The following is a 63,012-nucleotide window of genomic DNA, read 5'->3' on the forward strand; positions in this document are numbered from 1 at the left end:
GGTTTCTGTGTTGCTATCTTAGCACGCTAATAAACCATAGGCAGAGAATGGGATTCCTGCTAGCATGGTAGCTAGCTTTGTATGCTATGCTAAGCTAAGCGAAAATACGAACAAACAAATCATATTGCTTATTACGAAACAAAATGTTAATGTCTGTATATGAAACAGTAGGAATTACCAAAAAGTCCCAGTTAATTCCCGTAAATTCCTATAATTCCATGGAAGTTTCCAATTTGGAATATTTCCAAAATTCCCCAGCTTAACTTCCCATGGAAAGTTTCCGGAAATTTACCGGAAATTTTCCGCCCCTTTGCAACCCTATTTATATATAAATTGTTCATGGAACAATGTATATCCCCATTAATGTAGATTAATATTTGGCAGATAAATTCCTTGTAAACTTGTAGATAGCTCCGATAACGTTTCTCCAGAGCCCGTCTACGTTTGTTTCAAGATTTAGTAAGTTTATTATAAGCCCCTTTTCGCTCCCCACTTTGATGCAGCATAGATTTCCATTATATCAGTCATCTTTCCCCAACATAAAAATGGTTCAGCCATTCAACATAAACCATTTGATAGAACTGATCCTTCTGATTACAATGTATATCCCATTGATGGTATGTAATATACTCAAGAAATAAGGTTTTTTGTGTAAGGAGGTCAACCAGCACCAAAAATGGAATGTTCGGCACGGGCACGGAAGGGTTAACTGTTGCATGCATAGGATATAATGTTAACTGTGGATGGCACAGGGACACTTTAGCTGCTAGCTCAGCTGTTAGCAGGGAGTATTTAGAATGACGGTGATTCCCGAGATGGTGCAGTAACATTAAACATGGCTAAACTTGAAGTAAAACTTGAACGTTGGTAAGTGATAAGGGCTTCCCCAAAGCACTTTTCTATCAGGTGATTGACTGTCTCACAGCTGAACTGAAGAGGCATTTTTCAAAGAAAAGTTGTGAGATTATGCAAGGGGTGCAGTCTCTAAACCCAAAAAGTGCAACTTTCAGGAAGAGCCTGTCTTTGCCTTTGCAGAGACCTTTGAGTCAGATTTAGGTGACACTTGGGTAATATGCACATGAAATGACACTTGTTAAACTCACCTCAACGTTTTGCAATCATTTAACCCGCCATGGTTGGGCAATGCTAGCACTGTTACAAACAGTGCAGCATGCAAGATTATCGTTATTTTGAACTCTTATGAGACAAAGGTACACTTTCGTGTAGTCTGATGTGAAATGGGTCTTAAATGTTCCTTTTTGGGGGACACTCTGCCTCTGCTCCTGTTCCTACTGAACTGAACTCAAACAGGCCAATCAGGATGCTCTCTGTCTTGAACAGACACACACGCACTACTTCTCTCTCTCTCCATTCCCGTCGTATGCGCGCTACACTCAGATGCACACACGATTTGAAGTTTCGGTCTCGTGTGCGCGCTCTTGCTCGCTCGCTCTAGATTCCGGGAGATTTTATCTTATTTGTGGGCATCAGGGAGCCGTTATCAATATGCGGGAGACTCCCGGAACTTCCGGGAGACTTGGGATGTCTGCAAACGGCTTTTAGAAAGGAGAGTGAAAAGTGGATTAGACAGACCATCTACCTTGCTTGATTTTATTGTGTTTCTTGAACCTTACAAAGAGGTTTTCCATGAGCTATTTCCATTGCTATTGTCACTCCAGTCAGCACTGCTTCCTGTGAGAGAAGCTTCTCTACTTTAAAACTTATCAAAACCCACCTCAGGACACAAATGGCAGATGACTGGTTAAGCCACCTTGGAACTGTCAGTGTTGAGTCAAGGAGGGCACATGCCCTCAACATTGATGACTACAGTGGGCATTGCTTCGATTTGGCCAGCTTCCCTCGCAGTCCGCGCGCGGGATCACTCGACTTTAATTTGTATTTTTCCAGTGATGCTGCAACGACGCTGCAACAACCCAAACAACCGGCAGATGTCTCTTGTGAGTGGGGTGTCTCGTAAAAAGAAATGGAGCCTGGAAAACCCTACACAGACTTCACTACAGACTTTAGCAGACTGGTTTAGAAATAATTTAATAGCCAGAAATATGCCTGCCCTGCCCTAATAAAGAAATATTTGGTTAACTGCGAGTGAATCCCATTTGCAGCCATAAAAGAAAAGCAGGATAAATTAAACATTCCGGTTTTCTCCGAGTGCAACGATGATAGACAGACATCATTTGGACAAAATATAGAGCATATTAACCTCGTCCTGTTATCACGGAGTTACAGGAGATAAACGATTTTTGATGGTCACAAGTTTACTTCATTAGCGTTTCATTTTTTGGATTATTAAAGAGTGTTTTTCATTTAAAGGTTTGACTTTGTGCTTATTCAGTAGAGCATTTAGTGCCCTCCCCAATCCCAGACGTTCACATTGCATGTTTGTTTGTAATGGATGCAACCGCGAGATACGCTTGTCATAGGCGGCGATACAGTGGGTGCTCCGTCGCTCGAGCACCCACGGAAAACATTGAGCACCCACGTGTGCCAGCTTACAGTCCCGGCTAAATTTACATTAATTTAAAATCAAACATCGCAGTTGATGTTAAATTCAGCATCTCTCATAATGTGATTGGCTATGTTGCTGTCAATCCCCTATACTAACCAACAATGAGATCGTCTCTCGTATGAAAATTCCTGACACTTCCCACCTGAAGAATTAACGCAAGGCTTTGTCGGGTCTTCAGCCCCGAATGTTTAAAATGTATATAGCCCTCAATATCATTTTAAAAGTAGTCTGACAAAGCGTATTGTTTTGTGACACAGCTAAACACTGGTACTTCATAGAATGTCTATAACATAGCCTAGGTGGTCGCAAGTAAAGCAGATAGAAAGAACTCACGCAAATCTAGCCTACAACACGCAGACAGCTTCATGCGCAGGGGAGAGAGAGCGCGCGCACAGGTGTTTTATGATTGTTGGCTTCTGATGGTATCTTGCTAATTCATTGAACTGCATTAGGTGACACAAATGGTATTGCCTTTATCTTATAACTCCTTGTCTGAGCGACTACCAGGCCTATGGTTTTGAAAAGTCAGATGTTCCCTGACAAAGACATTCGAAAATTAAGAATGTTTATTGACTTGAAAAATAGGCCTACGCTAATTTTTGCAAACTCCCTTCATTCAACCCTTGAGACATCGCGGTCTGATGCGCTATGTAGATCATTTCTCGTACCATTTAATTTCTCAGAATTTAGGTCTACTAGGCCTACAATAACGTCATCACCAAATACATTTTTTATTTTTAGTTGATCAACCACAAAGAGTAGCATAGGCCTACTGTGCACAGTGCACTGACGACCGTAGCAGCCCAAGGTAACCAGTTGTTGTAGATGTAGATGAAGGGCAACCAGGCCATCCTTAAAAATATTCTTGTTTGCAGTAACAGCCAAAAAAATAATAAAAATGGGTCGATAGGTCAATATTTTTTTTTTCAAGATTCAAAGTAAAAAAAAAAGTACAATTTTTGTCATGGTGATTACGTAGGAATGAATTTACACAAATGTGCATATCGTGACGTAACTGACTGGGTCTTCAACCCGTGCCTTCAGGCGCACCATTGCAAACCTCATTCTGATGCAGGTTATATAGACCAGCCTTTCTCAAACTTCTTTGGCCTGAGGCCCGGTCATGGCAGACTTTGTATAGGGCTCATCTACATGTACCCAGAAAGAAAGCTACAATAGCTTTTGGCCACGTTATGAAATTTGACTATACAATACTCAATGCTATACAGTGTATTATACAGTCTCTGCTCTGTTTCTATGGAAGTTCCAAAAAACAACGTCGTTCTATTAAGTTTCGTTAAATAAATAAATAGCCTTCCAACAGGTTGAAGCGGAGCTTTGATACCAACGTTATCGATTAGTTTCAGTTTCTCTCGCACAGACGCGCATTGAATGAATGCTCATACCACCACTTAATTGTAGGGCTCCATGTTTAATGACATCGATAGCAGAAACGTTTGTTTTCTTTTTTCGTCGGTCCGCGTTTTCTTGATTAACCGCGCAGCAAGTTATCAGATGAAGCACCGGGCCTAATTTCACTCCACGACTTTGCGGACCAGCAGTCTGCACTTTGCGGACCCATATTTTGAGAAATGCTGAATAGACCACAACCAATTTCAATACTTCGACACGGTCACCGTTAGACTAGGGGGAGAAGGGATGGGAAAAGATCTGGGCACAGTTCTTCCAGAACTTCGTGCCAAGTAAAAGCGTTATCAGTTTGTGTGAATGAAACGAAGCGTAGGCCATAGTGTGACATGCGTAAAACCAATGGTGTAGAGATGACGCCACAGGGTTTTATTTAAGTGAGCCTACGTTTGCATGTAGGCAATTTATATTCACAATACTTAGGCCTACTAAAATAAATATTATTTTATTGCATTTGTATTGGTTGTTTAGAGTAAAAAAAACAATCGGTCGGTATTAACGCAAGTTTACAACCGGCAAGTCGGTTGGACTAAAATGGGGAAAAAATAAATATTTGGGTCGGTTCTAAACAGGTCGGTCGGGTTATGGCAAACGAAAATATTTTTAAGGATGGTCCCACTTGTTTCAGATAGCCTGGACAACATGTTACCTGGGTGTTGCCTACGTTATTAATTGATGGTAGCCTACAATAGTTAATTGTATCGCATAACAGCCAGGTATTAGTTGGCTCAAGGAGTAGGGAATCAGGCTGGAGGGAGTCACGCGTGTGTTGCTTTTGCGGGATCGAATCCAGTTTAATGCTAGTTTTCAAAACATATATTTTTTTTTACATGTCTTGTCCGAGTGGCTGTAATGTAGCCGAGCGCTCATGGCGTATGAAAAGCGACTTCAAACCGCCGTAAAACAACTTGTTTGTAAATGTCTGACAACTGCTGCAGCGCATGCACACGCAAGGAAACCAGTAGGTGGAGAAACCAGAAGGCACACAACACCGGAACGATTTTAAGGCTATTTCGCATAGGCTACTCTGGTGCTATTTCACACGCATTATAGCGACCCCCTACTCACTGGGGTTAGGTGGAAGGTGTTAATAGACGATTGGCGTAGCCTACAGTGGACTAGGGCTGTCAAAATTGCTCAAAAATTACGTTTGAATATCCCCTCTAAAATAAACACATATGTATTCGAATATATTGGAATATCTAGGCTATATTATTTGCACATTATGTCTGTGACGTGCATCATGTCATCTGTTTTTGACTTTTTGGAAACTTTTGAATTAACTGAAAGAAAATAAATATTTTTTGTTAGTTTTGGAAGTTTATTTTTACGTAGCCAACAATGGCCAGTTCCGACAAAGCCGAAATTACTCCTTTTGAAACAATGATTGAGCAGGCCGCGCGTTTGTAAGGTTATATTGCTTGACAGGGGGGATCCCAAGCAGCTTTCAGCCATAAGGCTACTTTGAGAACAATTCACCCGACACTGATATCCAAAATGTTGAAACTATTTCGGCATAGCCTATAAGCAGTTTAATTAAATGTAATGTTGTAAACAAACGGGCTACTTGGTGAGGCTTGGCCTCACAGATGCGCTCGTGCCTTAAATGGCAAGAAAAATCTTCACGATATAGGCCTATTAACTGACCGCCCGATTCACGTTGGCTGGGGGGCAGGGGGGGCCATCAGACATTTGTTCCCAAGGGTCTATGAATTGTTAATCCGGCCCTGCCCACAACGAACAACAAGCAACTTTCCACCTCTGAGACAGCTTAAAAGAAGTCGAGAGGACTCCTAACTCACTAAGACCTACTTACTGTAGGCTGCGCAAACCACAGGCCTTTTTTTTGGGCAAGCCTGCATTCGAGGCAGGACTTCTGTTGAAGAATTTTATATAAATCCTGCGCTAACAGTAATCCTCCTACCCCCCGCTACCACAGCTGTGGATAGTGTGGCATGCTCACGCGTTATGTCTCCTTCTTGCAAACTAGGCCTATAGCCCAACCATTTACGTCTTCAAAAAAGAACTTGCCAGATATGCCTTCATATCTTTGGGCTTCATTCAGCATTTTGTTCTTCCACTGGAAATTACTCTTCTACATTTGCTGCCTGCTGCATCCTTTCTGTTTTTATTGTTTAGAAAACGTTTGACGTCTTGAGTTAATGCATTAAACATTGTTTGCTGGTAACCAGCCACAAATAGCCTACAGATTCTTGCGTTCTCTCCAAAAATGTGCCCGTTCTATAGGCTGGCCAAGTGCCTAATTCTGCGGCATAAAGCAGATGTATTTGTTTATTGTACAGAAAAATAAAAATAACCTGTCAAGCAGCGAATTGACTACATTGCAGTCAATAAGTAGGGCAAATTAATATACGAAACCAAAACGTGGGTCATAGTTGTCTAAGCCTCTGCTGTGAGGCCAAACCCATGAACAAAGATGCATTGATATCTGCAATTTATCTGTAGTTAGCTTTTGGGAAATGCACCCCTGATGTGTGATCAGTGGAATATGGGGAGGGAAGTGGCAGTGTTTTTTTTGCGCGTCTGCAGAAGTCAGCCAAATATGAATGTAATTCTGCGGCATAAAGCATATATATTTGTTTATTGTACAGAAAAATAAAAATGACATGTCAAGCAGTCAATTGACTACATTGCAGTCAAGAAGTAAGGCAAATTAATGCGCGTAATGCGCGACTGAAGTGGCCATTTGAAAGCAATGCCCACTGTATGTGACACATTTTGCTACTTCTAAGAGAAACAGAAGAATTATGCTCTTCTGAACTTGTGTGAGAGAGTTTGGCACTTAATTACTGTCATGACTAGGCCCTACACTGTTCTACAAGTTTAGTTTGGTAATCAGATTGTTCCTCTGGTCATAGTTAAAAAAAACGGCACTACTTAATGTCATGTCAGTTCATGTCAAAATGGGGTCAAATTGTTTTGAATGAGTTTTTTTTTATTATTATTATTATTATTTACATATTGTACATTTTGTATTAACATTGTTAATAAACTGTAGATGTTATACACAAATCTTCTCCTGTGTGCTTAAGATGTACTTTATGAAAACATTTCAACTTTTACAGATTTTGATTGCAATTGATTGTGTTTCTTGAACATTCATTGTCGTAGTCTGTGGACCCCCTGAAATAGCTTTGGCCACCCCAAGGATAAAAGTCTAGCTCCGCCACTGGTATGATGTGAATGATAACATTCCTTTTTTGTGCATTTTTTTCTCATGTACATTCTTCAGCCAAAAATAGCAAATGCTCAAATTTCATGTTATCATTCACATCATACCATACCATCACATATTGGCGTTATGGATGTTACAAAAAACGTAATAGTGCTAAAAGTTGGAGCCATGACGGCAAAACATTAACAAGTGGCACTAGCTTGCAGATAAATGGAACTCAAAACACAAACTGAAGGACGTGGCTAGCGTGAACATTATTCTGAGCCTATCTTTGGCTAATTTAGACAACAATGGATCGACCAACTAATGTGTTTCAATATTGATTTCTTTGTTTTGAATTTAAGGCAGCATTGCAGACATGTCACCTGATTGACATTACGCACTGATTTTAATTTTTTCCAAACCATCTTATTGTATGCCATTGTCAACATATTGATCAACAATCTTTTTGGTGGAAATACATTTTGTGAAAGTTGTAGTCAGTATTGTTGCAGTATCAAGGCACTGGCAGCTAGCCTTATTGCTCAAGCATGTCTTGAAATTAAATTTGGTCAAATGCATCCAAAATACATCATTATTTTCATGCTGCTGTAGATTATTTATTTATTTATTTAGAGTTTGTTGTTATATATTGATGTCTGTTATCAAATGGATGGATGGCTATGATTATATTCAATATCTATGATTAATGGAGTTGGATGAATAATAAAGCTCATTAATTTTATGTAATCATGATTGTTTTGTGTTTATGTTAGTTTTGATCCAATTTAACAGCTTTGCTATGTTGCCCACCCAAAATTTCTACCAGCCCACCTAAATATAGTAGCCTAGCCTAGGTTAGAACCAGCCCTGCCCTGCATGGAGACATATTTTACGATAATAATGGAGAAAGTGTTAGCAAAACTTTAGGTTTTTGTTAACGGAATCTCCCCCTCCCTCATTCTTATTTGCGCAACAGCCCACATTCTGCGTTCAATCCAGCGAGGTAAGTGAAATACACGTTTTTTTTTTTTTTTTTTTTAAGCTGTCATCGCCATGTGCACGATATTTAGGCTACCTCTGTTAGGCCTACAAAAAGTTGCGAGTATTTCTTGATCGGGGAAACCTTTCGGTCCGCGGTTCTATAATATCATTCAATTGTGCTGCAAATTAACAGACAGAAGCGGGGCGTAATTTAAATTCATGGCTCCGTAGACCAGCAATCTGTATAGGTCAATAAAGGCAAGCGTGTTTGCCACTTACATTTCTGACGTCTGACACTTCAAACCGCTGCAAGTGCATCAAGAAATGCCCACCTTAGACCATGTTAATGGCCAATCGTAGACTAGGATTTGGGGATGGACCTGGGGTGGCCAATCGAATCTCAAGGGTGGCCTGTGCCACACGGAGCCAATCCTCTGGCTCCGCCCCTGCACACACACACGCACACACATACTCACCCCTACTTATCATTCTAGTATTATTTCTACTACTGTTTATTTTGTGCGCACATGTTTATACATTGTATGCTGTGTATCTGTCTTCTTTCCCTTGTGATAATAGTACTGTCTCATTTGTAACACTAGCTTTGGCAATGGCAACACTGTACCAAACAGTCATTCTAATAAAGCTAATAAAGAATTTGAATTTTAAAGGGAAGGTGAAGGAGAGGACTGTGTAACTGTTAGGATGGATGACTTGCCCACGGCCCGTGTTGTGAGTGCGGACAGGGTGTGCCATCTGAGGAGTGCGGACAGGGTGTGCCATCTGAGGAGTGCGGAAAGGGTGTGCCATCAGAGGCATTTGATACGAGTGAGTGAGGACTGAGGAGGAGTTGAAGAGAGAGAGGGCTTGCCTGGCTTTATCAAATACCAGTTTCAGTTTATCTTTCAGCTAAAGAAAGCTATTTTCCTTTTAAGAGCTTTGATCATAGATGTGATCCATAACCATAGCCTAGCGTTAGCAGGTAGGCGTAGTGCTGCAGGACCTGGGTAACAAGCTTGTTGATCAATCAAAACAGTCCCTTAATTGATTGATGTCTTTTTTTTGTTTTGACAAACATTTAAGAATTGCGGTGATTCATCATGAGCCCTAAGAGAGAGATAGGACAGAGAGGAGCACAAGGCCATCTCACACTTCAACCTGGTCTGATTACAGTAATTGATCTGATCATGTCATACTCCTCCCTGTCTTTCTCTTTCAGAATTGACTTTCTTTAGACGCTCTCTCTGCTGATAGACACTGGCTTTCAACATTAATGACTTCCATTTGTCAGGGCAAATTTAGATGCCGGTCCCAGCGTGTACATGAGTGAGAGAGAAAGAAGGAGGAGATGAGAAAGGTGTTAATGACGGAGTGGGCGTGAATGAGTTGGTGCGGCACGTGAGTCCAGTCAGTGGAGAGAAAGATGAAATGGGCAAATGAGTGTAAATCAGGGCGGGAGTGGGGCCATTTTTCAGCCCTGGAGATTTAGATAAATAAAGCAACAGTTGAGCTCTTACTATCCTGTAGTTTTTATTAGTACCAATATTCCACTATTCCACAAGGATAGGTTGATAAGTTAACAAAAACAGGAAGGAAGAAATAAAGTATTTGTATCCCACAATTCTACTAAGAGGCATATTGATCTATTGTTTATATGTTTTTTCTGCATGGGTCAGCTATCATGTTGTTGTTTGGTGATTTACTCCTTTACTACACCCACTTCTGAGCAAACAAGGCATATAGGTTGATCATGTAGCCTACTGCTGTCATATACTGTTTTTTGCTGCTTTCTTATATTAAATAACTTTAATTCATATGGTTAACTCGATTACGTGTCCCTGTAGTCATAGCTAATTTCGGGCTCATCATTTTCAGCGGGGGACTGGCTGATCTGCTGCAGAGGCTACTTTTGTTTTTAGGCCTAGGCTACTGGATACCCAGATCAAGCTTGAGTTTTGTTATTAATATTTGCATAATATTTGCAAAGTCTATGAATCGCCATTTTGGATGATACAAAAAGGCTAATTATGACCGCCGCGCAGCGAAGCGGCGGTCATATAGGTTTAGTCAGATTTTTTTTTTTTTTTCTTTTTTTTTTTTTTCTTTTTCGCATGCCCAAATTTCCGTCAATGAGTCCCGGGACACTGAAAGACCGGGGTACACGAAACTTGGTGGGCATGTAACCCCACATGGATAGCATGGAACCATCGTTTTTCGTTTTGATCTGTAGCCCCCCCGCTGGACTGGACCCCCCAAAAGGAGGGTAGGGCAGACACAGTTTTCTGTGAATATCTCGAAAACCGTAGGGTTTAGGAGGACCATTTTTTTTTTGTATGTTGATCTCAAGGGGCCATGTCAACCCATTCCATAACCACTCATTTCATGTATAGCGCCACCTAGTTAAACACAAAAAAGTAAAAATGAGGTGTTGTAATTGAAGGTATCTGTGACCTAACATAGTCAAAACTGCACGAAATTGGAAGTGTAGGATCATTATGACACCCTCTGTATGCACGCCAAGTTTCGTGGAATTCCGTTCATGGGGGGCCACACAATAAATTAATTTATGTTACTATACACCAACTGGCCTGTAGGTGGCCGGAGACAGTTTTCTGTGAATATCTCGAGAACTGTAGGGCCTAGGAGGTCCACCTTTTTTATGTATGTTGGTCTTAAGGGGGCATGTCAACCCATCCCATTACCACTTATTTCATGTATAGCGCCACCTAGTTAAAAATTAAAAAGCAAAAAATTAGGTGTTTTCATCTCAATATCTCTGGCTGACAAGGTCAAAACTGCACGAAATTAAAAGTGTAGGATCATTATGACACCCTCTGAATGCATGCCAAGTTTTGTGTACTTTCGTTCATGGGGGGCCTTACAATAAAATAATTTATGTGTACATTTAGTGACGTACACCAACAAGGATTCCCGGGACACTGAAAGACCGGGGTACACAAAACTTGGTGGGCATGTACCCCCACATGGATAGCATGGAACCGTCATTTTTCGTTTTCATCTGCAGCCCCCCCCGCTGGACTGGACCCCCCGAAAGGAGGGTAGGGCAGACACAGTTCTCTGTGAATCTTTTATGGTATGTTGGTCTCAAGGGCCCACATCAACCTGGCTCATAATCACTCATTTGTGATTTGCCCCCCCGGTAAAAAATGAAAATCAGTAGGATTAAAAGAAAGCCAAAATAAATATTCATCATCATCATCATGGCTGCATTTTCAGTATTGGCGAGAAGTAGTCGTTTGTCCACTAGATGGCACATCGTTGCAGTGAGACGTAATTTTGTTGGAAGTTAAAAGTGGGTTGGAAAAAACAATGGACTCTTCATACAAGGACTGTAATTTACCGCAGCGAACATCTAATAAGGATAGGACGATGTTCACATGAAGTGTAATTCCCATTTCTTCTTGAAGCCGAAATAAATCTGAGGATGTTTATCGGACATGCTTGGTTTTTACTGCACGTTACGTTAATCTTGTAATATCAATAAGGACCTAGGTAATGTTACCGTTAGCGTTGGTTGAGTGATGGAGGCATTTGATTTATTGCATTTGTAGAAAACTATACATGCGGTTATACCAAGCAAATGTATAGCAGCACTGTTTGTATCTTTCGACTGTCATTTATTGCACGTGCTACAAAATCATTCTGTGCAATGGAAGATTTACCAATGTTACACCGGTCTGATACAGTTTTGCCTATACATGTGTGAGACTGAGACGCCTGTTTATTTTGTTTTAAGTGCGTGCAGGGTGTGAGAGGGGAATCGATGTGCTTTGATTACAGCTTGGTAGTTGTAGTCTGTGAAATTAAAAAGCACGTGTGTGTGAAGTATCCAAACAATGACACCTTCATTTAATTATGGCTGCTTTAGCAAAACACCTTAAGCTACTGTGTAGTGGGTCCCATTTAGAAGTGGCTACTTCATTCGCGCTTTCCTTGACTCATGGAGCTGCGTGAATGTTATTACAACTTTTCGCCACGATATGACAGTTTAAGTCCGCTTGATACTGTAAGGCATAAGCCATTGGTTTCCAAAGGAGATTTTATTTGTGTCGCCAGCATAGCCTATTGACAATTTATGTTGTAAATAGGCCTACCTTATAATCCTACCTGTAGCTTAGGGAAGCTTTCTATTAGGATCTAGTTTGTTAGTTACCGTTTTGTCATAACTCCCTGATGCATTTTTGCATTTAGAATAGCCAGAGCGTGTATATCTCAATCGGAAAATTAAACAATATCGGGTGCCTATGGACTAGGCTGGGTGAACCCAGCCTGATCTGCCCGCTATTTATTTTTTGATTTCTTAAAAGATTGAGCTTGGTCTGATGAAAGCCAGACTAGCCATGGACCTCAGTTAAACAATGCAAGGGAACATGAATCAGCCTATATTTGCACTAACAATAACGGACAAAAGCTCTTCAACTTTGGCCCGTTAAAATGTGTATGAACAGTCTAGCGACGCATTTCATCAAGGCCCATTTGGACATGTCAGTTATTTGCACCACTGGTTAGATGTAAAACAGCATTTCGTTTCAGACTAGGCTACTGTTACTTAATTTGTGCATTGACAATAAAGTATTACATGAACTAAAGATGACTAAAATCTTATGTAGAAGAAGAAACATTCACAAAAAATCCATCCATCCAAAAATGACCTTTGTTTTTGATAGCTGTTGAAAACGGCATGGAACTGACAGAGATGTTTTTGTTTAAAAATACATAATAAATCAATAAATAAATAACATTATGCTGATACCTTTTGCTTTTCCCAAATACAATGTAGCCTACAGGTGTAAGTGACCTTTCATCAATCCAGTTGCAATGGATGAACTGTGATGAACTGCCCTACTTGTGATTGTTTAGAGATTTTAAAGGTTTTATAACAATTCTACATCTTCTTTGGCTATTCTACAATCTATTCACCTTTTCAGCACCAGTAGGGTACTTTCTGTGCAGCCGCACACACACACTCAGGCATGCCAAACAAGCATACACAAAAGTTTCAAGAGTGGGGGATGGAGTAAAATATGGAGACAAATTGAAGTGTGATTTATTTTCGCGGAACGGATGTACAGGACTGAGCGGCGGTCATATTTTGTACCGCTATGCGGTACATCTAGTATTTTAATTAATGTAATATGTTGTTTGAGAATAGGTTGACAACGCTACAACGTCCAGTATTAGCCCAATAATTGCGCCGCTAATAATCATGGCTACTGTATCTCTCTTTACCAGTTGCCACTTATGTCTGTCCTCTTGAAAAAAAATCTGGAAGCTTGGCACATTTGGCAGCAGTCCCTCATGGGCTCTTACTACCATCCATCCTCCCTGACGCTTATCACTACGATAGGGCCGGACTGGCTATGGTATCTGAGTATTTTTTTTTTTAAAGACGGGCTATGTGGACCCAACCAACTCTTCTTGGGAGGGGAGAACAACGCAGAGGCTGCGATGTTAGGCATAGAATGCGAACGTGCCAGATAGATAGATTAAAGGTGCGATTTGTAGGACTGTTACCGAAAATCAAAACTGTAGGCCAAAATCAAAACTGGTGAACGTTCTCAAGACTACCAGACGCGAGCCTCTCCTGGGTTGCCAGATGTAATGAAGACTTAGCTAACGTTAGTTGACCTGCAGCTGCTTTAACGTTTCTCCAACCATGACCCAGCTACACATTACGGAAACAGTGAAAACAAAAAATACCTCTCTAACCAACGTAACACATTTAGCTGAAGTTAGCGATGCAGATGAAGTTTAGCCTAGGCTACCTGTTGTGGAGAAATATGGCCAGCTCTGCGTCAGACTTGATATTCTTCGTTTGACGAAGACGTCACCATCTCAGGAAGCTCCTCCGATGTCCACTTAATTTGTTTCTTGTTTTAATTTTGGAAATTTGCCTGCCTCTCGTAGGCGTTCATGACTACAACTGACAGCTGTTGACAGTTGGCCTTTGCTAATTTGGCAACCCAAATAGGAGGACGCGCTAGCCCATTATTAATACGCTATTCTAGAATTAATCGTTCAAAACATAAACGAAAATTCCAAGAGATTTCGCCCCGTAATTCATTTTTTTTCCCATGGGTTTTACGGGGTTTTACGGGTTAGAGTAATGTTGTCAAATAAGCCATTGCTTCAATTCATCGTGTTTCCTTACTCTCTGACAACATATGGTGATCATTTTTGGAATGGTTACAGTTTATTTTCCATTATTTCCTACATACTGGACCTTTAACCTGGCAAATGTCAATCGTTTTCCCTCGACCGGCCCAAAAGTGAAGCGGCCCACCTGGAATTCTCCCGATTCTCCCGATTACCCACTCCGGGCCTGGTGTAAATGAAAGAGAGAGCGAAGGAGAGAAAGAAAGATAAAACGAGGGAACGGGAGAGGAGTGTGGTCAGAGGAAGGCTGTGAGGAAGGGGATGGCATAGCTAATAGGGCCTTCATGCTGTTTGTGTAAACTCAGAGGACCTGACTTTAATAATCCCAACTTCCGAAAAGAGAGTGTTAATGAGATCAGCTCGGAAAACAAATGCAGGAAATGCATAAATAAGTTATTAAAACTGTTATTTTTGTATCTGTAGTGATAAATTACCTTGCCTATTTGTAATGAGGGTGAAATTCGCTTCTTGTGTTGTTGCAAGGGAGGCCGTCGTGGTTGGAGAATATGATAGTGACGTCAAGTCGGATACCTTGGGGCACAAGACCGCACGAGTCTCCCAAAGATTCTATAGTTAACTACCATCCGGTTTTGCACTCCATGCAAAAAATCCGGCCTGACTTCAAGTCATTTTTCCTCTATCGGAGGTCAGAATTTCCGAAAATCCGATGTGGCATGAAGGCATGAGCCGGTGACACATATAGGCTTGTGTGTGTGTGTGTAACGTATGGTGTCTTATAGTGATGCACCGATATTGAAATTCTGGGCCATCCCATTCACACCAGTGGCCATCCTAGATTCTGCTTAACTCTCCACACACACAAACACACACGGCTTGTGTCATATGTTTCTATTTCATATACTGTATTTTGAAATTCATATAAAGTGCATTTAGTTAATAATGTATAGTATTTTATAATCTGCATAATTACTAGTAGCTAAACATATTTAATTTGAATACTTCATATCGGTTTTTAAACTTAAAGTGTAAGTTCAGTGTAAATTGACCCATAGTCCTGTTGTTCAAGCTCATCACATGCACCCCATAGGAAAAAGAATGAGACAATTTGGGACAACATAGGCCAAGTTAGAGTTCTCAACGGGTCGGGTCGGCCCGCCAAACCCGACGGGACCCGCGAGTTCAGGTCGAAAATTTAAGCAAAAGACTCGGGTTGGATCGGACCTCGGGCTTAATCTTTTCCGCTCAGTAAAAAAAAAAAAACATTTATTAATCACCGCTGCTGTTCACCGTAAAGAAAGTCTGGCTGCTGCGTGCAATGTGCATCATGTAGAGGGGCTGGGGCAGATCTGACGCCGCTGCGTGCACGCCTTTAGCCTGGAGAAGAAGATGGAATTGGTGAAAAGTAATTGCAGCAGGTGAATTCACCGTCGCTACTACAGGAGTGGAAAAATCAGAGGTCTGGAAAGTGTTTGGAGTGGTGCTGGATTCTGATGGAAATTCTACAGGTTATGTGCAATCCTCAAAATGCAAGGTGCTGATGAAATATGTGACCCTGCAAGGCAAAACCAGTCGCTTTGGTAAAATTTACAAAATTAAGCTATTGTGCTCACATGAACGGTCATAAACTAAGCTTTCCAACGATATGTATATCGAAGGTATTGCAAAAAGTATCGTTAAGATAACCGCATCCAAAGTTGGCATGGTTCTTCCGTCACGATACGCCAGAGGAACTCACCATTCACAGTAATGTGTTGAATCTTCACCTAAATAAAGTCAGGGTTTAACAGTCAAAACGTATGTTTTACGTCGGGCCGTGTTCGGGCAGATAATTCATGTTGATGTGTCGGGTTACATCGGGTCCGGGCTTTAAAAGCCTCGGGCTGGGTCGGGTTGGGTTGTAATTTTCAGGCCCGTTGAGAACTCTAGGCCAAGTTATGGACAGGCAACTTAAAGCAGACCCATGGGGGCAGTGAGGAGTTACTTTCAGTTTCAGTTTTGATGCCCCCATGGATCTGCTTTAAGCTGCCTGTCCATAACTTAGCCTACGTTGTCCTAAATTGTCTCATTCTTTTTCCAATGGGCTGCATGTAGTGACCATATACAACAGGGCTATGGTTCAATTTACACTGAACTTACACTTTAAGGCATATCTTTAATGTGGTATGTAGGTCTTGAATCGGAAAGCCTTCAGTCTCACGGTTTTAGGCTGGGGAGGAATGAACGACACAGACATCCTCCACGGCCGATTCCAGTTCATAATGGAGGAATATACTTTCTTCAGATGTGTAGGGCCTACCGTGACTTGATGGGAATTGTCGTTGATTAGGTTCATGTCACATACAAATGGTAAGTTAAAAAATGTTAACGTTCGTTATGTTACCTAACTTAGTTGTATGTTAAACGAAGGCATTAGAAGAACACATCTAATAGGTTGATTTGGCCCGTCGATAACCAACATAGGTGGTGATAGACAGATGGTTTATCCAATCAGCTAACCAGTATTTCCGCCCCTTCCCAAAAGTTCTCCAACGGAAAGTTCCCAGATGGACATGCAGAGCAAATGCGAAGCATCCATCTGGCGGAGTCAGGTTAATGCACACATAGATGTGATAATCTATGCTACAGATTGCCTCTCTGTGCTAGGAGAGAGGGGATTGGTGGGGGTGGGGGGTGGAAAAAGAGCCGGAAGAAGAGATGGAGGAAAGAGGAAAAGAGAGAAGTGAAGGGGCACAGAGAGGGAGTGATGGGGGGGGGGGGGGTTGCTCAAGGGCACTTCAGCCGTGCCTACTGGTCAGGGTTTGAACCGGCAACCTTCCGGTTACAAGTCCGAAGCTCTAATCAGTAGGCCATGGTTTGAGGGACGGGGGGACAGGTGGTATGAGGGGAAGTGATGGGGAATAGGTGAGAGTGTGATGCATGAGCATGTGCCCTTGCATAAGACAGCATATGAATAATGCCCTTACTCATACCCAGTGGGTGCGTGTGTGTTTCTCCCTCTCTCAGATAGCAGGTAGAACAAGTAGAACAGAAAGGTTTGAACAGGTGATCTGTGAAAGTGAATGCTGAAGATGGAGTGGTAGAGAAAGTGAGGATGAATGGAGGTGGAGGTGAAGTGAGGGAATCATGAAGAAACTCAAAGAGCGACGGAAGAAAAGACAGCTGGAAACTCTGAGTAGGAAGCAAAAGAGAGAGGAGAAGGAGATGTCAGGAAGGATTCATTGGGAGCAGCTGGGGTAGGTGTTTATGTAAAGGAGAGAAGAGATGGAGAGGAGAACAGAGAGGAGAGGAGTATACGCATGAAGAAAGGAGGAGGGGAGAGGAGGAGAGGTAGAGACTAGTGAACAAGAGAGATGTGAGCAGTTCTGAGGAGAGGAAATAATTGGATTCGGTTGAAAAAGTAAAGAATGAGGGAGGTGAGGAGCATGTGGAGGAGAGGAGAGAGTGACCGTGAGCATGAGGAGGAGTGTGGCATTTACGGATATGGGGTTGGGGAGGGTGGGTTGCTGGTGTTGCCACTGACGACATCCCCCACGCCTCCCTGGAGCCTCGGGCAGGTGGGCCGGGGACAGAGCGCCCTATTGGATAACAACTGGGTCATCGAGTTTCTCTCTGAAACTCTTTGGAGGAGACAGTGACACAGTTCACACTTTCTTCATGCGTGCAAACACACACACACACACACTCTCTCTTTATCTCTCTCTCTCTGACACACACACACACACACACACACACACACACACACACACACACACACAGATACCTTTCCTTAAGCTCTCTCTCACATACATCAGAGCTACACACACACACACACATACATACATGGCTCCCAGGTCACAAAGAGCCCACACACACACACACACACACATAGGTACCAGTGCACAAAGAACGCACACCTACACACAAAAACACACACAGCTGTTGCACAACACCAAGAGTACTGTGCAGGATACAGTGTGTGTGTGTGTGTATGTGTCAGTGCTCCACCTACCCACTTTCAGCAACAGCTGGGCTGTGTAGACCCCCCCCCACACCTGTGGTTGCCATAGCGATGGAGAGATGATCTGAAGGAGGGCGAGAAAGAGTGGGAGGAGTCTGATGAAAGAGTGATGGGACAAGGGGTAGAAAGAGAGAGTGAGGATGTATTTGAAGAGTGAAGATAATACTGAGGTAAAGAGAGAAATACTTATGGCTTTGGTGGAGAGAAAGAATGAGAGAGGGGATGGTTTTGAGGAGAGAGAGCAAAGACAGGACATGCAGGTAAAGAGAGAGAGAGTAAAGTGAGGATGGCTCTGATGGAGAGAAAGAGGGAGAGGATGGTTTGAGGAGAGAGAGAGAGAGAGAGAGGATGGGTTTGAGGAGAGAGAGGATGGGCTTGAGGTAGGAGGTCGGAATTTGGAGGGTAAATTTCAGTTAGGATTTGTGTTTGTAGAAAAACATTACACTTCAGTCGCCGGGGGAGCATTCGACCTGAACCTGTGTTCCCCCGATGCTGTGTCATCCTAGGGGCCCGGAAGAAAATATTGTTTTAACGTTAAGGCATCAATCTGGTGCACTTTAAAAAGAAATTCAGAATATTTTTTATCTATGGATAGAAATATTTGTGCTGTTGCCTAAACTATTTTACACTTTATAATTTTAACCAGAGGCGGAATAGTTATGATGATACTGGAATAAGTTCACAACCAGTTTCACAGTTCAGAAATGGTCAAAAGTGCATTTCAGCACTACAAGAAAATATGCAAAAGTGTTCACCTGTGTTGTTCAGGTAGTGAATCTAAGATAAGCTATCTTGGTCATTGTAATGGCCAACTATACATGCTATATCAAGAAAAAATCATTTGCAACATATTTTTTCCTTATTTTTGCATTAATGTCACTAGGAAGCATGCCAGTAGAAATATATATTCATATCTGTGTAAGTGGGATTGTCTGGAATATAAGAAGCATGATGGTGGGATACTCTGGCTAAGCAATTTACAAAAATGTATACTGATATAAATAGTTTACATTAGAATACATTATAATTTTGTTGGAGACCATGTAGAAATGTGTTGCAATTTCAAAACCGGATTACTCGAGAACCACTTATTGTAGGCTACAGACGCATGCTTTAGGCTATATCCTCGTATTCGGTAAGGTCTGCTGTTTATTGTGATATGGGGTTTGCCATGTGTTGAAATTAAATTTCATGTAAGTTCAATGTTAATTTTCCCGCAAACCATTTATCACAGCAATTTGGCGCTAATAGGCCTATATCATTGAAAAGCTTATTCCGCTCGTTCACATGATATGATGTGTGTGACGAGTTGCCTACTCTGTAAGCAATTAAGTTGAACTTGGGGACCCCCAGTAAACATGGTCTAGTGATGCCCCAGCTAAATCCCAGACAATATTGAAATGCCATTTTTTAGGTCTCAAAAAAAGGACATGTCCGGGGAAAAGAGGACGTCTGGTCACCCTGAGTTAGCATCCCTGTTGGCCGCCATCTTTAAAAATGTTGTTTGACGTGCTCACTTCTGGCACCATTTTCACAAACACAAAAAGGTGACGCATTTCCGATGGCTACCATGACAGCCATGTAGATGGTGGTTGAGCTGGTCATTTCTTACTTTCCTGCCAGCTCTCCAGGCTGCCTACACTGGCTGTCTCAGTATAATGTGCAGGGGTGGGTAGAGTACTGAAAATCTATACTCAAGTAAAAGTACAATTACCCCCTTGAAAAATTACTTGAGTAAAAGTAAATATTCCCAACTGTACCAAAAGTATCCTTTACGCCTGTTTGCTTTTAGATAGATAGATAGATAGATATAGATTCTTTATTGATCCCCAAGTCTGCATCACTCCATGTGTTGTGTTGGGCTCTCCTTTTTCTCTCCCCCTCTTTCTCCTCTCTCCCTCTCCTCTCTCTTTCCCTCTTTTTAATCAAAGCCTTTCATTTCTGCTCTCTGAACGTGATTTGAACTTGGGAAGTGTGGGGATGAGATGAGAGAGAGATGAGATCCAGACTTATTGCTGCGGTCTATTCATTGAAGATGCTATGTGGAGATTTCTTTTGCTTTACAAAACTTGAACATGACCCAGAAATATCAACAGCATGTGAAGAAACTGTTTTGACACGATGTGAAAAGTGTGCACGTTCCATTGCTGCCCAGCCCAGCCCATGTCGTTGGGGGATTGCAGTCAAGCCCTCTCTGTTGTTTCCACTCTAGCCTGCATTCTTACACGTACCCACTGTAGTGATGTCTAGTTATCTATCAATCGAGGATTGATTAGTTGGGTATGGCCTCCTGGGTGACGTCACTGTGATAGAAGGCCAGTATTGGAATACACGGGGTAATGTACAGCCGCATGTCAGTTAGCTCCAGGATAAAAGTTATCATCTGTTGTGTATGTTAATAAACTGCACTAAACTGCAACCCGTGTCTCTACTATCGTGACACCCATCTTGCAACAATTTAGTGAAGTAAGTGAAAACAGGACTATTAAAACACACACATGCGAGCGCACATGCCTATGCCTATATGCAGACACACAAGCAAACATATTCAGATAAACACACACACACACTCCCTCCAATTTCCTCTGTCAAGGTGACCTGGGACTCCTTGACCAGTGTTTGTGTATCTGTGTGTGCGTGTTAAACCAGGGGCCCCTTTGGCAAAGCTGGCGCCAGAAGACTTCCTCTTTTCGACAGGGTGCCTTGACCTCGACGACCTTCCTGTGACCCCTTGGTAACCCTGGAAATAGATTCTGGTGGTGTTAATGGTGTTCAGCATAAACACTATTTATTGAGTAAACACCCTGAGCAGAGTTGGGGGGGAATGTCAGAAACATTCCGCTTAAAAAAGACACTGTTGAGCCATGATGTTGGGTGAGGATGAAAAGAGGGCTGTGCTGGGCAGAGGAGGAGAAGGAGAGGAGCAGTGTGAAGATGAGGGTCATGCTGCCAGAGAGGAGGAGAAGAGGGGGAAACCCGTCCTCCAGAATAGAGCGCAGCTGGAGGACTAAGGGCGGATGTCTGACAGGAAAGCCTCTCAGGCTGGCAGATCAAGGGGCTGAAATATGGAGGGTTTAACTCTTAACTCGGCTGTGTCTCCCAGACTCCTGTAGAGCAGAGGAACTCCTCAGGGTTTGGGCTACTGTGCATCAGGAGAGCCTGATAAGAAAGCATGGTGACACTGTGTGTTAGGAACTGTTCTAATGACGCCTGCCTGTGTGTAACATCTCAGATCAGACCTGGTGCACATGTTTCTGTCATTTCTGTCTTTGTACACTGTGTTTCTCCCTGTATGACGGCGTTTGCATAGGAGAACTACTCTAATGCAAGGACATCAATAAGGAATAAAATAAGTTTTACCAGCAACAATTGTTGTATATGAGCTCCAAAACACATCACCAGCTTCCAACATCCAAGGTCATCTTATGGACTCTGGATTTCATTTTGGATTTGTTTCCTATGGGCTATCAACTTCCTGTTTACACTGTACACAGTATGACAGATTGCCTGTCAGTTTTAATAGGCTATTTCTAATTGAACAATAGCTTAAATTATCTAACCAGTTCAGTAACATCAGTTGCTTGAACATTTTAAACCCTTTTCTTGTTTGCTGGAGGGAACATTTTCAAAAAGTCAGTCTACATTACCATGAGACGTGGTGCTGAAGACAATGACTATAAAAAAAACATATTTGGCAATGTTTTAACATAAACAGGAAGTTGATATGCCAGTACAAGCAAATTCAAATGGAGTCGTGCATATACCGTATTACAGTTTTTCTCAGTTGCTTTATTTCTCAGATCAGAGCTGAAATTCTCAAAACTACCTGTTCAATCTTCACATCATTGAGTCACTTGTGCACATCAAAAAAGCAGTTTTCTCATTTCTTTGACAAGTTAAATGCTTTGGTACGTCCATGCAAATGATTATGTTCAATTCTCTGCTGTTTACTACATTATCAATTGCTTATGTCATGTTAATCAAAATGTATTATAATGGGTCTCTGTTGAATAGTCTCACCCCCCACAACATTTAGGCATTAGTTCATAGCATAGTCTTTACATGCAAAATGGTTGAACAAGTTGTCATAATATGTCAAGCAAGATGATATTTGGGGCAGCCGTGGCCTACTGGTTAGCGCTTCGGACTTGTAACCGGAGGGTTGCCGGTTCGAACCCCGACCAGTAGGCCACGACTGAAGTGCCCTTGAGCAAGGCACTTAACCCCTCACTGCTCCCTGAGCACCGCTGTTGTTGCAGGGATTGGGATTGGGATTGGGATAAATGCAGAGACCAAATTTCCCTCACGGGATCAAAAGAGTATATATACTTATACTATATATTCGTTGTGATGTGGATGAGAATTTGTGGCCCAACAGACAGGAACTTCAGGATGTGTAGGATCCACTGTAATTCCTACAGCACTGCATGTTCAGTTTTCGGAGATTGTCTACTGTACAGTATGTGCTATGCAGTGCTGTCTTTTTCTTTCTGTATCGCAATGACATGATCTGTCAACAAATGACAGTACAAAGAGTAAAAGTGTAAATGTGAATCTTGTCCAGTCTCTTGCAATCAAACTCCCACATACACTAAGGTGTAACCTACAATTTACAATAATTGTCATCAAAACTTAGTTTACATCAGAACATCTCTCCAGAGTACATTATATTGACAACATCATAAGCAATTTGACTGTCTTATCTACACAATGACACAAGGACTGGTAATTCTGATGGCACTGTTCATTGACACAGAGATATTTACTTTTGAGAGATGAACAGGATTTTGAGCAAGAGGGCTTTTGCAAGTAATCCATGGTGTTTTGCTATTAGTACGAATTGTTTTGAGAAAAGCACTTATACTGTTTTGCAAATGTTGAGGATGATCCTCAAAATGTAGCCTACCAAAGCGACTGAGAAAAACTGTATTATGCATGCACCATGGTGGATAGTAATGGTATTTATTGTAGTAGTTGTATTATAATGATATAATAGTATTTTATTGTAGTATGACGATAACAGCTTCTGCTAAATGACGTGAATGTAAAGGCCAGAATAGAGACGAGCACATCCAGCCCTTTGCCAGTGCTGGATCAGCACAGTAGTGCTACCTGTGCTAGTGGTCAGCATAGTCTACTTTTCCTCAGGTGTTGGCAGGCCTATAATTGTCTTTGATGTATTTCTTGTGAAACAAATAACCTCTCTAAAGGAGCACTGGTCATCACAAATATAGGCTACCATAGCTTACATAGCTCCGTTTGGCTTAGCCTACTGCCAACACTCCCGTTTTTCCATGGGTTTCTCCCATAGCCTATTCAAGGTCATCTTCCGGCGCCCTCCTGTTTTGTTATCTCCCGGAAAACTCCCGTAATTTGCATGACTATCAAACTTAATTCATTCATTTTTTCTGTTAGTCTGTCATTTCCCAGGTTGCCAGATTTACATACACAATCACTTAGCCTAGGCTACTTTCAATTTCAACCTTTTTGACACCCCCAAAACCCCAAAAACCGGGTAGCCTACACTGCACACTGAACAGCCAGTCTCGCATTGCAAGCTGCTAATAGCCTACAGCTGTCCTACTGTTTATCTGCAAGTGCTTTTTTTCCATATTCGCCCCTGTTAGTCAGGTTTATCACAAACACTTCTCAGTCTCGGATATGACAAGGCAACTCAGGCAGGAACTGAATCAAGATATTCTAATTCCAAACAAGCGTCCCAACACACACACACAGCCTCAAAATTATTTTCTGACTTATTTTCTTGTAACTGGACAAGTGTCTATTCAGACAACAGACACAGAAACACAGCGTTTCAAAACAATCTTAATTTGAGTGTGGTTTCGCTTGAAATGATATTATTTCACAGCCGGGAGGAAGCCAGGCTTTGGTCACCCTCGCAGGTGGCATTCTGTTTCGTTTATTCCCCAGAGATAGAAGCGAAACGAATGCAGTAGAAATTGCTGACAGGCGTGTCTGTGCAGATGCGTGTGTGTGTCGAGTCTACTCCCCGGGGCACTTGGGGGAGGAGGGCTATCTCCGGGGGAGCGCGGAAAAGCATGACAGCGGCGGTAGAAGTGGCGCGCGCGCCTGCAGGTATGGAACAAGCGTCCCGTAAACACGGACCTGCCCGGACTTGAAAATCGTTTCCAAGGTAACGGCCCACTCAGGCCTACTCACACACACACACCACCTACACGTGGTTACAAATCAGCCATGTGTGAGTGTGTGTCTCTCTCTCTCTCTCTGAACAGCTGGTGTGTATGTGGGTCAGTTTCCCCAGGTGTAGGCTAGTCAAAAAACGGAAACGGGTCCATATTTATTCAGAGGGCTATTTGTGGCAGCACTCCAACAACATCCGGGACTGGTGCGCATGTATGTCTGGATTAGCCACAGAATCACATGATACCAGGCTACTCCACAGTTCACTTCAGACAGATTGACGCAAAGATGGGGTGGGCTAAAGTCTCAAAGTATCGTCTCAAACTATCGCCTGTCAGTGCACAGAAGCAGTCATCAACAAAAATGACAGATAGATAGATAGATTATAGATAGATGGATGGAAAGACAGACAAATAGAAAGATAGACAGATGGATGGATGGCAGATTTCTCACGGGGAAATAGCAGAAACCGCCTCCATGTTTAAACTGCCTGTTGGAACTTTAAAATGAAGCTAAAAACAGTCATTAAGTGACTTTACATAATGCAGGTTGTTGATACCTGCCTGCAGCGCTCACTCACTCTCTGCATCTCCAGTTAAGCCAGCCAACAGACCGGCTGCTGATGTAGGAGACGGTGGGAGAAATGTGGGTCTGGCTGCTATATTTGTGTTACGGACACACACACACACATACAAACATGTACGCACGCACACATACACACACACACACACACACACTTGAGTGCGACAGTGAGGCTAGTCTGAATAAGAACACCGACCCACTGAGCTTGGAGCCTTTTCCAGAGTACTCTCCCACGCAGCTTCAACTCTCAGAGAGAGAGAGGGAGAGAGAGTGAGGGAAAGACACACCATAGACGCCTGTACACACATATACACAGTTACAGACCCCGACCCCTCACCCCCGTGACAAGATGCCATAGAGCGCAAAACACAATCACCACACAGACACCCACCCTCCTATGCCCTGACAATTACACACACACATACACACACTGAACTGCAAGATTCAGGACTACACAGCTCTATAAATAAAGTCCCACAGCACTGCACTGAAAATAGCCTATTCGAGAACAGAAATAGCTGTGGACATAAACATGAATAACTCCGTCAACTCTGCTGCTCTCCCCTATTTCTTTCTTTCTTTCTTCCTTTTCTTCTTTCTGTCTTTCCCCCTCTCTCAGTGGAGTTGCCCAGCAACTGTTGCTACTGTCCAGTGCGTCAGTGGGTTTGGGCTTTTGTTCAGAGCTGCAGATTATTAAGACGCTGCTCTGTGGCCTGCCCAGAGGAAAGAAAATGTTAAAATGAGATCTCTTCTCTTTCTCAATTGTTTCTCCTAGACAATAATGAGATCACAGTGATATAAAAATTAGATTATTGCTTTTGTCTCCCGCTCCTCAGGTTTGTCTCTGGAGCAAAAGAGTTAAGTTATCTCAGTGTAGACTCCCTTTAATCTACAAATGAGATCTCCACAATATTTTAAATAATGCTCAGTGTTGTCTCAGTTTAGTCCTTTTTTGATTATTTTTTGATTTACAAATGAGATCTCAACAAATAATCAAAAAAGGACTAAACTGAGACAACTAGAATTAGAACGTTTCAAATTTGTATAGAGATTTCTTTCACAGAACTGACGCAGCCTAATCTGAGACTTACCAAATAGATCTGAAATGATCGAATTGTGTGAGTTTACAGCTCTCTGGTGGATCAGCCTGAGTAAAATATGAGATGTATAAATTGGACAACACTGAAAATATTGTTGAGATCTCATTTGTAGATTAAAGGGAGTCTACACTGAGATAACTTAACTCGTTTTCTCCAGAGACAAACCTGAGAATTGCTAGCTGGTTTAATGTTAGCTACTTGTAAGTTACATCACTGGCTGTGCAGCTTGTCTAAAAAGCTAACGTCTAACGTTGCTAGCTTACTTTGCCTTATACAGCTTTAGTCTGTACTCTGTATGTTTTGAATGGCGTTAAGCCATGCTGTAGCCAAAATGCACGGAATTTAAAAACGTCTTTGGGATGTCAGTCAATTTTTTAAATTGAGGCATTAAGATCAATTTCCAACAGATGATTTATTTTATTCCTCTTTTAGTCAACTCAGCATGGGTGTCTTAACTTATGCACAGTTGATGGTATTATAAAGACACATCAAGTTAAAATGAATATGATTTATTTAAAAATAACCATTCCCTACGACAAATAAATAGTTTATGTAGACTGTCACACAAGTGGAACATTGGCCACAGCTTGTAACGACTTCTTTTTTTACAATTCCTTGCGTAGGGATGTGTACGCAAGGATGTGTATCCTTGTGTAACGTTAACCTGGGAATTACAACAGAAAGGAACACGTTTCAGCTAATCAAAATCAATGACTGGAACTGTCAGTTTTAGAGCTATTATTACCACACTGATAGATTAATTTTGCCTTTTATCTGCAGCCTACGTTATGCACTGTGGAACGCTCTGCGGATGGACAGCTGTGGAATCCGCAAAGGTCAAGAAGGCTTTTGTTACGAGGGCTGGAAGTTCCAAAAAATCCATGAAGCTGGGGTAATTTTCTCTTTTATTTTAAATTATTTCCAATTGTGATGAGCATTGTTGGTGGTGGTGTTGATTTTTAAAGGGTAGGCCTCTATTGCACTAAAATTATTCAACCTTTATACAGTTAACATCAAACTGTGTAGCTACGAAAGCTACAAAATCACATTTTTCATAGAAATGATAGAGGCGAAATTTCCACTAGGTTTTATGAAGATATTTTATGAAGATTTTATGGCCAAAATGATTAACCCCCCAACAATATTTGTTGTATGGTGTATCTGTATTTTCTTCATCAAAATGGACAACAACCTTTTGTTTTTGTTCTTGACAATTGTCAGTGTCTCTTGAGTGATCAGAGCTAAATGTTTTGGGCTAATTTAGATGTAATATTGAGTCATTGTATAGCTTTACCGGATAGACCCTAAAGCACTCCTACTTGTTTACAAATCACTTAAAGGACAAATCCGGTTTGAATTGATCCATAGCCCTGTTGCTGGAAATCACTGTGTGCTGTCCATAGGAAAAAGAACAAGTGGCACAGCCAATTCTGAGTTATGGACAGGGAAGTATAGCCCAGAGCCGTATAGAAGTACTTTTGGTAGCTGATCTAATGAAAAGAAGATACCGAAGGCTTTTTTGCCAAATTGAGTCAGCTTTACTTCCTTGTCCATAACTCGTCTAGGTTATGACCAGTTTTATTGTTCTTTTTCCTTTGGACAGCGCCTGGTGTTCTTTTTATTTTCCCAAATAATTTTACAGCCAATTTACAGCTGTGTAATACACGCACACTAACTGGAGGAAGTCTGGCTACTTAACTTTTTTTGCCAAAGAGCAAAAGATATGCCGACAGTCCACATTTTGAACTAGACCATAATTAAACTATGATGCATACAAGCCTATGCTTACTTTTCCGCTGCTCTTCAGACTCTGCCTTCCTCTTCGCCCCTCCACTGTCCTCACATTTTTTGAGCACTTTACTGCTTCGTTTTGTTAGACTGATCTAAACTGAACTGTCTTCTTCGGTAAAACTGTACTAGAGCAAAGAGTATAGTGTACTGTAGTGTTGACGTGCGTCCGACACCGTGTGGTGCCTGTGTGTGTGTATATATATAACTGAGGGGTATTCCAGGAAGCAGGTTTACTGGCTTAACTGGGTATGTTAACCCAGAGTTAGCGGTAAACCTGGGATTTCAGTTCCAGAAAGCTCAAAAATTAACCAGGCTATGTAAGTAACTATGGTAACATAGGCACTGAACTTAACCTGGTAGGGGGTAGGTTTTGTTCAGGTTATGTTCAATCATGTTCGGTTATTTCAGTGCATGTTCAACCAGGCCGCTATTTTTAAACTTGTCACACAATGGCGTTTCATTTTGACGAAGGTCCGATTGACAAAGAAGCACAAAATCCATGCAATTCACCGTGAGAGGGCGATAAAACCACAACATCACATGATAGCCTATCCATTCTTTTCCAAACGAGTTTTTCAGCTGAATCATAAATATAGGCTAGGCTTGAAAAGCATTCTCCATCCCTACATTACAGTACGCATGGTGGATTTGAATATAATAAAATAAATCTTTAATGTAGGCTAGCTAGCCTACACCATAGTGGACATTTGTCTTTGGCTCACCAGACAGATGGACAAACAACATCTCAGACACATTGAAGATATAATTAAAACAAGTAGCCTACAGTACAAAAAAGGGAAAACATATAGAAAATGAATAAATAAGTTTAAATAAAGACTGCATAATAGCTGTCATGCAGGTAGGCCTATGTGTGTTGTCACTAAGTTTGGTTAAGAATGCTGATGGCATTTGGGATAAAATAGTTTTTAATAGGCTACACACGCTCTCCGACTGGGAGTTTTTGTAGTGTCGGTCGGTGCGTAAAGTTTACCTTGCACTAAAGCAGTTCATTCGTTTTCATGGACACAAACCCACAAGGATCATTAGTACCCAACTGGCAGGTCAGCATCACTTATTAAGTTTTCCAAATGTGCACCGACGATAGGCTGTCTTAGCTGGTGAGCTTCAATTAACAGGCTTTGGCTTTTTCAGAATGTCCTTAAGGTCGAATGGATAGGTCATAGGCCACTTCTATTTTTGGATGCTCTCTTAATGGTGTTGGTGTTTAAAACACATTTTTAATGTATTAATTGCCAGATGATATGTGATTATGCTTCACATCTTATCACAAACATGGAGGCGAAATGGCAGGGCCCAGTAGGCCTACACAATGCCAGGAATGATGTAGCCTATCCGGTAGTCTAATTTGAGCGACACATTTCAACAGGGTGCATTAGGGCAGGCCTACACCTTACTAGAATATTATCAGATCCACTACAGACTAATTAATGTGTAGGCTGTAACTTAATGTTATATGTGCAATTACAGGAGAATTTGATGGGTAGGCTATGCTACTGGGGGTGACTATTCATCACCCTTCCGATGCTGGAGCGCAATGGTTTAACTTGGCCCACAGCTGCAGAACCCGCATTAAAATAGAAAATTACATTTGGGATTGTCAAGGAATCTATGGCCCACTCAATCTGTGACAAGGTAGGCTAGTTTAAGAAAGCATAATTCAAAGCAGCCAATACAATACGTAATGTCCACTAAATTATTATGACCGCCGCTAGCGAAGCTGTAGCCCCACTAGACTTTTACGGAAAAATTTCGCTTCATCCCCGGGGGCCACTCCCCCCCCGTGCTGGACCCCCCGAACCGCAAAAAAAGCAGTTTTTCCTAAATAACTACCTGAACCGTGGCACTGAGGATGAAGAATCTTTTATGGTATGTTGGTCTCAAGGGCCCACATCAACCTGGCCCATAATCACTTATTTGTGATTTGCACCCCCCTGGTAAAAAATGAAAATGCAATATCATTCTGCTTTAATCGCCCCTATCTTCAGCTAAGATGTTCAGAACTACACCAAATCCGCTACGCGTCGGGGTCCGGTTCGCCCTGTTGGGACTTATTTTCCCAATAATGAGCGGCGTTCTATACATTATCCCTTACATACTACTCTACCATACTCAACACTACTCTGCTGTACTACTCTACCATACTCAACACTAAACTACCATTCTACTCTATACTCAACCCGATTGGTTCAACACTGCTGTTTCCTGCTGCTTTATACCATATTCAAAATGACGGGGCCATACTACTCTACCTTTACTTTACTGTACCACACTACACTACCATACTCAACATTACTGGGCCATACCCCTCTTCCATTCTACTCTACTATACTCAACACTATTGTATCATATTACTCCACACTGCTGTTTAATACTACTCTGCCATACTCAACACTACTGGGCCATATACTCTACCATACTCAACATTACTGGGCTATATACTCTACCATACTCAACACTACCACACTACTCTTCCATACTCAACACTAATCTACTCTGCTATACTACTCTACCATACTCAACACTACTCTACTATACTACTCTACCATACTCAACACTAGATAGATAGATAGATACTTTATTGATCCCCAAGGGGAAATTCAAGCTAATCAAGCTAAATTCAACTACTGGGCCATATACTCTACCATACTCTACCTACACTACTGGGCCATACTGCTATACTATACAGTGGAACGTAGCAGAGGGGGCGACAATGTAATAAGGTAAAATCTTAATCTCACCATGTCACTGAATCAGGGGAGCAATGAGCTTGTTTCCCCGCAATTAGGGCTGGGATAAACGATTATTTTTTAAACGATTAATCTAGCGATTATTTTTTCAATGCATCGATTAATCTAACTGTGCCGTCCTCGATATGTCTGCTAATATCCTAACGGCCAGCTAAACTTTTTCCCCACACCAAGACTCTGAAGATTAATTCTAGTTCCACAGGTTTATTGGAGTTAGAGAAAAGGTGAAACTGCAACATACAAAAAGGCAAGGACAAATTAGCGCCATGCCATTCAACCTTGATTACACATGAATAAAGGCTCTACAAACATAAAATCACTTTGAAAATGAAGAATACCTCCACACAATATCAAAAAAGAATGGGTGTTTCAAGCTAACCTCCTGATTGACGATAACGAACAATGAAGCTAGCGGTTATGACTTCTGTTGGCCTTAACGTCAGTGTTGGTGGTTAGTAAAAAAAAATCAGTGCTGTAACGTTAATGTTAGCTATACTTGCACAATTCTGTGGTTAATTGTGATCGAATTATTTCAGAAATATACAGCTTAACAATTAACCAGCATTGGTTGACTGGAAGAGGCTCTAGCGATTGGTAATTGGGAATCTCTTTCTCTTATGCTTCAAGCAGGACTGAGACTTTATTGTATTGTGTGTGTGTGTGTGTGTGTGTGTGTGTGTGTGTGTGTGTGTCTGAGAGAGAGAGAGAGAGAGAGAGAGAGAGAGAGAGAGCTCTCTCCAGCCTGGTAGCAGGGTGGGTCCTGTCCTGGTCATGTAGCTGATAAAAATCAGTAGGCATATTTTAAGGTCATTTTGTGTTTTGTACTGGGTTTTTTTGGGGGGGTTAATCATGTTCAACACATACTAGGCCCCTTCATTAGCCTACTAATTGTGGCTATAACTAATTTAAATGTACACCTCTGAATCCAGGCAACACTGACCAGAGACCTGCAATCCTTTGGATGAAGAAGGCTACATTTGTGAACCATTTCTTATGTTGGTTAAACAGGAGACATGAAGAGTTCTTGGTAAGTTGTACATTGATTTAATAGAATTTGTAATACATTTTTGTTTAGATGAGCCAAATAATAGGAATCAGCTTTCATCTAGGCCTGTGTTTTTTTATGTGTAATTTTTAGATGCTTTTGGTTTGCCTCATCCATTATGTCGGAAAAGAACAGGAGTGGGGAATGCGCTGTTGACTGCATGGCCAACTGGAGCACCCACAAGGCTCTTGTGAAGGAAGTCAACAAGCTCTTGTGCTTCAGGTGTGTATATCTGTTGACAAATATCTCTTGCGCTTGGTAATTGTCATTGGTAATAAATTATCATTTAACAACCACACAATGTCTTGTTTGCCCAAAATAACTACCAGGGAGGTGTTACCAAGACAGCTGCAGAGTCGCAAGACTGGGCTTTAGTAATATTTTGTCAGATAGTAAAGGATAAATAGTTTAATGTTTTTTCCCCCTGCTAAGATGACATGCTGTCCATGCATCTCAAATTGAGAAGGATGGATGGAAAGAACTCTTTGACCAACCCCCAACTGAGAGAGCTGAGGTGGCTATCAGTAAATATATTTGAGTGGACAAATATAACTTCTCTGACAAATGACATGTTGAAATCTTGTTTTAGACCTCATAATGATCTTGTAATATATGTTCTTTTATACCTTAATGCAGTTTGGAGACACCCCCCGACTGCTAGTGCTGCTGAAACAGGTGGAGGCAACAATGAAGCGGCAACAGAAAGAGAAGGCAGGTGGCAAAGGTTGCTGCTGTTGAAAAATACTTTGAGAGTGAGTGTGTGTGTGTGTGTGTGCGCGTGTGCGTGTCTGTAGCTGAGTAGGTCATGGTACATGGTACAAAAATACAGAATTTAAAGCACTAACACTACACTTAACTCACAACCCACAACTACTGACAATGGAATAACTCTTTTAGAGAAAAGTGTGTGTATGTGAGTGAGGGAGAGAGACAGAATATTTCTGTAAATGTTTAACTATGTTAATTTAGAATAATTTATTTCTTTGAATCATTTTAAAATGTTTATTTTTAATGAAAGATGTAGATTTTTGTAGATAAAAGTAGCTTGTATATTTTAACTGGTGTAATTTCTAAAGTGAATATATATGTAAAAGCTTAAAATGTTTGTTTTATTTGCAAGGTTGTGTTTGTTAAACTTGTTAATAAAAGTAGCTTGTGCTTTTAATTACTAGTTCTGGATTTCTGTTTATTTTCAAGTACTTTTGGTAGTTAATGGGCCACATGTGGCCCGGGGACCCAGCCGACATTCAGCCAACACTCAGTCAGATCAGTTTTATTGTGTGTGGGCCAGTACAGGCCCGGGGACCAAGCCGACATTCAGCCAACACTCAGTCAGATCAGTTTTATAGTGTGTGGGCCAGTACAGGCCCGGGGACCAAGCCAACACTCTGCCAACACTCAGTCAGATCAGTTTTATAGTGTGTGGGCCAGTACAGGCCCGGGGACCCAGCCGACACTCAGCCAACACTCAATAAGTCATTTTACTGTGTGTGGGCCACAACTGGGCCAAGAGAAACTATAAGAGTCATTTTACTGTGTGTGGGCCACACCTGGGCCAAGAGAAACAATAAGAGTCATTTTACTGTGTGTGGGCCACACCTGGGCCAGAGCAAATTCTTTGTGTCAATTATCAGTGACTGGGCCATTTTTGGGCCGGGGACCAAGCCAGAAGTGGGCCAACACTCACACTACCCTGAAGCAAGGTAGTGGGCCAGAGGTGGGCCGGTCAAATTTTGCTATGTGGGAAGGACCGCCCCCGTGGCTACTTTGTTTTTCCCACAGCAAGTGTTCATGTGCTTTGCCGTTGGAATGTGTGACAAGGTTAAAACATACACTCACTAATCCTAAATAAACAGTAATTGCTTAAAATATAGTGTAAGACGCTTGTGAAAGAAAAATATGCAGCTTTCAAGTGACAAAAATGGCAAATTCCACACTAAAATTCACATTAAAACTGTTGGACATGAAATGCCACATGGACTACAAACGAACTACAACGTCACGACAAATGGAATGATGAGCCCCTAACTGGGCAACTCTGTTTTCCGAATCCCATGAACGCTAGGACAGTTAAAAGGCTGCTGACATGTGGATGCAATTCATAACGTAGTTAGTTCAAATAACGGTTCATACTTCTCCTTGGGACAAGCACTTTTGAGTCTTGGAAAACACTTTTCCATTTACATCTGGATTTTGCAAACATTCAGTGTCAGAGTCAATAAAATGAGCCCTGCATGAGTAACGAAATTGACAAGCAGCTGTAAGTAAGCATGCAAAACTCGACATCCAAACAGTAGGCCTATTCTAACGTTAGCTTTGAGATACTGCTTGATTGCATAACTTAACTTAGTTTAGTCTCCTCAATGTACTATGTTTTGATAAGACCTTAGCAGCGTTAACTTTAATGCAGCAGTTTTGAACATATTTGTGCAGCATTGTCACGATGCTAAGCGGATTTAATAGCAATTTAGCCAGCCGTTTTCTATGCAATGCTTCTATGTGGCCACAACAATCCTTCAACAAACATAAGTCAAAAAATGTTTTGTTAAATGCACATGCAGAGAAGAGGCAGCGGGCTCCTTAGCCTAGTTACGAGAGAGAGAGCGGGCGGGGCAAGAAAAGGCTGCGTGTGTAAAAAGTGCAGCTCAATGAAAGGATTTGATCTTATCTTTAATTTAAATAGGCCGGTTTTGATTTTGTGGCGCCCTGCCACAGATTTAGCCTGGCTAGCGCCACCACTTCTCAATGAGACGTGGTCTGGGAACCAAACGTTCATTTTCTCGTATTTGAAAAAAATGCCCAGATCCGTTTATTGGGTGCCACGGATGTCTATCAAATGAGTCTGTGCATAGCTCATCATCTTCTTGCTTTCCCCCCTGTTCTGTGATTGGTTCCCTATCTCAGGCGAAAATTTGCTCCATGGTCTCCAGGCTGCCTTAGCAGCATGAATCAAATCGCGCGCAAGGCAGCATGGGAACACCCAGGCTACCACAGATTAGCCAACATATGGGAAACACTGAAGGTGTAAAATTCAAAATATTTGGCGGCACGCGTTATGCTTGACGAATCGACGTGCATATTTTGCGTCAACGTATTTTTTGCGTCGACGACATCGATTACGTCGACGCGTTGTCCCAGCAATAAAACGGTCCTATTACGGCGTGATATGAGACAGCGACACTCGAAGTGCGCTCCTAATGGCACGTTTAAATGCACACCTAACAGACAGCATCATATTCAATAGGTAGTCCGATTTCTGTATAATAGCCTGTAATAATAATATGTTTATGTTATGTGAAAGCCTAATTGCTTAATTGTAGGCTACCGTACCGTTTTTCCGTGAGGCCCGGACATAATTGTCCCGCAACATTTTAATATTTTCCTGTGCTGTTCGCTGGAATAGCGCTGGAATGTAGCAACGTTGAGCTCCCCCACACATTGAGACCAGTCCCGGTCTGCACGCTGCAGGTAGCACACAGTGGAAAGTGGCACACAGTCTATGAACATGGGGGCGACATGTTACTATTTCGCCCAGGCCTTCCGCCGGCCCTGGCTACTACACCATACTTATGCTGTGTAAACTGGTCTCTGGTGGTCCCCTCCCCTCTCTGACTCACCCCAGAGGGGGCTCTTGAGGACTGGGGCAGGTCAAGAGATGGAAACTGCCCCAGCATGGTGATGCATCACAGGATGAGGGCAGAGGTCACAGGCCCAAGACACACCCACCCACCGCTTCCCTCACAGTGTGTGTGTAGTAGAGAGAGAGAGAGAGAGAGAGAGTGTGTCTCAGACTAAGTCCACACTAGCCGGAATCAGTTTTATTAAGGATTTTCAGAACAAATCTGGTCCGCGTCCAAAAACACCATATCAGTTTAGTACTGTAGTAGATACAATGTGCGCCCACATTACTCCGTTGATACCAAATAGGCAAATACCTCAGCCATAGGCAAATACCTCGGCCGTTCATCCTTTGTCAAGTTCCGCATCCCTATGTTACTGTTGCTAGGTCATATAAACAATGGCCATGCAGTGTTAAAACCCTGCCATCTGTAATTCTGATTCTTGAAAATCCTGACAAACATACAATCAATAAGTATGGATACAAGGGAAGAAATATGCATGCTACTAACTTATAGGAATTCCCATTATAATGTCAGGTAGCTTTGTCTGCTAACGCTAATTGAACAAACAAGCCTAGTGATGGACATTATAATAATAATAATAATAATAATTCATTTTATTTGTATAGCGCTTTTCAAAGACCCAAAGTCACTTACAGAATTGGGAAACAGAGAAGGACAACAGTACTACATATACACACACACACACACACACACGCACAGACACACACAGACACACACACACACACAAGAGCAGCAATGAATTAATGATTAAAAAGTAAATCATAATGATACAAACATCAAAGACAAGAGCAGTAATGGAATGAGGAATGAATAATAATAATAATACAGACATCGAGGACAAGACATGAACAATAACAGTCACAGGTTATGGTTGTGGGTAGGGGAGGTTGTAGGCTTGCGAGAAGAGGTATGTTTTTAAATGGGATTTGAATGTTGAAAGTGAGGGGGAGTCAGATTAGGGGAGTGAGTTCCAGAGTCGGGGTGCTGCTGAGGAGAAGGCTCTGTCGCCGAAGGTTGTGAGTCTTGTTGGTATGGTGATCAGAGTGAGTGTGGAGGAGGATCGAAGGGCTCGGGAGGGTCGATTGGGGGTGAGGAGATCGGACAGGTAGGCTTTAAAAGTCAGGAGGAGTATTTTGAAGGTGATGCGTTGTTTGATGGGGAGCCAGTGGAGAGCAAAGAGGACAGGAGTGATGTGTTCACGGGACCGGGTGTGGGTGAGGAGGCGAGCAGCAGAGTTTTTAACCATTTGGAGTCTATGGAGGGTGTGAGAAGTGATGCCAGAGAGAATGGAGTTGCAATAGTCCAGACGTGAGGAGATGAAGGCATGGATGAGGGATTCGGCAGCAGAGGGAGAGAGGCAGTGTCGGATCTTAATGATGCGGCGGAGGTGGAAGTATGAGGTCTTGATGATGGAGCTGACATGGGGATCAAAGGAGAGGGTGGGGTCCAGGGTGACGCCAAGGTTACGTGCCGGGGTTGGGGGGGGGGTGGGGGGGGGTGTTGGGTTGGTGGTCGAGGTGCCGATGGAGAGTGAGATTGGACCAGTTTTATTGAGGGTGGATTGGATGCCTATGAGGAGGAGTTCTGTTTTGTCACTGTTGAGTTGGAGGAAGTTGTGGGTCAGCCATGATTTTATTGTGGAGATGCAGGTTTCAATGTGGCTGAGGGGAGGGTTTTGGGTGGATTTGGTGCTGATGTAAATCTGGGTGTCGTCTGCATAACAGTGGAAGTCAAGGTTGAGTTTGCGGATGATGTGACAAAGGGAGAAAATGTAGCAGATGAAGAGCAGGGGACCAAGGACTGAACCCTGGGGGACCCCCTGCGTAACAGGAGAGAGGGTGGAAGAGTGGCCAGAGAGGGAGACAAACTGTTGCCTGTTTGTGAGGTAGGAAGTGAGCCAATCGAGTGCGGTGCCCTCAACACCCAGCTGGCATTATAAAAATGACACAGTGCTTCTAATGAACAAGAGGGATTTATTTGTTACATACACAGTTACAGTATATAGCCTAATAACTGTTCTAGTCAAATGAATAAATGTTTTGTTTTACTTCTTGAAAAGCAGCACATCGTCACATGAAACAAACACAACGAATCAGGAAAGGGAACATCCAGGGACTCAGATACGACTAATGTGTCTAATGTGGACGGGAGGGCGAATCGTAACAAAGGTGTGTCGGATACAAATTAATCTGAGCTAGTGTGGACATGGTCGAAGATTTTCCAACAGTGGTACAGAGAGAGATGACTGAAAAAGTATGAGTGTGCCTGAAACCGCCTGACTGAGTGGAAACCCTGAGTTTCCTGTTGCAGATGAGCAGTGGTCTGTCCTCTGGCTTCAGACATGGCCTCTGACTTCTGATCTCTGCTGTCCACTAACACGTCAGCACGTCCCGTGCGGGTCATCTTTCTCTTTCTCCCCTCTATTTCTGTGAATGTAAATGTGCTGTGTCACTTTAACAGCTGTGTTTCTGTGAATGTAAAAGTGTGTCATGTGTTTTCTGAAAGCTAAAAGTGCCATGCCATTGCCACTGCTGTACTTCTGTGAATGTAAAAGGGCTGAGTCATGTTTCTGAAGGTCACTCAGTAGAGTGATAGGTGTGGTCAGCGTGAGACAAGGACAGCCTGCGCTTGCTAATCACTGTCCAATCAGCAGCCAGCTCTGGACTGATCCGGATGCTGGTCCTGATACTGTAATCCGGATCCTGATCCAGATCCTGATACTAATTGTGAGCTGGTCCAGATCTTCTCCTGAAAGTAGAACCAACCTTCCTTTCCATTCCTCACACTAGGTAGCCTACATGAGGTTTAGATGTGTTTAGGTCAGTGTTTCTCAAACTTTTTCTGACCAAGGACCACTTAACCAGTAAAAAAAAACCTACGGACCACCTAGCTAATAGACACAATAGGCCTATTCACTGAACCACCTTGCTTATTGTCTTTGCACCTTGCTTATTATGTCAGAGGAGTCATATGATTTAAATTGGCATAGCTTACATAAGCAGTGTTGCAGAACAGTTTGGATTTACATAAGTTGGTTCAATGTGGCAAACAACTTATCTATATTATTTTTACCACGTCTGCTTGCGGACCACTTTTGATAGCTTGCAGACCACCAGTGGTCCCCGGACCACACTTTGAGAAACACTGGTTTAGGTGAAGGCCTGAGGAGGTACAGAGAGATGGACAGATAAATAGAAATAGAGAGAGAGCGAGAAATGGGGCAGAGAGATAGATATAGGGAAAGAGATAGATGGGAAGAGAGAGAGAGGGAGGGGAGAGAGTAAGACTATAATAACACTTCTTTGAGTTAAAAAAAAACACAACTTTCAGACTCTTATCAGCCAGGCTTTTTTTCTAAACTATATTCACAGGCTTTCCCGTCAGATGAAAAGGAAATGATGCGTCATTTCTGATCGGGGGAACACTTCCTCTTTCCCAGCCCCTCAGATGACGGCTCAATGTAGAAACAAAGGGGCTGACTTCCTGTTCGAACAGGAAATGAGTTTGCTTGTTTGTGTGTGTGAGAATAGGGGATGGGGGAGGGGGTGTTTCTAAACTATTTGCAGCTACCAATATGGAAGCATGATGTGAAAGAGTTTACATTAAAAGTGCGGTCAGGGATTTCGCAAGTAGCATACATAGCATTTGCTGAATGTGTTATGGGCTTGAAATCGTGTAAAATCCCTGACTGCTCCTTTAAGTTACAGTGTGTTGTGTATGTGTGTGTGTGTGTGTGTGTTGTGTATGTGTGTGTGTGTGTGTGTGTGTGCATGATAGTGTGATGGGTAAGCGAGTACTTCCTTTGTATGTACCCATGAATCTGTCGCTGTGTTTGCATAGCTGTGTGTGTGTAGTAAGGGATGTGGGTGCGACTGTAGTGTGTGTGTGTGTGTGTGTGTATGTGTGTAAGCGTTTAAGCGAGTCCTTCCTGTGATCAGTCTGGGCTGAGGAGCTTGCGTGAGTGTGTGCAGTTGTGTGTTGCTTCCTGTGCTCTGACGTCTGTCCATCACACTTCCTGTGTTTCCCCCTCTCCTCTCCTGACTCCCTCTCTTGCTTCTTACCCCCCCCCCCCCCTCTCAATTCAATTCAAGAAAGCTTTATTGGCATGAACGTTTCAATAACATTATTGCCAAAGCTCAATTATATGTACACAAAAATATAAATAAAATAATGTTTAACAGAACTGTAAATTAAGTAAGACATAAAAGTTAAGAGACAATTCTAATAATAATAACAATCCTATTATTGTGTATGGTTGTGGCCTCACTGGCTGTCCCTCATGGCAGGCTGCTACAAATTTTGCAGCCACAATGGCCACATCCTCGTTCTCTCCGAGGATGTAAGGCAATTTACCCTCATTTGTCAAAGTTCGAAACTCAGGGAGGATTGAATTTAGTTTACTGAATGACAATGTTCGAATTTCATCATATTTCGGACATTCTGTCAAGAAGTGCAGTTCTGTCTCCACAGCCCCCAAGCTGCAATGTGAGCATAGCCTCTCCTCTCTGGGCAGCCAGGTCTGCCTGTGTCTGCCTTTTTCTATGGAGAGACTGTGCTCACTGAGTCTGTACATTGTCATGGTTTTCTCTCTCTCTCTCTCCCTCTCCTCCTCTTTATTGTCTGCTCGTCTATTGTTCTTCCCTCCATAGACGATAGCCCCCAGTCTCCTGTCTTTCTTGTTTCACACTCTCCACATTTCTCTTTACTCTACCCTTTCCTTTTGCTTTCTGCTTTATGCTCTTTACCTCTCTTCTCCTCTCTTCTCTTCTCTTCTCCTCTTTTCCCTTCTCTCTTTCCTTCTCTTCTCTTCTCTCTTCTCCTCTCTTCATTTCTCTCTTCTCTTCTCTTCTCCTCTTTTCTCTTCTCTTCTCTTCATTTCTCTCTTCTCTTCTCTTCTCTTCTCTTCTCTTCTCTTCTCCTCTCTTTTCTTCTCTTCTCTTTATGTCTGATTGATCAAACTAATGAACAAAGACACTCACTGAAGAAATGGGTGCACAAACGGATGCAGGACAAACAAACACGCATGAGTAAACCAATGGGAGCAGGCTCCTCTGATGGGGATTACTCTTAATGAGGTCATCAGGAAGGTCACCTGGGTGACCACAGCAGGCACTGATGATGATGATGATGATGATTATGATGAAGGTGGTGATGAGGAGAGCAATAACACAAAGCAGAGGGCAGAGTTCATGGGCTCTCCGCACTCAGCTGGGGGCTCACGCGTCAATATGCAATAGGAGCCTAAAGCCACTAATAATCCTTATTGATCGAGATATGTGTGTGTGTGTGTGTTTTTCGGGGGGGGGGGGGGGGGGTCACCGTGTCTTTGGGAGTGTGTGTGTGCATATGAGCATATATATGTATGGGTTTGTGTACGTATGGGTATGTGTATATATGTGTGTGTGTGTGTGTGTGTGTGTGTGTGTTTTATTTTGGTGGGTATGTGTTGGGCAGGGGGTTCTGGTATGTTATGACACATTGGTGAGTCAACAAACACAAAAGAGGCCTCTGAGTCACCCTTAAGAATAGTGTTAGTGTGTGTTTGTCTGCATATGAGTCTTTGGTTGTGTGTGTGTGTGTGTGTGTGTCTTTTGTTTGGTTGGTAGTGTGTTCTGGTATGTTATTTCTCATCTTGTTAATCAGCATTAAAGTCGTTTCTGAAGAGTAGTGTCTGAGGGTGTTTGTGAGTGTGTGTGGTGTTAACATATAAATCACTCATATCCATTTCTGATCTTATTGAACACACACACAACAAACTCTCTAACCCCCCCCCCCCCCCATTTGTTTTTATATTCTGTCATTGTTCTTTTATTTGACTGCCTTCTGTTTTGCCTGAAGCCATCATATGGTCATCATAATGGTCTCATCATAGTATGCATGTCATCAGTGCTTGATGTCTGTCAATACAAGCAAATACAAGCAAATGGCCTGCCAATCACACCACACAATGGCAAGACATTTTGAGACTTGGTATAATCGTTTATGTCCTTCATGTTGTTTGGATGGCATGCAGAGGCACACACACACACACAAACACACACACATAAACACATACACAAATGGAGCATAGCGTTAGTTCAGGCCACGGAGTCACGCCCAGCAACTTGGCTAACTGCTCAGCTGACTACCCAGCTGATTGATCAGCTGATCACTCGCTCTTAGGGGCCGTCTACGCCGACGCCGGTTTTTGTGAAACCAGTGAGGTTTTGTTATCGGTTACGCCTTGCATGTACACGACGCCAGCAGTTTAGGAGACTATAACTGATAGTTTTTGAAACCGGCTTCCGAAGTGGGAATTTTTTAAACCGCCGGCTAACTTTCGCCGTGTAGACGCCTGTAGGTGCGAAGCCGGCAATTTTATGACGACATAGCCCCACCTCTCAACTCAGCCACGGCACTCGACCTGACACGCTGCTTGTCAAAACAAACCAAACCATTTGGTTATCAAATTAAAATGTTTTTGCTTTCCCCTGTCATGATTTATGTGCACAATGTAGCCTATCAGCCTTTTGTGGCTGTAGCACAACTTATAAACATTAGCTTACTGCATGTTAATGTTTTCTTCAGTCGTGCTCAGACCTAATGCAATGCGTAGGCTAAGCATTTGAAATTTCAAATAGCAGTCACATCAAGAAAATGAACTTTTATTAGTTTAACAGTTGAATTGAAAACCAAATTGTCTGTAGTCTCCTTATTTCATGCGACTGCTTAACAAACTGTTTCAACAATATGTTTTCTTCTACGCGATTCACGCAAATTAAACGTGAAGCCTCTGCACGGCCGGCGCCATCGACTGGTCTGGCATATGCACTAGCTTATTTAGCCGGTTACACCTCTGTGTGTGCACGCAAGGTTTTTCTTTACCGGTGTTGTTAAAGGTGTGACAGCGGTAAGAGAAAATTCACCCGGCAGTTTCGTGTAGATGTACCCTGATATTGGTGGACATCACGCCCTTTTTAATCTGCAGTAGCCTGCCTACTTTGCTGCTTTCTCTGCAAGCCTTTTTGCAACCCACCTCCACCCCATCTCCTCCTCATCTGACTTATCAATGTCTAGTTGTTGACATTGATGTCTGGTCTGTTTTGTGGGGGGGGGGGGGGGGGGGGGGGGTTATCTTGCTGCTCTCTCTGCCTTAGGCTTTCCATGTTTGCACATGGAAGGGCAGGGGGCTCCCAGAAAAGAACCATACCGCCAAATGAAACATTATGCATTACCAATAGCAATCAACCTTCTTGTGGTCCTGACTGAAATAACATGAAGCACTGAGAGAGAGAGTGTGTGGAGTGTTTGTGTGAGGCTTTGTGAGGCCAGTCAGTCCCCACACCTGGGCACTGATGAGTATTCAAGACACACACACACACACACACACACACACACACACACACACACACACACACACACACACACACACACACACACACACATACACATGTGGCAGTTGGAACCATAAGCTAAAGGGTTAGGTTAGGGTTGGTGCGGATGAGGAAGTGAGTGTGTGTGTTTGTGTGTGTCTGTTTGTGTGTGTGCGTGTGTGTGTGAACATTCCCAAATTACATTCCCAAAACCTTTGCCAACCTCTGCAAAACTGAACATTCGCCTAAAAACAGTTGTACCTATTCTCAAAACCAAACACTGTCTTCAGATCATCTCTCGAAACAGTCCAAATGAAAACACTACTGGCCAGTCATAGACACTTTACAAAAAAACGGAAAACACAGTGTTCAGGGCAACTCATAGCTCCAGGAGAAATATTAATTGTTTACAATACAGTAAATGCATTTTGTATCTGAAAAAACAAAACAAAACAAAGCAAAAATATTTCATAACTCAGTGGATTCAACATTTACTGTAAATCCAGTAAACATAAAGTATTGAGAATCTGGGTGTGTGTTTACAGTTTTGAGAAAAGGGTGGAAGGCTTAAAAAATATCAGTATTGTAAATGAAAAGTACATTGCAGTCTACAGCCTAAACTCTGAACACCTCACTGATAGTTTCTGTCCATTGTTGAAATTAACCTGCACTGTTCAGCAACCTGTTTAAACTGTATATTGGCTGTCACATCATTTGAAACAAATGTGATACATTTTGAGTAGTTGTGGTTAACGTATGACATCTGTGCTTTATTTGTGTTTACCTTTTGACACTTGTGGTTACCATTATGCATCACAAGTGTGTCACAGTGAAAAATGTGTCTTATTGCATGAGAATGTGTTTAGAGTTTTTCAAAAGGAGTCTATGAGATCTGCAAATTGTGTTTTAAGGTTTTGCCGAAAGGGGGATTGATTCAAGAAATGTGTTCAGGCAACTGAGAATTTGGTTCAGAGAATGGAGTTTAGTGTGTTAGCTGTGAAAAGCTGTAAGTGCCGAATGGAGTTTAGTTTGTTAGTTACTGTGAAAAGCTGTAAGGGCCGAATGGAGTTTAGTGTGTTAGCTACAAGGGCCTCATTGCACACCTTTATTGTTCTCCCTCTGTGGGAGGTTTGCTCCAGTTCGCCATCACACACACACACACACACACACACAGAAAAAAAGCAGAACTGCAGGTGTTCCTGGGCTTGTTTTCTCCATAGACTGTAGGTTTTCTCAGTTTCCCTTCTTGTCGTTGTTTCTGTCCTTAGCATTTGGTGCATGTCATAATACAGGCCCCAGGGCTGGTGTGTGTGTGTGTGTGTGTGTGTGTGAGAGAGAGAGAGAGAGAGAGAGAGAGTTGTCTGTATTTTCATTCTGTTTTCAACTGTATCTGCATGACAGCATTACCCTGTCCACCTTTGTAAAACAGTTAACACTTTCCCAATCTATACACAATGTGAGCTACAATGTGTTTCCTTTTGAATTGCTTTCATTCAAAATGCATTCAATCACCACTTCCTCCAACATTCATGGATACCTCTCTCAGTCAATGTTCTCCACCATCGAAAACTCTACAACTGAAACAAATCTAGCAGACATTTAGATACTCTGTTCAAAACTGTTCACTTTTAGCTCAATACGTGTCAAAACATTCAATCACTAGAGCTATCATTAGGCTGTATTTGGACACAAATGAAACTATCACTGGAAATGAGAAAGATAATGAATGATTATATTGCATTGAAATGTGCATGTCTATAGGCAAAATATTGATGTAGCTGTGAAAAAACATTTTACTACTACAGCTGTCTGCTTTCAGTTATGGGCTTTCAATGAACTGACCAAGGATTGCAAGTTGCAACAGATAGATAGATAGATAGATAGATAGATAGATAGATAGATAGATACTTTATTGATCCCCAAGGGGAAATTCAAGCAACAACAGTCAATTGACAGTAAAGGTCAGGAATTCAGTAGCCAATGTTTTCAAAGCCAATGTTCTCCACATAGTAAAGGCATTGGCCATGATAGAAACCAAGGTCAGCTGCTTGGAAGACTACAGTGGTAACCAACACGCAGGACACACAACATGGCACTTTCTTATAGCATGCGGTGAATCTAGTCAGCATCAGGGCTATAGTATGCGGTGAATAATCAGCATCAGGGCTATAGCATGCGGTGAATCTAGTCAGCATCAGGGCTATAGCATGCGGTGAATAATCAGCATCAGGGCTATAGGGCTATAGCATGGCTATACAGCATCAGGGCTATAGCATGCGGTGAATAATCAGCATCAGGGCTATAGCATGCGGTGAATAATCAGCATCAGGGCTATAGCATGCGGTGAATAATCAGCATCAGGGCTATAGGGCTATAGCATGGCTATACAGCATCAGGGCTATAGACTGTAAATATGATTAAATCTTTTGCAGTGCCACCCGCAAAGAGTGCACAAATGAAGATACACAGTCTATAACATGGGTATTTTGCAATACTTTCAGTTATTTGTTTCATTTTTAGTTCATCAGCTGACTAACAAAGTGGTTTATGGTAGACAGCATGTGTTACAGTTATAACCTCCCACAGTCATTTATAGAAAATAACCCCCTGTCTACACACCATGTTTACTCTGACCTGAGACCAGATCTGTTTGATTTGTGGAAAGTGCACTCACTACTCACCACTTTTTTATATTTAAACAGAGATATCATATGTGCCAGAGAAGAGTGTCTATTGTGTGTTTGTCGTGAAAGAGATATTGTGTGTGTGTGTGTGTGTGTGTGTGTGTGTGTGTGTGTGTGTGTGTGTGTGTGTGTAATATCAGCAGTTTCACATGTCATGAGCACCTTACAGTGTGTGTGTGTGTGTGTGTGTGTGTGTGTGTATGTGTGTGTGTGTGTGTGTGTGTGTGTGTGTGTGTGTGTGTGTGTGTGTGTGTGTGTGTGTGTGATATCAGCAGTTTCACATGTCATGAGCACCTTACGGTAAAAGTAGACCCGGTGAAAGGTCACTAACAGAAATGTTTTTTTCTCAACGTTGGGAGTTCGTTGTCTGTTGTACTCTTTTCTTGCTTTCATATCCTCCTTTGAAGTGTGTGTGTGTGTGTGTGTGTGTTTGTGTGTACCACAAGGGTGCTGAAGCCACAGACAGTTAAAGTGGTGGAGAATAGTCAACGTCTCTCCTGTCTCTTTTTTTCTCACTCTCTCTCTCTCTCTCACTCACACACACACACACACACACCTGGTCTCCATCTAGATTCACAAAGAAGTAGGTCTCATCTGTGTGTTTGTTTGTGTCAGGAATTGTGTGTCTACTGTGTGTACCGCCTCACTACTCTTCTGCTTGAGAGAGACAGTGGCCACTGGTTGTTTCGCTCCCTCCCCCCTCCCCTGCTGCCTAAACAACAAAAACAGCAACAGCAACAACAACAACAACAACAACAACAACAACACAGCCACAGCTGCTTTTAGGGCTCAGGGACACACTGAATGTTGCCTGCAGATGTCTGAGCTAAAACTTAAAGACAAGTACAAGATAAGATTAAGATAAGATAAGATATCTGTGTGTGTGTGTGTGTTTCTGTCTGTGTGTTGCAATAATGAATTCTGAATATTATATTTTGTGGAATCATCATGAAATTTGCAACAATGTGGCTCAAAAACAGTCGCTAGCCTATAAGTGACATCACACTCTGTCTGCCTCTCGTTGTCTAGCTGGTTTTCATGTGTGGCATTCTGAACTTAAATTCGGGGACCATTATTGCTCGTTTGAATTTGGGACCATGCAGTGGAAATTGTTGTTTGTTTATTCAAAGTATAAAGGCAGTCCGAAGTAGCCTGGGCTATTTGAAGTGTCAGTTTAGTGCCCATTATATTTGATGTCGTTTTGAGCCACTGTAGAGGCTACCCACCGTGTGGGTTGGTGTGTTGTTGCAAAATCCGCAGAATCATTTAATGCAAGCAAACCGCATACAGAGGCATTCTATTGTTGAGGTCAGACATGATAATCATCCAATCACCTTGCATCTTGACTTTACCCATGCTGTGCACTGATTCAGTGCTGCCAGCGCTCCACTTCTACCCTCTCTGGTCCTGAGCTGTGTGTGTGTGTGTGTGTGTGTTGCAAGTGCTCCACTTCTGCCCTCTCTGGTCCTGAACTGTGTGTGTGTGTGTGTGTTGCAAGCGCTCCACTTCTACCCTCTCTGGTCCTGCGCTGTGTGTGTGTGTGTGTGTTGCCAGCGCTCCACTTCTACCCTCTCTGGTCCTGCGCTGTGTGTGTGTGTGTGTGTTGCCAGCGCTCCACTTCTACCCTCTCTGGTCCTGCGCTGTGTGTGTGAGGGGGAGTGGCCAGAAGCGAGAGCAGCAAAATCAATGTGTGCTTCTTTTACCGATATCTTTTACCAATACATTTAACGATATATTTTTGCATTTCGTATCCAAACAACATCAAACTTGCCACTGCACTCACTCATGCCTGTAGTAAAACATCCGCCAAGTTTGCAACACACACACACACAGAGAGACATTCCTGTAATTAATAGATACAGTAATATGAAGATAAGATTATGGGGTAATAAGCAGTTGTGTGTGTGTGTGTGTGTGTGTGTGTGTGTGTGTGTGTGTGTGTGTGTGTGTGTTAGTATGAATGTAAGAGTATGGGGTAATAGACAGTAGTGTGTGTGTGTGTGTGTGTTAGTATGAAGATATTTCTTTTTAATTTCCCCTGGGGATCAATAAAGTATCTTTCTATCTATCTAGATAAGAGTATGTGGTAATAGGCAGTGAGAGTAGGATGCTTCTGCTTTGGGAAATGCAGATAGTGCAACAAGAAGTCAAAAAGTAAATGTGTGCACGCACGCACACACACACAACTTTGTAGTTTGACACAAACATCTTTTAAACCACAAATCTTTGTATTATCACCACATACTGCAATGAAATTAGTGAACTACCGAGAATGAATTTCATCATTATTTAATCTTTATTATCACAATAAATTATGTGTTTTGCTGGTCACGTTTTTTTTACCAATGCTAAATAGAAAAGTCAAATGAGAAACAGAGAGCAGGTAGAGGTTTTATCCCTCTGTAAAGCACTTGCTATTGATCACAATCTCTGACACAAACAAACAAATAAAAAATAAAAAATCATAATGCTCAAACAGATTCCCAGAGACAAAATGGCAAAATGTGCCAAAAAACGTTGTTCTAGTCTGAACTGGGAGTAACATAACCTGAATCTTGGCTAGATATTAATGCTACATATCTGTAACCACAACATACAGTGACGACATCAACAATAACACCATGTAAAAAATACAAATAAATCATTCAAACAAATTATTATTAATAATACATAATACAAAGAATAATAATAATAATAATATTACTGCTAATAACTGTGGTTGTACTGAGAAGCGCAGAGCACGTCTGCTGAGACTGAATGAGACATAAAGGCATTGACTTTATCCTGTCAATGCCCAGGGAGGAACGGTCAGTTCAGTACTGTCCTGTTCTATTGTCCTGTCAATGCCCAGGGAGGAACGGTCAGTTCAGTACCATCCTGTTCTATTGGGAGTCCAGTTGAAGTGTGTAGCGAACATGTGTGCTCTTAAATCATACACAAACACAAAGTTACACAAGAATAAATCAACTAACACAAAAACACACAGACACACACAAACAGAGGGTGCAGTCTATTTGTCCAGCATTCAATGAACCAAATGTCAACCCCAGAAAGGCCAGTGTGTGTGTGTGTGCGTGTATAGCACATTTGTGTTTTTATCATTATGAGGTCAACAGGTTGTTGTGTGAGTGGCACTCTTCCATCCCAGAGACACACACACACACAGAGCCAGCCGCTGGTCTATTCCAGTCTCATCCAGCATTAGCAATGTCCCATGTAGTTCCTTTGTTCTTCTTTCTTTCTTTCTTTCTGCTCGTCATCTCTGTATCCCTCCTCTCCACAACACCCTTCATCCCTCTCTCTCTTCCCTCTCTCTCGCCCATTCCTCCATCAGGCCATGATGACCTCGCTGCTGAGGTCAGTGGGTGGGCCCTCGGGCCTCCACGCGGCGTCCTCGTACTCCAGCTCCAGAGAGGCTGCGTCCCCATCCGGGGCCGCCGCCGAGGAGGACGAGGAGGAGGCGGCGCTGCTGCTGCTGTGGCTGCGTGCCACCCTGCGGTTGCTGGGCGACCAGGCGTAGGGGGCGCGGGTGTCGCGGCGAGCCTTGCGGCGGAGCCGACGCTGCTGGAGGAGCATCTGGAGCCGCTCTACCTTACAGCGTGTCGCTCGGTTCTCCCAGTGGCGCTCCCGCTCGCAGCCTGACACACACACACACACACACACACACACACACACACACACGGCGGAGAGGAGAGGGGAAGAACTTTAGAAACATGTATCAAAATGCCACAACCACAGTGACAAAGTCTCACCTAAATAAACAAACAAACAAAACAAATAAACAGACCAACAGCCACCCACCCACACTGTTGTATCTGTCGACTCAGCAGTACAAGGGGCTATTGGTCATCCCCATGTGGCACCTTCCCCCAATCATATGCCCATCCCCTGCAGGACCAACACAGGCCCACTGGGGCCTGAACAGAGCCACGAGGGCCGCTATGTGGACCAAGCCTCCAGTGATGAGACTGACCTCTCGCTCTATACCCTTCGCTCTGAGCTGGAGTGCCCTTCAGATCAGTATCACAGACTCAAGGATAAACCAACACACACACAAAGAAACACACACACACACACACACAGAGAGACTCAAGGATAATCCAGGTTGGGGGAGCAAGAGTGGACAAAGATAACGCACAACACACACACACACACACACACACACACACGTTTGCATGCACGCTCATGACTATGAGTCCCACACACACATACAAACACACACACTTTGTCCTTTCCTTTGTCCTTCCCAGGGCTCGAATTATCTTTTTGTCTTTAAGGGGGTCTCTTTAAGGGGGTCTCTCATAAAAAGTTGGCACATCCAGTACATAGCCTAAAGGCGATACAATTAAATAGCCTAGGCGCGAGTGGCGCTTTTGTGCAGTATGCGCACGGTAGGCCTTGGCTATAACTTGACAGATTTGATAGAAATTGATTCCTTTTAATTAATTTCAACATATTATTGATTGCAATAGTCCATATTTCATTTCACAATACAAAAAAATAGACTAAACTTAGTTTAGTCTGAGTGCCATTCTCAATTTAACAATGTAACTCATTTGAACCATACCACCGTCTCAGATAGGCTAAAACACAATAATGAATGTAGTCTTTAACTTATACACAGGGAAAATGCACTAACTGGCAGAAATTAATAAAGCCATTGCAGCCAAACTATGTTCTAGCATTATAGGCTAATGTACACATAGTGATATCAACACCGGGGTGTTCAGTCGTCTCGTGTGTTGAACCGTGGAAATAAACAGACGAACAATTTTGGAATTTGCACTGCGTGATGATATGTTGTCGGGTAGCCATTGAATATTCTGCCATCAGAGATTGCTAACAGGTGTTTCAAAATATCTGGGAACTTTCCGGAGCTCTGAATGGCAGAGGATAGTTGCAGATCAATTCACACAATTAATGAACTAGGCTGTATTATGGGCCATAATTTATTTTTGTCAATAAACATAGAAGAGGCGAAGCGCAAGTTCAACAACAAACAGGACTTTTTCAGCCCAATGACCGCCTATGTAAATAGACAAAACACTCGCATCAAAGCAGGGTGACTTCTTCGGACTTGCGAGTGCGGTCAAATCGATATTAGGCTGTGCGGTTTGCTCATATAGTGGTGTGATGGTGAAGTGCAGTCATGCTGCGTTCAAGAGCGTAGGGTAGGTCTACGTCCAGTAGTAGCCTATATTTTAATTTAACGTAGCCTAGCCTACTGGTAAGAGATCGTTCAGGGATGGATAATGAACGTTGTTTAAGATTAAATTACAATGCCAGACACCTTCAGATATAAGAGACCCCCTCAGATTTTTGACTTTGTTGTTTTTATGGGAGCCAGTCCTCACTCTAAGGGAGCTCGGCTCCCTCTGGCTCCCACATAATTCGAGCACTGGTCCTTCCTTACCTCATATCCAGCTGCTGCCTATAGCCCACACACACTTTCACTTTCAGCACTCAGTCATTCAGTGCCTCAGCTGCAGCATGTGAGAGTTATGCCTAAGCTGTGTGTGTGTGTGTGTGTGTGTGTCTGTGTCTGCACAATCAGCTCTGGCCATCTCTTGTTTGTAAACAATCAGCCAGTGTTCATTTCACTAATAGCTAATCGATGCAGACTGATTGATCAATAGCACAGTCCTCCGTCAGAGCATAGTGTCTCTTACTGCCTTAAAACATTCTCATACCATACTACAGTCAGACCACATACTGACACACAGACGTGCACACACACACACACACACCCATATGCATCTGCAATCAGACATATGGGAAAAACATGTAGAGATAAATGACCATGCACCCTGATGTACACATCACACACTCAACTGTAGTGACTCACCACTGGCTGTTTCCAGGAAAGAGCAGTGGCTGAGACATACGCATGCACACACACACACACAGAGAGAAAGAGATAGAACCTGTTCACATATGCACCCACACATACTCAGTAAGTCACACAGTTAAAGAGTAACAGGAATGCAATCTTGTGTGAAGAGATGCTGACTCAAAATTATTATACACACACACTCAGAGACACTCATATTCCCACAAATGCATTGCATGTGTTTGCATACAGACATATGCATTACAGTAACTCATTACACTGCATACACATCCTCACAGAGACACAAACCTGACTGCCCACACACACACAGAAATAGTAGTTCCAAGAAGAGAATTTACGTATGGGTTTGCTTTGGTGTGGACAGTCCCACTAATGGCTTTACATACACAAATCCTCCCTTACGCTTACACACACACACACAGACACAGACACACACACACACAAACACACACACACACACATACCTCCATCACCCTCTCCCTCCCTCTCTTTCCCCCTGCTAAAGTTACTCTACAAGGCACATTCTTTCACTCTAACACAAGCCAGAGCCCAGTAAACCAATCCCATATAAAGTCAAAGACAGACTAGTGTGCGTGTGTGTGTGTGTGTGTGTGTGTGTGTGTGTGTGTGTGTGTGTGAATGAGTTGTGAAATGTTTAACAGATGAGGTCACTGTTTTGGGAATCAGTAGTGGAACAGCACAGGGAGACCCAATGAGAGAGGGAGGGAGGGAGAGAGAGAGAGAGAGAGAGAAAGATGGGGGAGGAAGAGAAAGGAGTAGATGGGGGGTAGCCTGGCGTGTGAAGCGTGTGGGAGAGACTTGTATGTAGCAGAGGACAGCACGTCTGGAGTGTGTGTGTGTGTGTGTGTGTGTGTGTGTCAGAGGACAGCATGTGGGCTCTGCACCCAGGACTTTCCATTTCAGAATTACAACTGCACAGAAAGGAAAGGATTTGCCTTCCTACCATCATAAACACACACCCACACACACACACACAGACACACATAAACACACGCGGAGTGCTCTCTACTAACCAGTGGTCCTGGCGTGTTGTTGCTGCAGTCCGGCTGTGTGTGAGTGTGTGTGTGCCCGCGGGGAGGCTGGTGGAGAGAGGGATGGAGAGGGCGATGGCGGAGGAGAGGAGGAGGTGGAGGAGTGCGCTCGAGGTCGAGGTGGGCATCTCAGATGGCACAGAGTGGGCACTGCGGCAGGCGTGGGTGCACTACCCTGGTAGTGGCGTGTGGCGCTCAGGAGGTCGTTGAGGATCTGCAGGATGGTGCTGATGTCACGACGTGGACGTCCACTAACGTCCTGACAACTGGGGTGCAGGGTACCTGCAGGAGGGATATTTGCGTAAGATGAATAAATACATACTATAAATAATCATTCATTTTGATTATTCCAATAATACTAACAAGTTCTAGACAAGAGCGGAGGTGTGCTATCATAATATCATTTCATAGCTGTGGCTGTCTATTTTGTAAAATATTATCAAGCACTATAATATTAATATAGTAATTAAAGCATAATATACCTGTGCCCATGCCTAGTTATGGTAATGGAATAAACATCATAGGCTTCTGAGCGTGCATGTCTGAAGCTGTGTGTGTGTGTGTGTGTACCTGAGAATGTTCCAGAGAAGACTCCGGGGGCATGGTTGACGAAGCTCTCGATGACGGCCCCTGGCTTACGGGCCTGGCCTCCAGTAGCAGTGCTCGTAGAACTGCCCTCAGTCTGTGGGGACAGAGAAAGGGGTCAATCTCTTATGTGGACACACACACACACACACACACACACGCATGAATGCATTCTCACACACATACACATTTACACAAGCTCTGTCTGTCCCCCACTTAACGCTGCCCTGTCCACCGTCCCAGCTCTGCTCCCAGAGCGCCAGCTTGGCCGTGGTGTTGGTGTTGGTGTTGGTGTTGGGCTTGGGCTTGGGCTTGGGCTTGGTGTTGGGCTTGGCCGTGGTGTTGGGCTTGGGCTTGGGCTTGGGCTTTGGCTTGGCCGTGGTGTTGGTGTTGGTATTGGGCTTGGCCGTGGTGTTGGGCTTGGGCTTGGCCGTGGTGTTGGGCTTGGGCTTGGCCGTGGTGTTGGTGTTGGGCTTGGGCTTGGCCGTGGTGTTGGGCTTGGGCTTGGTGTTGGTGTTGGGCTTGGGCTTGGCCGTGGTGTTGGGCTTGGGCTTGGGCTTGGGCTTGGGCTTGGCCGTGGTGTTGGGCTTGGGCTTGGCCGTGGTGTTGGGCTTGGGCTTGGCCGTGGTGTTGGGCTTGGGCTTGGCCGTGGTGTTGGTGCTGGGCCTAAATATCAGTTTAAAAGGAGCCTATCTCTCTCTCTCTCACACGGGCACACACACATAGAAAGGAGGAGAAAAGAGAAGAGCTCTCTAGAACACACAGCTGTGAAACACACATACAATTGTAATACATACACACACACACACACACACACACACACACACACACACACACACACACACACACACACACACACACACACACACACACACACACACACACACACAGAGTGCTGAGTCAGAGATGCTTCCTGCAAAACGGCTCCCGAGGAGCCTCAGCTGTGGCTTTGTGCAGCAGTGTGAAACCGCAACACTCAGAAGAAACATCCAGCCGTGACCACGTCACTCTCACACACACACACACACACACACACACACACACACACACACACACACACAATCACTCACCTCATACACTCTCTCACACACAATTACACTGTTACACACACTGTAACAACCACACAACCACTCACCTCACACCCTCACACACACACTCACCTGTGGGCAGGGTGTGGCAGTGCTGTGGGAGCCGGGCGTAGCAGATGGGCACCGCGGAGGAGCCTCACTGACCCCTGGCATCGCTGTCTCCTGTGTATGCACAGGGGACCTGAGGGGGCCATGGCCACTTCCTGTTGGCGAGGACCCTGCGGCTGCCCCGTGCGTGCCTGAAGGACCCCTGGACGTGTGCCTGTGGGGTGGCTGCTGGCTGCCTGACTGCTGCGCCGCCAACTGGAGTTGGACAAACATCATGTGATCGCCCACACGCAGCGCCAGGGTCAGGGGAGAGCGACCGCACAGGAAATCACTCACCTGCACAGGCAGAGAGAGAGAGAGAGAGAGAGAGATAGAGAGAGAAAGAGAAAGAGAGAGAGATTATATTAATACACAGTAATGACTGTATCACTACTACATTACTCTTATGGTCCTAGTGTAGCAGAAGCCTTGGTAATACTGTATAGAACAACCATGCTTGAATTTAAGAAAGGGAGAGGGAGACAGGAACAGAAAATAGAGAGCCAGCAGGAGAGAGAGAACAAGGGATCGGGATAGAAAGAAAGAGGAAGTAGGAGACAGAGAGAGAGAGAGGGATCGGGATAGAGAGAGACTGAGAGATGGGGAATAAAAGCAAAAAAGGAAAGCTATGTATGATTCCTCTTGAGGCGTGTTAATCACGGGTCGACCAAAGACAAAAGAGGACTGGACATACTGTCATACATACATCCAGTCGGCCTTCTCTAGGAGACACACACACCCTGTGCTAGGGTGCAGCCTAGCAGTTCACAGAAATTCACACGAACCTTTTACTTTTCTGACACATGAATCCACCCAAACACACACACACACACACACACACACACAGACCTTTACCGACACACCATCGTTGCCCCCCACAACCACCATCACTGCGGCCTAGTATAAAAATGTCAACTGTGTCAGCTATGAGTGTTCAAGTACATGCTGTGCCTGCATCAATTATGTGCATCTGTGTATCTCCACGTGTTTGTGTGTGCGTGCGTGCATTCATGTGTGTGTGTGTGTATGTTTGTATTTGTGCAAATATATTTTGATTATGTGTTTTTGGCCTGAAATGGAAGGCAGACGTCAGCGGAGGAAACCACATGTTAGACTCTATCTCTCACAAAGGGGGGTAGACTGCTAACTAGAGAGAGATTTCCTGCTGTGTGTTAGGGATGATATAGATACATGATGCTGAAGTCTGCGTCACTGTGTGTGTGTGTGTGTGTGTGTGTGTATGTGTGTGTGTGTGTGTGTGCGCGAGATACACTAAGGATGTGGTCCATGTTTAAGTGTGTATTGAGAGTGAAGTGTGCATTACTGAGGTTGTGGCAGTTTGCTTGCATGTGTGTGTGTGTGTGTGTGCGCATGCGTGTGTGCGCGCGTGTGTGTAGAGCAGTCTTTCATATCTCTACTGTGCTGTATGGCTGTATGATGTCATCAGGTGGACGCAGATTGGAGGATGTGATGCAGAGAAACTGAAACATGATCCTCCTCTGATACACAAACAGTGTATGTGTGTGTGTGTATGTGTGTGTGTGTGTGTGTGTGTGTCAGTGTCGTGATTGAATCTGTCTTTGATCTTTCCATCTGCTTTTGTTATTACTGTGGCCTGTGTCGTGACCGTGCTATTCCTGTGTGTGTGTGTGTGTGATGACCATTTGGTTTGACCATTGTTGCAGGGAGGGCTATTTTAAGGCGAACAGCAGCCTCATCATACACTCAGTGTGAGAGCAGTCATCACAGTCCATCAGTGGCCATTATATGTGTGTGTGTGTGTGTGTGTGTGTGTGTGTGTGTGCAGGCAGGTACAATGTGGTTGTTGCTTTTAAACCTTAAGGCTAACACATACAGAAACATTTCTGTATGTGTTAGCCTCAAGGTTTAGTCTCAACGTTGAGATCAATTAGAAGCATTTACTCAACCACACACATACATTTTTCCTAGCTGACTGATCCCACCTTGTGCAGGAAAAGGTGTTGGAATGAATGGGGCATGTGTGTGGGGGGACTGGGGGTTCCCAATATGCACCATTCTAACTTAACACAACACTACAGTCACCACTAAACAACCCCCATCACATCTCTCCGCACCTCCCTCTCCCGGTCATTAGGCCATCTGATGGCCTTTGAGTCTATCTGACACACCAACTTTCACTCTCCGGCTCTATACTGGCAGTTACAAAACCAGACAAGCAGGCAGACAGGAAAACCCACCCAAACCAAAGAGGAACAACCCAACAGAGAGGCAACCCCCTCAAACAAACACACACACACACACACACACACACACACACACACACACACACACACACACACACACACACACACACACACACAAACACACACACATCCTTGCTGCTCAGGAACCCTTGCCTGTAGCTCAGTAAGAGAAGAACTGTTTCTGTGTTAAAAATATACTAACATCAGACAGGCAGCCGCGCATCGTGCAGGCCCGAATTCACCTGCTTTGCAAAACTCGCAGCAGCAGCAGCCGACTCAAAAGCGACAGGAGACCCCCTATCTCCCCTCCCCCATTGAATAGGTGTGGGTAGAGAGAGAGGCTTGCCTTGACTGTATAAAGATGAGACGAGAAAAAAGTACCACATCCCGAACATGACAGTTTGTGTTGACAATATGTCTATGTTCAGGAGCACCGTGCCCTGTGTCGTGTAGCCTATAGCCTACATACTGCAGGAAATATACAGAAAATAAAATGTCAATTCTTGCACTTTTAACTTTGACTGGCTGACTGACTGAGAAACAAAAAATGTCTTCCTGAATTCTCTCTCTGCTATGTAGTAGTTAAACTGTTTCCGATTCAAATCGAGAATGCCGAGGGCGTACAGAGCTCGTTCTGCATACCGTTTCCAAGAAATCTTCAGCTTGTTCGCAGCTCTCTCTCTCACACACACACACCGCACAACCACACGCACGCACCGTCAGATGCAAAGCGCCCGTCTGCCTCTGAACAAATAGCCAGGATGCATACACACACACTGGCAAAGACAACACAAAACAGCACTTCTTAGTACAGGCCACTGAGATCCAGAAAACACACACACACACACACACACACACACACACACACACAAGCACGGCAAACAGTTGACCGACAGTGATTTAAATGGGCGCTGTCAACACTTGCAGTAAGTCACTGCATCCAGTACAGTTTTGCCTATATTAACATCCCGCCGTTGTAGCGCTGTGCTTTCGTGAAAAGCGGCAGTTAAAGACTCCAGTAATTAAAACTGCAATGACTACGTGCTGTTCAATCAGCCATTATTTTCCTCATCATATGAAACTTTGTTATCCATAGACAGAAGCAAGTGAGGTCTGCAACTCTACAAATATAGGCCTACCTGAGTTTCCGTGAGACTCTCAAGCGCCTGCATGATTGACTGCTCGGGTCTGGATGACTGCGACTGTCGGAGAGGGATAAGAGAGGTTAGAACAGATCCAGTAACTTAGTCCACGTTATGGTTATGTTATGCAGTGTTTTCTAAATGTAGATGACTGGTTGCCATCTCAAATATCAACTTTTGTGAATGTGAAGTGTGATCTTTCCAGTAATGTTGTCAGTCCCAGTCAATGCACCCCCATCCCCCAGTCAATTCCAGGGGTCTAGTGTAGGCTATGACTCACCATCAAACCACTTTCCACTGACGGCACCAGGGTCAGTTTACTCCCGCACACAACGCCAAAGTCCTGCAGTGGTCCCGAGGTCAACCTCCTGGAAATGGAAAGAGACGCGGGCACACACACACACAGATGTTAGAAACAGGGCAACGTGGACTAATGAATGACACTGCGAGGCTACTGCAGAGACCACGGAGGTAATGAACACCCAAGTCACAACCAACTGCTCAACAGCTTGGAGCAATTGATTACCAATTAAAGGACCCTTCAGCTGACTGCATTTTAGAGACAGGATTAGTAAAACTACTAATGCCAACACCCTGTCACGTCTGTCCCTTATGCTCTCCCTCTCTCCTACCGGCTCATTCAAAGGACTGCTTTATTAGTCTATTAGGTTTATTATGGCTTACACTAATCTGGCGCTGCTTTGTTATGCATTGTCCTAACCACCTCCTCACAAGCGCGTCTCGAGGCGGAACCGTGTAAATGCCTCTCAGCCTCCGTAATATATCCCGCGATGACATGGCACTCACACCGGTCCTCGTCCACGGATCCCCTTCCCGTTTTTTTTGGTCTCTGCATTTATCCCAATCCGTGAATTAGTGAAACACACACAGCACACAGTGAGCAGAAGCACACACTAATCCCGGCGCAGTGAGCTGCCTGCATTAACAGCGGCGGTCGGGGAGCAGTAAGGGGTTGGGTGCTTGCTCAAGGGCACTTCAGCCGTGCCTACTGGTCGGGGTTCGAACCGGCAACCCTCCGGTTACCGGTCCGAAGTGCTAACCAGTACTTCGGACCAGTAGGCCACGGCTGCCCCTAAAATTAGTCCACCCGCCCGCGTGCACGAGCCTCCCAGCTGCGTCCCTTCCCCTGTCCTCCACTAGTCATGGGTCGCTCGCTCGCTGGCGTGCTGACCTCATGGCGCATGATCGCACTGAAGTGTGTGTTGAATTAAGTTGGGATGCAGGGTGCAGACAAAAGAACACTATGGATTGTTTTCCTCCAAGACGCTCTCATACCCGAGTAGGCCCTAACTTACCAGAGTAGCCGAGGCGGCACTTTCAGTTGTGCATTTAGTATGGGAGACAATAGTGGGTATCCACACAAGCACTAACCCAACTCTCACTAAATGATCTGCTACTCCCCATACAAGTCTGGTGCACACACTGGAAAAGCAGTCGTCCCTGGCGCAACGAAATAACGTTTTAGCCGACTACTCACGTGTCTTTGTGCAGAAGAGCGAGCCTTTCTTTGGGGACCCGGAGTTTTTGTGCGAGCCTCCTCTTTAGTCCTTCCACAGTCTCCTCGCGTGGAAGAGAGAGCTCAAAGCGCGTGCCGGTGGTCGACTTAATAGACAAATTCATGGACGGTTCGCTTGAGACAAGACGGGGGCAACAGGACGTGGCTCCGAGGATGGCACAGCTACAACTGCGGGCGTCTGGGTGCCGGTCCATGCGCTGCGCTCCGTGACCGGAAGATTAAGAACAGAGAGTGGACAAGACTGGGGATAGTAGAGTAACTGCAGGCCAATGTCCCTATTATGTACGTGCGAGGTTCTCCCCGTCTGTGGTTCCAATTGCAAAGTGAAATAAGTCTTCGTGGTGTGCTTGTCTCCGAAGGCCCAGTTCAGTGTATTCCAACTAGTCACTCTCCAATTCTTTACAGTTCAAGCTTGAGTACAGACCAGTGTGAGTCCAGATTCCATAGTCCACCAGCCGATTTAGATGGATATCGCTAGAGAGCAATCCGTCTAAAGGGAAAAATGCTAGTTTGTACTCGAGTCCCGCTTATCTCAAGTTTTTAAGCATACGCTATATTCCGAAAATGTAATTCCGACAACGTAAACCCCGTTCAGTCTTTAAACAGACAGACTGCCGAAGCTTTTGTGGACTACTTCTTTCCCTTTCTTTCGTTCCCTCAAAGCTCATAGCAAATTGTACTGACAAATATGTTACGAGACGTGAGGGCTTCATGCCTTTTAGATCCGCCCACCATCCGGAATATCCAATCGTGCCAGCATTATGGTGTGCGTTAGTGGTCGTTATCCAATCGGCGCGCGCTGCGTAACACCCACATGTAAAATGTGTCCCCTCCTCCTCGGCAGCTCTCCCACATTGTGATTGTCTGGTGAACCAATCAGAGGTTATGCCTCGGCTACGAGTGCACCCACACCAGTCATTCATAATATCGGAGTTGTCCCAAGCCGAGAGAGAGGATCTCAGCTTGGCTCTTGGCTCAGCGGAAACCTGTTTGTTTCGCTGATAAACAGGATGAATCATATGCAGTTTTAACACCAATATTCAAGCTTATTAACTAAATTATGATGAACACGTTGGATAGGCTATTATAGAACAGCCTATATAATAATAATAATAATAATGCATTGTTAATTCATTGATTAGTAAAATGGATGGATAATGTAGTAGGCTACTGCACACTGTTAAATATTCATCTGCCTTGGCAATGTGAAGTCCAATCTTGGTCAGAAGGTTATTGACTATCAGCTGTCTATACATTCCTGCCAAGCTTTGTCATGATTCGTTTTTCTTATGACTTGCTGAGTTCTGGAATTCTTTGACTGGTGACAACACATTAAACCATGCCGTAGAGTAAAAGTGGGCTATATATTGCAATGAGTCACACGCGCTTTGTCGCGTTCCTTAATGACGATTTGTTTACTCACGATCCGTTCCAATACGGGTGTGGCCCGGGGATGTGAATCATCGTCCTGGCGCATCCGTTAAAAGTGTTTGGAGCGCGTGTGCACTCGCGCGGGCCCAGCCCAACTGATTTATGAGTGAAGATATCTGGCGTAAGCCCCGGTTTGTATTAGTCCGCGTTTGCTCCATGTAGCCGAGCTGGAGGCAAGTGAGAGATGTGTGCGGCAATATGGGAGTCTCCACAGAGTGTTATCATAGCCCAGTCTTTGATAGAATTTGACAGGACGCTCTGCTTCTTAGGAACGCCTACTCAGCAGATTATCACTAGACACACACACATACACACACACACAACTGTTGTTGTAAGTGATGACGCAGTTCTGTTCCTTGGGAATTACAGTATTTGTGTTATCTGTGTCATTCTCCTGTTCTGCACACGGAGTTCTTCTTCATTAAGCAACCACACTACAGTGGACGCACTTGGTTGCGCCACACTTCCTCTCTCTCATCAAGAGAATCTCTTGCTTGCTCAATCCAGCACTGCGTATGACAACCTACTTCTGCTGCTATACAAATTACAGATCTGTCAACTCAAAGCGCAACCCAGAGCGACAGAGAAACGATGTGAACTGTAGAGTAAACGTGGCTTTGCTGAAATCTTCATGCAATATACATTTGTGCCGTCGAGTGTTTTTATTGGTGTCTGACCGTTTTACCAATAGCTCCAGTGGTTTTCTTGAGTCAGGCATATTGACTGATAATAAAGGCTGACGATAAGACGTGTCTTATTGATCTCAACGTCTCAGATGGTGTGTGTATTATGTGTGTGTGTGTGTGTGTATAGGCTATATGTTTATGTGTGTGTGTGTTTGTGTGTGTGTGTGTGTGTGTGTGTGTGTGCTTGGAGGGGGCGGTGTGATTAGGAGGAAGTCAATAGGGGCAAATGTCATGGTATAGAGTCACATTTGACGCCAGCATTTTTTAATTGAGCACACATGCACACACACACACACACACACACACACACACACACATATGCGCACACACACATATATGCGCGCACACACACACACAGCAAACATTTGTACTACCTGAGTCCATCAAATGTCCTCCGGCCGTTTCTGTCTCTCTCTCTTCTCTCTACCATTTCATTGGCTGTTGGATGAGGCTGTCACTCTGAGAGCCTGTGTTGGCTGTTGGATGAAGCCCACACTGTCCACTCGGTCAGGGTTACCCAGTCAGAGGAGTCGGAAGCAGTGCTCAAATTACGTGGGAGCCAGAGGGAGCCGAGCTCCCTTAGAGTGAGGACTGGCTCCCATAAAAACAACAAAGTCAAAAATCTGAGGGGGTCTCTTATATCTGAAGGTGTCTGGCATTGTAATTTAATCTTAAACAACGCTCATTATCCATCCCTGAACGATCTCTTACCAGTAGGCTAGGCTACGTTAAATTAAAATATAGGCTACTACTGGACGTAGACCTACCCTACGCTCTTGAACGCAGCATGACTGCACTTCACCATCACACCACTATATGAGCAAACCGCATAGCCTAATATCGATTTGACAGCACTCGCAAGTCCGAAGAAGTCACCCTGCTTTGATGCAAGTGTTTTGTCTATTTACATAGGCGGTCATTGGGCTGAAAAAGTCCTGTTTGTTGTTGAACTTCGCTTCGCCTCTTCTATGTTTATTGATAAAAATAAATTATGGCCCATAATACAGCCTACTTCATTGATTGTGTGAATTGATCTGCAACTATCCTCTGCCATTCAGAGCTTCGGAAAGTTCCCAGATATTTTGAAACACCTGTTAGCAATCTCTGATGGCAGAATATTCAATGGCTACCCGGCAACATCTCATCACTCAGTGCAAATTCCAAAATTGTTCGTCTATTTATTTCCACGGTTAAACACACGAGACGACTGAACACCCCGGTGTTGATATCACTATGTGTACATTAGCCTATAATACTAGAACATAGTTTGGCTGCAATGGCTTTATTAATTTCTGCCAGTTAGTGCATTTTCCCTGTGTATATGTTAAAGACTAGACTACATGCATTATTGTGTTTTAGCCTATCTGAGACGGTGGTATGGTTCAAATGAGTTACGTTGTTAAATTGAGAATGGCACTCAGACTAACCTAAGTTTAGTCTATTTTTTGTATTATGAAATTGAAATGAAATATGGACTATTGCAATCAATAATATGTTGAAATTAATTAAAAGGAATCCATTTCTATCAAATCTGTCAAGTTATAGCCAAGGCCTACCGTGCGCATACTGCGCAAAAGCGCCACTCGCGCCTAGGCTATTAAGAATATATACTTTTTTGATCCCGTGAGGGAAATTTGGTCTCTCCATTTAACCCAATCGGTGAATTAGTGAAACACAAACAGCACACAGTGAACACACAGTGAGGTGAATCACACACTAATCCCGGCGCAGTGAGCTGCCTGCTACAATGGCGGCGCTCGGGGAGCAGTGAGGGGTTAGTTAGTTAGGTTAGTTAGGTGCCTTGCTCAAGGGCACTTCAGCCGCGGCCCACTGGCCGGGGCTCGAACCGGCAATCCTCCGGTTACAAGTCCAGAGTGCTAAGTGGGCCACGGTAGCCCACTGGGTGGAGATGCCGAGGATTGAACCCGGGGCCTCATACAAGCAAAGCATG

At 43.5% G+C, this 63,012-nt stretch overlaps 1 protein-coding gene and 1 long non-coding RNA gene across 4 annotated transcripts; one reads left to right on the forward strand and one right to left on the reverse strand.

Annotated features, from left to right (window-relative positions):
- Positions 1-30,370: 30,370 nt before the first annotated feature.
- On the reverse strand, positions 30,371-60,566 carry LOC121709363 (midnolin-like). 3 transcript variants are annotated; one of them, XR_006031935.1, is made up of 9 exons: positions 58,906-60,566; positions 57,688-57,775; positions 57,405-57,467; positions 54,026-54,337; positions 52,851-52,962; positions 52,263-52,562; positions 48,532-49,015; positions 45,912-45,933; positions 30,371-30,381 (listed from the first exon to the last, which is right to left on the reverse strand). XR_006031935.1 is itself a non-coding variant. In XM_042092688.1 (7 exons), exons 1-7 carry the CDS (start codon positions 59,136-59,138, stop codon positions 48,708-48,710), a joined length of 1,416 nt encoding a protein of 471 aa, XP_041948622.1. In that variant the 5' UTR covers positions 59,139-60,566; the 3' UTR covers positions 47,654-48,707. The 3 variants fall into 3 exon arrangements, 1 of the variants encoding a protein (XP_041948622.1); XR_006031934.1 differs by lacking the exon at positions 30,371-30,381 and having other exon boundaries at positions 48,530-49,015; XM_042092688.1 differs by lacking the exons at positions 30,371-30,381; positions 45,912-45,933 and having other exon boundaries at positions 47,654-49,015.
- LOC121709396 lies at positions 31,652-32,674 on the forward strand. The gene is made up of 4 exons (XR_006031949.1): positions 31,652-31,679; positions 31,791-31,919; positions 32,130-32,221; positions 32,334-32,674. It is a non-coding gene; the product is annotated as an uncharacterized LOC121709396 (long non-coding RNA).
- Positions 60,567-63,012: the final 2,446 nt, after the last annotated feature.

Source organism: Alosa sapidissima, chromosome 1 (genome assembly GCF_018492685.1).
Source record: "Alosa sapidissima isolate fAloSap1 chromosome 1, fAloSap1.pri, whole genome shotgun sequence".
Lineage (NCBI taxonomy): Eukaryota > Metazoa > Chordata > Actinopteri > Clupeiformes > Clupeidae > Alosa > Alosa sapidissima.

Coding starts and splice junctions, on each gene's coding strand:
- LOC121709363 (XM_042092688.1), bottom strand. CDS start 59,138: ATGGACCGGCACCCAGACGCCCGCAGTTGTAGCTGTGCCATCCTCGGA. Junction 57,468..57,687: donor CAGTGGAAAGTGGTTTGATG/GTGAGTCATAGC, acceptor CCTCTCCGACAG/TCGCAGTCATCCAGACCCGA. Junction 52,563..52,850: donor CTTCTCTGGAACATTCTCAG/GTACACACACAC, acceptor TCCCTCCTGCAG/GTACCCTGCACCCCAGTTGT.